The following is a 72089-nucleotide window of genomic DNA, read 5'->3' on the forward strand; positions in this document are numbered from 1 at the left end:
GCAGACCAAGTTTAACCCGGATCTTCACGGGTTAATCAAGGAAGAGAATGTATAGAATGTTCAGTTTATTGTAAAGAAAACAGGCTGTCGTGTACAGAGCCCTCAAAGAACTGTATACTGAGTAAAAAGTTAATGTGTGGTTATGATAATCATTGAACTTGGTATGGGTGTTCAGACGCTTAGTTTTAACGTAAGTCTTCTACAAGACCCCATTGTTATCGGAGCGAGTGATGGTCCTGATAGGCATCACTTGCTTGATAACGGCGTCAATACCTACACCGAAGCGCCGCATTGCATTAAAGAAGTTGACTATCCATATACCTTATAATAATAATAATAATAATAATAATAATAATAATAATAATAATAATAAATGTGAACTTAAAATGCGCCTTTAATATGTTGCAGCGACTTGAGGTTGGCGATACTCCGTTGGTCCCAGGGTATGGAAATTAGGTGAGGTGAAATGGGGTGTTCCTTCATCTCTACAATTTCTAAAATGCCTCTCAAAGCAGTCACCCGAATCAGTTGTTAACTAATGTTGCAGCGACTTAGCGTCCATTCGATGTGACATCCCGACTGCGTTCGATGTAGTCATTGCGTGATCTTGTTTCTTGTCAAAATAGATTAGTATAGCAGTCATCAACTGACGTTTGTAATGCTGCTTGAGGTTGGCGATACTCCGTTGGTCCCAGGGTATGGAAATTAGGTGAGGTGAAATGGGGTTTAACGTCGTACTTAAGAATAGTTCGCTCGTTTAGAGATTTGAAGCTGAATAGGTTGTCTTCCAAGTTCTCCATAAACCATACAGATCGAGGGTGTTATTTCTAAGCCAGGGCGACCTCCTTCATCTGCAGTAGGGGGATGTAAAAGAATGTTTTCTTGATTTTTTCTGTTTGTACACGTGGCAACAAACTAAACCATTATCATTATTATTATGTTTTACAGATTAACATTTATTATTATTCTGTGATATTATTATTATATGTATTATACCTATTAGTATATTATATTGTGCTAATTATAGAAACAAAACCTGTTGTGATCTGAATAAAATTATGAGGAAACATGTCTTGTTTTGTTAAATACAGTAACGCGTTTGAATCACTAAAGCATGTTTTGACAGCATAGCCGGGGAGTGTCCTCCCATTACGCAGACAGCCAGTTCGCAGACACCTTAAAACAACAACATTTACGGTTCAATGAACAGATGAGCAACTACCTGTTACCTACACATTATAATGGAATAGTCCAAATAGAAACAAAAAAATCTAATATTTATTTGATAACAAGAATATAATATTTTTCAAATAACAATGCATAATAGTAGCAGACTAGCTTGAAGTAGATATATCTTTGACATAGCAATATTTTATCTGTATTTATAGATCTAATTAAAGCTTAGTTATAGCAAGTCCAGTAAAGTTCATGTCTTGTTAGCCAAGTTTTATGAGGGTTGGCCACCGCATCTAGGAACTGAAGAGGTTTCTCGCCGCGACTCAGTGTGTCTTTGAGCCTCAGGATCCTGTTGTCGATCTCTCTGTAGACTCGCTTGCGACTTGGAGGAGCAGCCCCAAAGTCGAATTGTCTCAGCTTGGCTCTGTCAGCCATCTCGATCCTCCGAATTACTTCCACAAAGCGAGAAATATGTTGGGGGTGGCGGTGTGGAAGAGATCTGTTCATCCGACTGTGGGAAACCTTCCAAGTTGTTGTTGGTCCTTTGTCCTACAGTGTTGTGATGGTTCCAAAGTGACAGTGGGAATCGGGCATCATAGTCCACCCATGTGACGACCATGTAATCCTTGAAGTCCTCAATGCGGTCAGAGGCTGGGAGGAGTCCATGGCATCAATCCAGGTGTCTGTGCTGCTCTGTCTGTGTTCGAATGAGAGTCTCCGACAGTTGAACACCTCCCGTGCAGGTCTTGACGATGCATCTCCAGTGGGTGCAGGTCTGTCTGACCCTTAGTTCTGGTGTAAACATAACCATCCAGAACAATTTGAGGGCCCTCTCTGTGACATTAGATACCCCACTCTCCACACTCCAGCCATATTTATATAGAACATATATACTTTTCACCATTTTATATATTTGTTGAGTCAAATTTAAAATTAGTCTATTGATAAAATTAATTAATTAATCCTTGTTTTTAAAAAAACAGATGTAAAAACTCTCTTAAGATCTTTCCTCATTCAAAGATCAATTGATACTAAAACAAAGTGAGGAGAGAAGACAGATTATCATTAATCGGCGACCATGTTCTGTGTAAACACAGTGACAAACCTCTATTCGATAGTAATTGATAGTAAAAACAACTTCGAGAAGAAAAAACAGATTATCATTTACTTACAACAAAGTTTATTTACACTCAACCAAACCAAGCTCTCAATAACGAACCTCAGCCTCCTCCACCTCCTCCACTCACTAGACTGTGGACTGTTCCATTATACCCAGGTGTTACCCTAATTAACCTTCTTGCTCAGTGTCTACCAACTGGGTGTCTGCCAAATGGGTGTCTGTCAAATGGGAGATAACCGCCGGGAGAGCCACATTCCATGTTGCGTAACTATTGGGAGAGCCACATCAATTTAGGCTATCTGTTTCTGGAAATGTGGCTCTCCCGGCCTGTAACCGTGCCGACCAGTCCTTGTTGTACCCATTAATGCCGAGCGCCAGGCAGGGAACAACTAGCACCATATAAATTTGGTAATGACGTAGCCGGGGATCGAACCGGCGACCTGTATGGAAATTAGGACATACATCCAAGTGATAGTTTGTTGTGCATACTTAATTACTTTCAATGAAAACATATCTGGTTTAAACATATTTTTATTTCGCCAAAACCGAAACTTGGATAGGCGAACAAGCCTTGTGGCTTATATAAACGCCGCTCCAGTACATTGTTCAAATAGCTGGATACATAGAAATAATTTAACAACAGAGTGAGTGAGTGAGTTTAGTTTTACGCCGCACTCAGCAATATTCCAGCTATATGGCGGTGGTCTGTAAATAATCGAGTCTGGACCAGACAATCCAGTGATCAACAGCATGAGCATCGATCTGCGCAATTGGGAACCGATGACATGTGTCAACCAAGTCAGCGAGCCTGACCACCCGATCCCGTTAGTCGCCTCTTTCGACAAGCATAGTCGCCTTTTGTGGCAAGCGTGGGTTGCTGAAGACCAATTCTACCCCGGATCTTCACGGGCCTTTAACAACAGAAGAATAATACTGAGAGAACATCATACATTATATAAGATATATGATTGAATAACGAACATGTTTGTTATGTTATAGTTATGCCTAGCAACGAAATGAGCTGCAACAGAAATTCCAATTAATATAAACTTGAGGTACATTGAGTATATGTAGTGGTTATCACTGGAAGCGGTTACTTTAGAAATGATGAACTGTAATAGTGAGAATGTTAGTATTACTGTCGGAAATAGAAAAAATGTATTATCTCATTTATCTCTACAATTTATGTAGTTGATATGTGCAAGTGTGAAATATCTCTTTAAACTAAGTTCGGCCTAACTACAGTCTCAATGGTAGGGACACAAGAAACGTAGAAAAAGACTTTACTGAGGAGAGCTCGAGATTAGTGCAGGAATGAGCAATGCGATTTTTTCCAAGGCCAAAACTAATTATTTGGAACAGACCATGGCTGTATGCAAATTAGTGTGCGACGATATTGTATTATAAAGGACACTTTTTGAGTGACCAATTTGAAATTAGACGTAGCTTCATTATAAACGATAGCTGGCGTAAAAAATCATAACGTCCATGCTGAAACTATTAAGGATGTAGCTACCATGGAGTCTCACTGTCACTATGGAAAGAAACAGATAGGAGGGTTCGTCTCAAAAGCAAAACCTGGACGGGTGTCGCAGACGATCGTTGGGGTCGGGCTTGGGGATAGAGATATCAGCTAAGATACGATAATCCTTTAGGGCAATTATACTGGGGAAGTACACGGCATGTCATAACAATTTACAAATAATATCCAGTCCTGTCGATCTTCGCGATCGGGTGGTCATGCCACCTATATATTTTGAGACATTTAATACGATGCGTTTCTATGGTTATCAGGTATCAAACTCTTTTACATATCTCAACATAAACCTTATGAAAGAAAGACACTTAAGCTGTTAATCAATAGATGAGACAGTCAACACACATGAAAAAAGCACAAAATATCTTTGAGATGACCCCTTGTGCCTGTAGGCAGCACAGGCATTTCATGCCAGGTGAGTCGACGGTCCGTCGTCATACCTGGCTGAGCGACCTGATTGCCATCTATAGTCTGATTTATTGTTTTCAGCAGCTATTCGTATTTTTTCGAAGTTTTGACCGATTTTACGAGTAAACATGCTTTTCTGGATATCCTATTAGGCATCCCACTGAATGCCAAGTTAGGCCTAAGTGGGTTATTTCGACATATGCTATTTGTAGTTGTGTAAATTTTAGGGATACAGAGTCAGAACCTAAAAACAGTTTTTTTCTATTTCCGACCATTCTTTAGTTGGGTTATTCAATGTGCCGTTACCGTATAGAGTAGTTTTAACATCGCATTCGTGAACATAAAAATACATAGTTGTTCTTAAATTTTGATAGTTGCGACATGTGAATAGGTAGTGAATAACGTCTTCGATAATGACCACATGAACACTTGGATGTTTCCGATATATGTCGATTATATCTATCTGCGTTTAGATCACTACAGCCGAGCTTGAGGTGACACTGGATGATTTGGAAAATCTAGTCCCAAAATTTAAATCAAAGCATTTGTGAGTTTCTATTGGGTTGGGGAAAACACATCTGTCACACCAGCCACTAAACGGCAAGAAAGAGGTGAGGTGAGGTGAGGTGAAATTGGGTTTAACGTCGTGCTTGAGAATATTTCGCTCATATGACGACGTGCATGCGTGTGTATGTGTATGTGCGTCTGCTTGTTCTAGCCCAGACTTAAGCTGGTTTTATAGTGCTAGCTCACTGAGATACCATGCCGCAGTGAAGCATGAATACCCCACTCAGACACAGTATACTGACTCCGAGCCGACCAGTCCTTGTTGTACCCATTAATGCCGAGCGGACGCTCTAACCGGCAAAGAAAGAAGCTTCGTATATATACAATATTTAAATAGATTGAAAGAAAACACAGAACCAATTTCACTCCCACGTGTCTCATTAATTTACTCTCTGCAGAAATTAATGAAACATGAAAGAGTGAAATTGGCTGTTTTATTTTGTTAAATCTATCTAAATGCATACCTGCGAACTTTTAATATATATAGATAGATAAATAAATAGATAGATCTATCCTTTTGTCGGCTAGTATAAAGGAATAAATGACTGCATTCTGGTCAAAACGAGATTATCTTAATTTCTTAATTATGTATATCATTGGCATATTTTTTCAGATGTGCATCGCAAACAATTACCTGAACAACAATCTGAATAGGTTTAGAGCATAAAGGATATATTAGACTTTGGCGGTTGTTATTTGTATGGCTCATTCAAACTGTTGATGTCCTCTAACGAAAATAGGCTTCAGGTGTTTCAATAGTTGAATGTGTATAATCAAACAAGAAAGCAAACGACCTTAAAGTTTGTATGGTAATCATACAAGACCATATAAACTTAAACCACCAAAAACCAGTGTATCTGTAATGCACTCAAATGGCATCTTTTGTGTCTTGGTCATAGTCCATTTTCCGCCTCCCCAGATTCTCGCTGTTTTCATTTTTATTTTCAATTTCAATGTTTGTATTGTCAGAAGGTTCCTGTTACAAGATTGATGGTCGCTTCCAGGGAAATGGGGACTCTCATTTGTACAGTATAAAAGCTTATTGACAGAAATTCTGACATTTTCTTAAAAAAAGAAGAAGAAAAAAAAAACCTCATTCACTTTCACATTCATACTAATACTGTTGTATCTTTAAAATAAACAGCTAGCTTTTCCTATATGTCTGCTTTTCACTTATACTTAGGCTAGATTGACTGAAAGGTGGACTGAAAGAATGCCCACTTTGTGCAAAATGTATTGAGTTTGTTTCTGCTTGAGAAGCTAATTTTCTCAATAGAACACCTCTGTTAACACACTTTCTCAAAAACCACCAATGTGTGGTTTTACCCCTTGACACCAACATTTATACACAACGAATTTAGCCATCAATAGTAAGAGGTCAAAAACAGCAGCTGTGACAGTACTCGAGTCACATCCAAACATAACAAGTTCAGCAGAGAGCTCCAGATTGAATATATGGTCACATTTGTGTGTCAAGCATCTATGGAAGTTATTCCAAAATGAATCTACAAATGGACACTGCCAACACAAGTGAATAAAAGTCTCTTGCTGTTTTTCCATAGCAACCGATGCTAATGACTCGGGAAAGGACATCTTCACAACTCTTTTTCAGACGGAACCAAAGTCATTCGACACACAAGATTCGAAATGAAAGCTCTCTGTTAGGTGAATTTATTCAGTATTATTGAAAGTAAAAATCCATAGCCATGTCTTTCTTGGATTGTACGTCTATAACAGTTATGCCTCAATTTCGTGTTAGATTGATAGATTTCATCCTGGCGAAAGAGGTTTCATACTTTCGAGGTTCCTTTTCTTAATATCATTCGGTTCTGAAAAGTTCCGAAGTACCAGGATGTCTTTATTCTACATATCTCTCATAAAAACTCAGAATGTGCAGAATGGCTCAGAAAGTCTCAGAATAGTCACAATAACTCAATATCAGAATACGTAGTATGTCTCCGAGTGCATTAGAATGACTCAGAATACGCAGAAAGGTTCCCAATGTATTAGAATGACAAAGAATACCCCGAATGTATTAGAATGACTCAGAATACGCAGAATGTGTCCGTATGTATTAGAATGAAAAGTTCTGAAGTACCAGAATGTCTTTATTCTACATATGTCTCATAAAAACTCAGAATGTGCAGAATGAAGGAATGGCTCAGAAAGTCTCAGAATAGTCACAATAACTCAATCTCAGAATACGCAGAAGTTATAATGTCTCAGAATGTATTAGAATGTCTCCGAATACGCAGCATGTCTCCCAGTGTATTAGAATGTCTCAGAATACGCAGAATGTCTCCGAAGGTATTAGAATGTCTCGTTTACACCAAGCCCTGAGCAAGGCTAAGAAGACAGTACTACAGATTTGTTGTCAAGGGCGACGACCAGCTGGCACTGCTTGCCATTCCTCAAGTTCATCAAAATACCGATACGTATCACCACGCAGTAAACTGACATAGTCGTAGTACAGCGAAAGAAAACTACTTGTGTGGTCCCGAAAAAGCTTGGCGAGTATGATGTTTATTGCAGTTTGGTCATAACGATGACACTTCTTGTACTTGTGGATGTGCACGTTACAGTAGGTATCGTATTCTGGATCCCGAGGACACATGCACTTATCACTCACGGCACAAACTGCCCATGGTTTCACAACGGCCTCTCGTACCCACTGCTTATTGTGAAACATGATGAATGTTGCTTCATGCTCTAACACTGGAGCTAGGGTGCAGACGTCTTCCTTCATGTAGTTCATTGTAACCTGTAGAGTATGCTGCCCAACAGAGTTGGTCCCTGAGGCTAACACCATGCCTCGTCTCTCTGCATCATCTAGCAGGGGTTTGATGATATTGTTGGAGAACCTCACAGACGCGTCCATCCACACCAGTATGTCCACCTTGTGTAGGTTAGCCTGAAAGTACAACAACTAGATGCAAACCTATACTAAGATGTTACAGACGCGTCCATCCACACCAGTATGTCTGCCTTATGTAGGTTAGCCTGAAAGTACAACAACTAGATGCAAACCTATACTAAGATGTTACAGACGCGTCCATCCACACCAGTATGTCCACCTTGTGTAGGTTAGCCTGAAAGTACAACAACTAGATGCAAACCTATACTAAGATGTTACAGACGCGTCCATCCACACCAGTATGTCTGCCTTATGTAGGTTAGCCTGAAAGTACAACAACTAGATGCAAACCTATCCTAAGATGTTACAGACGCGTCCATCCACACCAGTATGTCTGCCTTATGTAGGTTAGCCTGAAAGTACAACAACTAGATGCAAACCTATCCTAAGATGTTACAGACGCGTCCATCCACACCAGTATGTCTGCCTTATGTAAGTTAGCCTGAAAGTACAACAACTAGATGCAAACCTATCCTAAGATGTTACAGACGCGTCCACCCACACCAGTATGTCCACCTTGTAGGTTAGGTTAACCTGAAAGTACAACAACACAGATGTTAGCCAAACCTACATGCAAACCTATACTAAGATGTTACAGACGCGTCCATCCACACCAGTATGTCTGCCTTATGTAAGTTAGCCTGAAAGTACAACAACTAGATGCAAACCTATACTAAGATGTTACAGACGCGTCCATCCACACCAGTATGTCTGCCTTATGTAGGTTAGCCTGAAAGTACAACAACTAGATGCAAACCTATACTAAGATGTTACAGACGCGTCCATCCACACCAGTATGTCCACCTTGTGTAGGTTAGCCTGAAAGTACAACAACTAGATGCAAACCTATACTAAGATGTTACAGACGCGTCCATCCACACCAGTATGTCTGCCTTATGTAAGTTAGCCTGAAAGTACAGAACAACTAGATGCAAACCTATAGCCTAAGATGCAAACCTATACTAAGATACAGATGCGTCCATCCACACCAGTATGCCTTACAACCTTATGTAGGTTAGCCTGAAAGTACAACAACTAGATGCAAACCTATACTAAGATGTTACAGACGCGTCCATCCACACCAGTATGTCTGCCTTATGTAGGTTAGCCTGAAAGTACAACAACTAGATGCAAACCTATACTAAGATGTTACAGACGCGTCCATCCACACCAGTATGTCCACCTTGTGTAGGTTAGCCTGAAAGTACAACAGCTAGATGCAAACTACAAGATGTTATCCTAAGATGTTACAGACGCGTCCATCCACACCAGTATGTCCACCTTGTGTAGGTTAGCCTGAAAGTACAACAACTAGATGCAAACCTATACTAAGATGTTACAGACGCGTCCATCCACACCAGTATGTCTGCCTTATGTAGGTTAGCCTGAAAGTACAACAACTAGATGCAAACCTATCCTAAGATGTTACAGACGCGTCCATCCACACCAGTATGTCTGTCTTGTGTAGGTTAGCCTGAAAGTACAACAACTAGATGCAAACCTATCCTAAGATGTTACAGACGCGTCCAATCCACACCAGTATGTCTGCGCCTTATGTAGGTTAGCCTGAAAGTACAACGACTAGATGCAAACCTATCCTAAGATGTTACAGACGCGTCCATCCACACCAGTATGTCTGTCTTATGTAGGTTAACCTGAAAGTACAACAGCTAGATGCAAACCTATCCTAAGATGTTACAGACGCGTCCATCCACACCAGTATGTCTGTCTTATGTAGGTTAACCTGAAAGTACAACAGCTAGATGCAAACCTATACTAAGATGTTACAGACGCGTCCATCCACACCAGTATGTCTGTCTTAAGTAGGTTAACCTGAAAGTACAACAGCTAGATGCAAACCTATACTAAGATGTTACAGACGCGTCCATCCACACCAGTATGTCCACCTTGTGTAGGTTAGCCTGAAAGTGCCACAGCCACATGCAAACCTAGCCTAAGATGTTACAGACGCGTCCATCCACACCAGCGTGTCTTGCTTATGTAGGTTAACCTGAAAGTACAACAACTAGATGCAAACCTAAACTAAGATGTTACAGACGCGTCCATCCTCACCAGTATGTCTGTCTTATGTAGGTTAGCCTGAAAGTACAACAACTAGATGCAAACCTATACTAAGATGTTACAGACGCGTCCATCCACACCAGCGTGTCTTGCTTATGTAGGTTAACCTGAAAGTACAACAACTAGATGCAAACCTATCCTAAGATGTTACAGACGAGTCAATCCACACCAGTATGTCTGTCTTATGTAGGTTAGCCTGAAAGTACCACAGCCACATGCAAACCTAGCCTAAGATGTTACAGACGCGTCCATCCACACCAGCGTGTCTTGCTTATGTAGGTTAACCTGAAAGTACAACAACTAGATGCAAACCTATACTAAGATGTTACAGACGCGTCCATCCACACCAGTATGTTTGTCTTATGGAGGTTAGCCTGAAAGTACCACAGCCACATGCAAACCTATCCTAAGATGTTACAGACGCGTCCAGCCACACCAGCGTGTCTGCCTTATGTAGGTTAACCTGAAAGTATAACAACTAGATGCAAACCTATCCTAAGATGCTACAGACGCGTCCATCCACTCTAATATGTCTTTCTGAAGTAGGTTAGCCCGAATCTACCACAGCCACATGGAAACCTATTCCAAGATGTTACAGACGCGTCCATCCATAACAGTATGTCTGCCTTATGTAGGTTAGCCTACAACAACAGAGGGAGAAAATGTATCTGAGCTGTTGTTGATATATGGTACAAGTCGAAAATGAGAATTGCACCAGACACCATTTCGGTCACTGATGCGCCAAACTAAGGAAATACAAAACACATGTCCACCATAAAACGTTTTGAAAACTTCATGTAGGCTTTGAAGACACTAACCCTGGCCAAAAAAACGTTGAGCAAGAATCATATGTCACAGTTTGCAAAAAGTCTATATACATCTTATACTAGAATGTGTTTAATGAATATTATATTTTCTCCTGAAAATGCACATGTTAATGTACGGCAACAGAAAAGAGCACACCTGTATAATAATTGGTTTCCATGAGTAGCATTGCAGATCCCGCAACCTTGAAGGTATGGACTCCAGTGGAAATCTCCGAACTTCACAACGACAATGTTTCTCCATCTGTGAAAAAAGGGGACAAAACCATTTCCATAATCGTCGTTCCGCGGTACCATTCCGTATTCATTATAAGAATGTGTTTATGACAAAATCACAAAGTGATGATACCAAACGGTGAATATATCCTGCCCCGCCGGAGCCACGCTTCACAAACACATGCAAAAACAAGTCAACTAATTAGTGAGTGAGTGAGTGAGAATGGTTTTACGCCGCTTTTAGCAATATTCCAGAAATATCATGGCCGGGGACACCAGAAATGGGCGCAACACATTGTACCCATGTGGGGAATAGAACCCAGGTCTTCGACGTGACGAGCGAACGCTTTAATCACTAGGCTACCTGACCGCCCCTGATATACGTGTATTCATGTGTATAGGAACAAGATGGTTATGTTCATTATGTGGTTGCTTTGAAATCGTTTCGTATTATGGTCATTGTGTCATTGCTTTGTATTCCATTCATAATGTCATTGTTTTGTATTACATTCATAATGTCATTGTTTCGTATTATGTTCATTATGTCATTGTTTCGTATTATGTTCATTATGTCATTGTTTCGTATTATGTTCATTATGTCATTGTTTCGTATTATGTTCATCATGTCATTGTTTCGTATTACATTCATTATGTCATTGTTTTGTGTAATGTTCATTGTGCAATTGTTTAGTATCATGTTCATTTTGTCATTGTTTTGTATTATGTTCATAATGTCATTGTTTTGTATTACATTCATAATGTCATTGTTTCGTATTATGTTCATTATGTCATTGTTTCGTATTATGTTCATCATGTCATTGTATTGTACTACATTCATAATGTCATTGTTTCGTATTATGTTCATTATGTCATTGTTTCGTATCAGGTTCATTATGCCATTGTATTGTATTATGTTCATTATGTCATTGTTTCGTATTATGTTCATTATGTCATTGTTTCGTATTATGTTCATTATGTCATTGTTTTGTATTATGTTCATTATGTCATTGTTTCGTATTATGTTCATTATGTCATTGTTTCGTATTATGTTCATTATGTCATTGTTTCGTATTATGTTCATTATGTCATTGTTTCGTATTATGTTCATTATGTCATTGTTTCGTATTATGTTCATTATGTCATTGTTTCGTATTATGTTCATTATTTCATTTGTTCATTCATTACGGCATTGTTTCGTATTATGTTCATTATGTCATTGTTTCGTATTATGTTCAATATGTCATTGTTTCGTATTTTGTCCATTATGTCATTGTTTCGTATTATGTTCATTATGTCATTGTATTGTACTACATTCATAATGTCATTGTTTCGTATTATGTTCATTATGTCATTGTTTCGTATCAGGTTCATTATGCCATTGTATTGTATTATGTTCATTATGTCATTGTTTCGTATTATGTTCATTATGTCATTGTTTCGTATTATGTTCAATATGTCATTGTTTTGTATTATGTTCATTATGTCATTGTTTCGTATTATGTTCATTATGTCATTGTTTCGTATTATGTTCATTATGTCATTGTTTCGTATTATGTTCATTATGTCATTGTTTCGTATTAAGTTCATTATGTCATTGTTTCGTATTATGTTCAATATGTCATTGTTTCGTATTATGTTCATTATGTCATTGTTTCGTATTATGTTCATTATGTCATTGTTTCGTATTATGTTCATATGTCATTGTTTCGAATTATGTTCATTGTGTCATTGTATTGTATTATGTTCATTATGTCATTGTATTGTATTATGTTCATTATGTCATTGTATTATGTTCATTATGTCATTGTATTGTATTATGTTTCTTTTGTAACTGGTTGCATTATGTTCATTGTTTTGTATTATGTTAATTATGCAATTGTATTATGGTCATTGTGTCATTGTTTTCTATTACGTTCATGGTAATTGTTTTGTATTATGCTCAGAATAGGTATGTCATTGTTTTGTGTTACGTTCATTATGTCATTGGTTTATGTATTATGTTCACTACATATATGTTATTGTTTTGTATTATGTTCATTGTGTTATTATTTTGTTTAATGTTAACAATGTAATTGTATTACGTTTACTATGGCATTGTTTTGTATTATGTTATTTATGTAATTGTTTTGCCTTATTTTTATTGTGTCATTGTTTTGTATTATGTTCATTAGGTCATTTCCTTTTTGCATTATGTTCATTGTGTAACCGGTTTGTATTATGTAATTCTTGTATATCATCTTCTTTCTGTAACTGTTTTGCGTGGTGTTCATGACAATGTTTTATATAATGTTCATTACGTACTTGTATTGTATTATGTTCATAATGTACTTGTTTTGTGACTGTTAAATTGTGTGACTGTTTTGCATTACATTGAAATCGAAACTATTTCTTGAAGTGTTGTTTTTCGTGATTACACAATGCCATTTAGAAAGTAGTTAAATGTAACATATGTTATATTTGGGATTACGCTTTCTTAGTAAAGTACAAATTCTTGTACTTTTTTTAGTTGAGCCCCATCCGGGATTCGAACTCACACCCTGAGAGTCGACACCTAATCACCAGCACACAAAGTCAGCCGCACAAAGTCGCGGTAGCTGAGCGGGTTAGGCGGCTGACTTTGTGTGATGGTGATTAGGTGCCTGACTCTCAGGGTGTGAGTTCAACTAAAAAAAGGACTAGAATTTGTACTTTACTAAGAAAGTGGAATCCCAAATATAACATATGTTGTTTGTCAGTGACACTATTTTTGCTTGCCGGTGGTATTTCCTCTTTGTGCCAGCAGTGGTAAACATGTTGCATAGTTAACATTAGTCAATACTGATCATCATACAGAGACTACAAATAACAGGTAAATGTATCAGAGAACATATCATGGGCTTCACCTGCTTTCGTTCAGAGGCCGTCAGTCCCAGATCATAGAGCACAAATGTGTAGTTATTAATCAGAGGGAAGACATTCCTGTGGAGGTTCCGGATCAGGGCCTGGGACTCGTAGAAGTGGTTGCTGGATGTTGCTGTGACAAACATTGTTCTTTTGCCGGTAGGGGGCTCTGGGAACCGTCTCATTAATATGTCCAGATCCCGTAGATTCCGTTCCGACATGGTAGACAGGACACTTCTCAGGTTTTCTTCCAGTGTTGTGGACTGGGGTGCTGGACAGCTTGGTTCAACACAGGCCCCATCTGCAAGGAGCCAGATATGCATAACACCGTTTAATGAGTACCACATTTGTTGTAAGGGGTGGGGTTGAAGTCCAAATCCTCCATTTTCTTTTTATGACGCAACATAGGTGTGACCTAATCGATTGTTGAACCCCACCCTCTTTCGGGAGTCCGGCCTAGGTGTGTGTGTCACCTTCAGGTTCAAGTGGTCCGTGATTATTATTCAATTATCTTATGAGTGGTATGAGTTTGCCGACTCGAGTGTTCACACAGCTTAGACTAATGCTTAGTCTCTGAATATATATATATATAATTTTGATAGTAACAAACAAGCCCGTTTAAATTGAAAAGGAGCCCTAATGACCCCAGAGATTCAGAACCTGAGGAAATCCAGACTTGTTTTATTTAGGGCTTTAGCACTGCAGAGAGGGCATGTGGCAGTAGGGAAAATAATGTGGTTCAGGGACAGTGAGACAGACTAAGCATACGTGTTCAACGTAGAATTAATATCACACAATGAGGGGGAATTTAGCTGTGATTTATAAGGTCAAAATATCACAGCTCATTTTGTTAAATCAAAGTTTAAAATACGCTGTCACACAAGGAACAAGTATTTTACATATCTGTCAACAATAAACGGTTGTAGCTTTTAAATTTCATGTGGGCCTGTATATGCGTGAATGGGGCCCTGTCTATAGGCATTAATACATAACACTATGCTATTCTGCATAGCAGAATCGCTTGCTCACTGAGCCGTCACTGAAGAGACATGTGACAGCTGTGATTGGATGAAATAGTGTAAGGTGTTATGTTTGTTAAAAGCACCTCCATCCAGTCATTAAAACTGACCACCATTTTAAGTATTTAATGTTGTCATTTGTATCAATGATGCTTATGCGTGTACAAATTATGTTCAAGTAGGTGACAGTTGGTGCGGACCTGGGAGGGTTGATGTGTTTAGCTTCCTGTGTGTGGCTTCCTGTGCTCGCAAAGTTATCCGGTTCAAGTTGACCAGAAATTGTTTTATTGTAGGTTAAAGGTCAGACTGTAATCATGTGTACATGGTTGGTGATAATTTTCAGCGTGGTCACAAACGGTCAGCTTCCGCTGTTTAAAGGTCAGACTGTAATCATGAGTACATGGCATGGATAATTTTCAATGTGATGTTGAATGTATGCTGACAAGCGGTCAGCTTCCGTTATGTAGGGAGACAAGTGTCTGACCGGAATTAAATACAGGAAATAGTAAGCAGTTGACGACTGATGGTCACTGAATATCTCAAGTAGTTTGGTTGTACGGTGATGAAATGATTTAGCATTTGTCATATATATTACTGAATAAGAAATATGTGTTCTCCTGTAAAACTTTCACTTTTACTCAACATTTTAAAACTTTTACTTTCAAATTGCAAACATAAAAAAACACCCATCTTATGTCCATGTTTATGACACTTATTTGACATCATGTGACACATAGGTTACTCACATGCCGTTAGTCGCCTCTTACGACAAGAATGTGTTCCTTCTTTAGCCCTAGTGACTACAGTCGTTGGGTGTAAAGCCATTCTTGGTTTAGACACTGTACTGTGCGGACGTGTTACCACTGTTCTGGGATATCATGGATGTGTGTGGACATTACCCACTCGACAAGACACTCGATTGCTGTGCAATCTTTCATTCCAGAAAAGACTAGATTCGTTTAAGGACTGGCCAGTGCAGATGAAACAGAGTCCTAGTCGCATGGCCCAGGCAGGATTTGTGTACTTAATCAGGGGGGACACTTGCAAGTGTTTTCAATGTGGTCTCGTTCTCAAGAACTGGGAAGTAGATGACGATCCCTGGGTCGAACATGAAAAATGGTCTCCAGACTGTCCGTATTTGGCCCTGGTGGGAGTACCTCAGAAAAATATGGCCCACTGGGGGTAGTCATGTGGATTTGCAACCAAGAGTGTGATGTAAAATGTGTGAATATTAGAAATAAATCACTGTTAAGGGTATATATATGCATTGGTTGTCTATGTATAGTCTTTTGTCGATGTATAAATAGAGGTTTACTCAAATACTAATCTCATTGATATCCCAACCACGATAAGAGCTTGTTTGCCAGAATTAGTATGGCTAGGTACGTGTTGAAACATTACGAATTTTTAAGGTTCATGTTAATGTTTCAAGACATTGAGGAGATTCGACAAGACATCTTAGAAATGAACAGCAAACAGATTCTTGCCGTCAATGGTATTATCAATAGGTTATTAAAGGGAAGGTTACCAGTGACTCGATATGAAAGGCGTCGTTTCCTGAGGAAAAATGATAGAAATAACTACCTAGCTGTGTTACGAAGATTAGTTCACCCCCTTTGGACGACAGACAGTATGTGGAAGAGTCTTTTTGCCAGTAACATGCCAATCGTAGCATTTGTTTTGAAACCACAGTTTGTCAATGCACTTAGAGATGAGGCCATTCAAAATGCCTGGTTGTTTGATAGAGCATTGGCTTAGTACATCTGGTACACCCGTCTTAGGTTTGTCAATCCGGGGAAAGAGCATGTATGACCATCCTGGCAGCGATGTTGAAAGCTACACCAAGCCCAAGGTCAATGAAGATATCTATATAACAGGCCACAAGGGCTATCTAACTTCATTTAGCCGTGGACCAGTGACAGTGACGCATCACCTCAAGCCGCTCCCGTTTTCATCATGAATAATCCACAATACAAACTCTTCGTACCCGATGCCGAAAAATGGACACGATTTTACATGCTCAGGGCTGAAGGGAAAGGAGATCCTTTTATCATATTATAATGCATGGAGGAGAAAAATCTGCCACGATGTCTGTCGATCGATACTTGGAACTGTATGACCCAAAGTGGAAGAAAGATAAACCAAAAGAAACCTCAGAACAACCTAAGATTAATTTTGTTACCCCTACTCAACAAGTGGTCGAACAAGCCAAGGCTCTTATTCAGATGCAGAAGAAAGGGGGATCTAAAGTTGGAAGTTCCTCCCAGATTCCCATGAAGAAACGGAAGACGACTTTTTAGATAAAAGCAGTCAGTAGACATGGTTCCCTGCCATTTAGACTCGGGCCACTATGCAGTCACCAACGTGTCCCGTGTGCTATCAGACTTTTTCCAGGACAGACAATATGTTGAGACATAGAAGACAGAAACATCAACAACTCCCTCCTCCTCGTCCTCCTCAACCACCATCACCACCACCACAAGCATCACCACCACCTCATGGACCTCCTCTTTCATTAATGCCAACTTGGCAACATCATCAGCAGCATCAGCAACTACAGCAGCAGCAGCAGCAACAACCAGTGCAACCACATTCATCAGAAAGTACTACCCAGTCATTGGAAGAATTAAGGCTGCAACATCCATTCACCATGATCGTCTCAGGGCCCACCTCCTGTGGGAAAACCTACTTAGTGAAACAGCTTCTAGAAAGGATGAACATTAAACCTTATCCTGAACGTATTATATGGCTCCACAAACGATGGCAGCCCTTGTATAATGCCATTCAAACCCATGTTTATCCCTATGTGGAATTTCATCAAGGCATTCCTTCTGATCTCGAAAAGGATGCATTTCTGGACCCCAGAGTTGTGAACGTGGTTATCCTCGATGACTTAATGTCTACTGCCGGCAAAGATCCACGCATTACAGATCTTTTACCGAAGGAAGTCATCATCGTAATCTCTCAGTGATATCCTTGAACCAGAATTTGTATTACAGTAAGGATCCCACACAACGAAGAAACTGTGATTATCTGCTTCTGTTCAACAACCCTATTGACCAACAACCCATCATGACTTTGGCGAGGCAAATGTTTCCAGGTAACACAGACCACTTCATGGAGCCATTTCAAAGGGCCACCCAGAAACCTTATGGATACTTGTTGGTTGATCTAAAACCCCAAACACCTCCCCATTTGCGACTTTGTCCCAACGTATTCAGTTTAAAAGGAGGCCTCCAAGCTAGGACAATTCAGTCCGAGTTAGACGTTCAGAGTGAGCAGATGTGTGAAGAAAACCTCCCAACAATGCCATCTTGTGATGACTGTGGACTCGTGTTTCAAGATGTGCATGATTGCAAAAACACAGAAGAAACTGGTGTCCTGAAAAGTCTTCAGTGGGTCCACCTGGAATACCCCAAGTGAAAAGGAAGTGGGAGGAAGACGACAACTTCTCTCCTGTGAAGAGACCACGTCCTCTGTCAGATTGTGACTATTGTGGTCAAGTGTTTAGCAATAACCACAACTTACAAAGACATTTACATGATACACAATGTCCTGCAATGGAAACTGATGAGGATGATGAATCGTTAAACGATGTCACACATGGCAACAGGAAAAATAACATAGTTGATCTCGAGGAGCAAGGTATAAGACAAATGTATTCACGGACGCGTGAGCTGAATAAACACTTTTTTGGATGAGAAACGACAGCTGTACATGAAAAGAGGTTTAAACGAAGACATGATTCAAGCCAAACTGAAGAAATTCATCTGGAGCACGTTTAAAGAGACGTATGCCCTATTTATTACTTATCTGTACCATATGCAGTATGGACCAAAGACACAAGGAATACTGAAACGAGTAAAAGACACAAATAATATGTATCATGACGTGTTTTCCAAACTGTACCAATATAAATCTTGGGTAGAAGACTTAATCGATGATGATTATGAAGACATGACATCTGATGTAGAGAGTGAAGGGCCGGACGTTGAGGAAGGGCAATAATACAATTAAAGTAGACATTTGGGAGAGCTCCTATCCTAAAGCCTAATCATTTGAAAGAGAGCTAATAAACAATGAAATCTGTATATCTTTCTTGTTTCTTAATGTATTGTACCCATGAAGGTCTGGGCTACACTTCAGTAACCCATGCTTGTCGTAAGAGGCGACTAACGGCATGTGAGTAACCTATGTGTCACATGATGTCAAATAAGTGTCATAAACATGGACATAAGATGGGTGTTTTTTTATGTTTGCAATTTGAAAGTAAAAGTTTTAAAATGTTGAGTAAAAGTGAAAGTTTTACAGGAGAACACATATTTCTTATTCAGTAATATATATGACAAATGCTAAATCATTTCATCACCGTACAACCAAACTACTTGAGATATTCAGTGACCATCAGTCGTCAACTGCTTACTATTTCCTGTATTTAATTCTGGTCAGACACTTGTCTCCCTACATAACGGAAGCTGACCGCTTGTCAGCATACATTCAACATCACATTGAAAATTATCCATGCCATGTACTCATGATTACAGTCTGACCTTTAAACAGCGGAAGCTGACCGTTTGTGACCACGCTGAAAATTATCACCAACCATGTACACATGATTACAGTCTGACCTTTAACCTACAATAAAACAATTTCTGGTCAACTTGAACCGGATAACTTTGCGAGCACAGGAAGCCACACACAGGAAGCTAAACACATCAACCCTCCCAGGTCCGCACCAACTGTCACCTACTTGAACATAATTTGTACACGCATAAGCATCATTGATACAAATGACAACATTAAATACTTAAAAATGGTGGTCAGTTTTAATGACTGGATGGAGGTGCTTTTAACAAACATAACACCTTACACTATTTCATCCAATCACAGCTGTCACATGTCTCTTCAGTGACGGCTCAGTGAGCAAGCGATTCTGCTATGCAGAATAGCATAGTGTTATGTATTAATGCCTATAGACAGGGCCCCATTCACGCATATACAGGCCCACATGAAATTTAAAAGCTACAACCGTTTATTGTTGACAGATATGTAAAATACTTGTTCCTTGTGTGACAGCGTATTTTAAACTTTGATTTAACAAAATGAGCTGTGATATTTTGACCTTATAAATCACAGCTAAATTCCCCCTCATTGTGTGATAATAATTCTACATTGAACACGTATGCTTAGTCTGTCTCATAGTCCCTGAACCACATTATTTTCCCTACTGCCATGCCCTCTCTGCAGTGCTAAAGCCCTAAATAAAACAAGTCTGGATTTCCTCAGGTTCTGAATCTCTGGGGTCATTAGGGCTCCTTTTCAATTTAAACGGGCTTGTTTGTTACTATCAAAATTATATATATTCAGAGACTAAGCATTAGTCTAAGCTGTGTGAACACTCGAGTCGGCAAACTCATACCACTCATAAGATAATTGAATAATAATCACGGACCACTAAGGTGAACCTGAAGGTGACACACACACCTAGGCCGGACTCCCGAAAGAGGGTGGGGTTCAACAATCGATTAGGTCACACAAAGGTCACACCTATGTTACGTCATAAAAAGAAAATGGAGGATTTGGACTTCAAACACACACACACACACACACACACACACACACACACACACACACACACACACACACACACACACACACACACACACACACACACACACACACACACACACACACACACACACACACACACACACCATCCCCTATACAACACAAATTCACCACTGGTCGTTCCACAAGTTATAAGGATGCCATTCAGAAGAATTCACTGAAACGCCACGTTGCCTTTGATGGTGGTGTTTCCGTATCTACTTACCCGTGAGGCGTTAAACAACAAACAAACAGACAGCATCTTCTTGGCCACAGCACTTACTGTTTTACTGATCCATTTGTCATCCACTTTCATTACTATTTTGTCTTTTCTACAATTTTGGAATATGTTTGATGCATAATCGAGAGTTTCTCAGAATTGCAATTCGACACTGACAGGGCGAACGGTTAATTGATAACTTGTCTGACCTGGGTTTGATTCCTCTTCACATGGTTTCGCCTGATTGTTCACCCATTGTCCCGCGAGTTGTAGATCTGTTTGATCATGAAAACATTAGTGTAAGTACAATAATATGAAACTTACCTCATCCATTATATTATGGATGTTTATCCCAGAACTAAATGAGATCTTAATGAGTTGATCTAATTGATTCGGATGGCGTCAACCAATCGTTACTCGTCACACACTGTGTAGATCACTGACAATGCCTCATTGAATATTGTCAAATCACGGTTTTTCACAGATGCGTTATTATTTGAAAGTATAAAAATGATACATTTCAACGCGATTGACCCATTGTTCACTTATTGAACCAAAATTATATGGTAGCTTCTCTGCGGGTTGATAGTTAGTATTATTCAGAGATATAGTGCCTTTAACCTTCGTCTCTCGAGTTTCATGCAGACCACCTTGCACGTACGGCACCGCATAGATTTCCCATTACATCCGACCAACTGCTTGATGTGAAGCAAACGTTTACTTACCTCTAACTTTCCTTGAGTACTCTTTCAGCAAGGCGTTGAAGCTAACTGTAATAGCGTCACAATAATTATTCACATGACTTCAGACAGTTGTCTGTCTGATAGTGTGTTTTACTCGGAAAGTCGGACAAGTCAAAAAGAAAGAGGTGACTGTTCATGCATTATGAATGTACTTTGTACAAAACTCTGATACTATGCACTGCCATTCTACTGCGCGTGGTGTATCAACCTGCTGCCTGTGGTGTTACACAAGCAACAAGCACAAACAATATATTGATACAGCACAAACAATAGAGTGGTACAGCACAAACAATACAGTGATACAGCACAAACAATAGCTGTACAACACAAAGAATAGAGTGGTACAGAACAAACAACAGAGTGGTACAGCACAAACAATAGAGTGGCACTGCACAAACAATAGAGTTGTACAGCACAAACAATAGAGCGGTACAACACAAACAATTGAGTGATACAGCACAAACAATTGAGTGATACAGCACAAACAATAGAGTGATACAGCACAAACAATAGAGTGGTACAGCACAAACAATAGAGCGCTGCAGCACAAACAAAAGAGTGATACAGCACAAACAAAAGAGTGCTACAGAACTATGTGAAGTTTAGTTGTAATAAGGAGGTAGGTACAGAGAAACTTGCATTACCTGGTTCTCGTTCTTTTGGTACATTTCTAAGATGAGACAACTTGCGAAAGGTGATATTGTCGAATAAAACTGAAATCAACGCGAAAATACAGTGGTATTACAGTGTCGCCATTTCATCATTATACTTACTATCTCACTATCTCATTAAGTTAACGTTTGTGTGGTTTTTTTTGTGTGTGTGTGTGTGTGTGCGTGTGCGTGTGCGTGTGTGCAGTTGTGCATGCATGGGGTGTGACCCAAAGCTGACAGCAAATCTTGACGTACCTTTGCATGTGTTTCTGATCCATGAGGTACCTGGTGTTAGCACTACTTCATTGTGATTCATTAACTCATGCTCAAATATGTCATACTTGTTATCGGACATTGGTCTGCTTTAAGCAGTGAGGGTTTATCACTTATATCATTATCATCATCATCATCATCATCATAATCATCATACAAAGGCAACAACGACAATGCCAAAACATGTGAAGTTGTCATAAGGAGGGAAATATGGAGAAGCGTGCATTATCATCATCATCATAATCATCATACAAAAGCAAGAGCACCACTGCCCAAAAATGTGGTTTTATTACCTGGTTCTATTTCTTCCGGTACATTTGTAAGATGAGACAAATCTATGTATTCGTCTGTAACAAAAGAAGTACATTTTGTCAATTCTTACTGCAAACCTACTGTACGTATATCTCGCTGTATGCTTTGATCAGAATCGATGAGAACACCACAGCAAGGCACTTATCCATCATTGATATCTTCATTTTACGACATGTAACCGTTGATTTAATTACTATTCTACATGTTTTATTAATAAAAAGACACCTTTTTCATGACAAACTAGATCTTCTACTTCAATATTTGGAAATGAGTTACAATCGTTAAATTCATTATTTTTTATATACTTGGCATCATTAAATATGATAAATGATATTAAAATGGTAAATGATACATACATTCATATGAAGGCTTGCTTATGAAAACAATGAAGCAGACGCAGAGCACCAAGATGGCAAGACCTGGAACCATACAGACTGTGAGATATGTTCTGATTAATTAATTCTAAAGATTTAGTGAAGGCAATATATTATACTTACTGTTAAAAATGCTACTACGCAGGTGAAAATAGAGTGAAAATATCTGCACTTAAATGTAAACTAACAACTTCATAAAAAATATTACTTGTTCATTTCTACACAAGAAACGAGTAGGTTACAGTTTTATTATGTCTGGGGAAACGATATCTTACTGTGGAAAACTTGAATTAATATTGATCTGTTTGATTGGCATTTTAGAAGTTGGTGAGTAATAGGAAATTAAGATTATTTATGGATGACAACTTCTTTATTATATATGATGCGAATGGTTGCCATTAGCTCTCAGTAGGGTTTTCAGTGGTGTAGAGCTGGTAAAGTAGGTTTCGATGCCTGCTTGTCGCTTCAGGAGACGACTGATGGTCTTCCTTATAAAGGGCAGAGAGATACGATGGGTGCTGGTTCAGGGTTGTTGGTCGCCGGGTTTCTTGTTGGCTGAAGTGTGGTGCTGATAATTTTGTCGACTAGCATGGATGAGTAGTGGTTGAACTTGGTGAAAACATGGCGGAGGTGCTGACGTTCTGCAGTAGGACTGGTGGAAAGGTGTTGATGGCTCGATTAAAGATGGAGATTATGCCTGTTTAAATTTGAGTTCTCAAGGTATGGTTGGAGTCAAATGAATGTATTGGTCGGAGTGGGTTGGCTTTCTGTCGACACTAGTTTGATATTGTTAGGTGAGGTTCTGGTTACGAGGACATCTAGAAAGGGAAGTTGGCCGTTCGTCTCTGTTTCTATGGTGAACTAGACCCGGGGGTGCTGTTGGTTGAGGTGTTCCAGGAGGATTGCTGGGTCTTGTTGTAGAATGACAAACGTGTCATCAACCTTCCTGTACCAGCAGATATGTTTGATGGGTGAGGTGCTGAGTGCTTGCTGCTCAAAGGAGGTTATGTAGACTTCTATGAGTATCAGGGACATGGCAGTCGCACCATATATATATATGTTGTCATCCATAAAGTATCTTTCTTTATGAATTAATATGTAGGCGTTCAGAGAACACGGACACAAGGAGAATGTCTAAGCGCGGTGTCTATACATACTGATCTAGACACGGACCTAGATGCAAAATGAGGAAGTCCAGAATTGGAATCAACGATCACAGGATTCTGCCACCACGCACCTCATCAGAGCGGAATGCAGCGGGTTGAACGGCTATATCACCCTTTTCCCAAAACATTACAGATTTGTATGTAAGACTTTACTGAAAAACCTGTGTAAAAGTGCTACTATTAGAAGATAACTTTCAGCGACTAGCTGGAGTCATCAAAGATTTTAATTGCGCCGCCAGTTTACGGACTGATTTACATCTTTATTGTTCCCCTTTACACCACATGGATTCTGTTGGTGGAAGATATTCGAGGTGCATTATTCTACGGCGTTGTTTGCATTGATCCGCTCCTCACCTGAGGACGAGTAGACAGTAAACTAATTAAGTGGATCAATACTTCGTAAAGTACATGTACAATGGCGTCCACATCTCTTAGTTAAATTAGTTAAATGTGTATAGAAGGAACATGATAGGACTACTCACATATAACACGTCTGTTTGTAATCTTTCTGGCCGCCTTCTGAACTGTATGATCCACCGCCATCATCGCGTCCATCTGACGCATATGTGACATCGTGCGGCCTTTCAACATTGCCTGCTGATGGTGTCCTGCCAGTGGTTAGCTTAAAACAACAAACCTTTTAGCTCAATGCACAGCTAAGCAATTGCCTGTTACTTTAGATAGATAATGGAATAATCCATGCAGAATGATAAAATATATTCTCTCTCAATGGCTCGAATGGCAGCTACCTCAAAGTCAGTATGTATTCATGCTTGGGCTAAGGGAGGGTTCAAGTTCTCCAGCACTTTGCCTTGAGGAGATGAGACAGTCTTGTGCACGTAGCTTGTAGATCAAGCAACAGAACATAAACAAGTGGATACGGTACAGAACCAACTCGGGCATGGATGATGTAGACTTGATTCCACATCTCTGGGCAGGCAGTAAATTTCCCACCCATGTAGAGAATCTCAGCAGCTTGCAGAGCTTCTAACTGTTTCGAGGGTAAAGAGGAGCAGCTTGTCTTTGTCACCATCTGAAAGAAAGGAAAGGGCGACCGTCTGTTGTCTCTTTCCATCTTCCTTCCAGTTCTACTTCAGAAAGTGAGTGGGGTAGTGCAGGTAGAGTCTTGCGGCGATGTCTGTACAGGGAACTACTAATGCTTGAGAAGGAATCTGGTCTTCATTTTCTTCCTCTTACTGCTCGTTATAAATGGTATGCATCTGCGTGGTCTCGCGTCTTGCTCGTTTTCTCATTGTACAGTGTCTTCTGTAGGATGGTGGTGCCCGGTATGGTTCTTCCCCAGAAGTGGAACATCTTCCAGTGCAGGTCTTCACACAGCTCCAGCGAGTGGTTGTCTGTCTAACACTGTTTCTGCTGTGTAGATAGCCGTTCAGGGGTATTTGTTGAGTCCCTCCCTGCAAAGTGACATATTCGACTCAGCCACGCTGATACATCATCAAGGTGTATGTGGAATTATTTATACCTACCTTCTAGTTGTGACAAAGTGCTCACCAAAATTAGTTTGCTTGACGTTTAGAGAAAAAAATTAATAAAACTAAACCAAACATTTTGACAAGGGTTAAATAGATCAAGCGTGAAATGAGAAAGATTAGACCACATGCTACAACCACATAACATTGTAATAGAAAATCAACAATAACATGAACCGATTAACCACTGGCACACTCTAATCGTCGGAGCAATCTAATTGGGCTGTACCATTATGGATGTGGGTGTTGTCTTAATTAATACCCTATTCCACTGTCTAACAACTGGCTGTCTAATAATTTGCTGTCTAACTAATGGGAGATAAGCGCAAGGATTTATCTACCGTATACACGACAATATATTTCCATCTGCAAATTCTGAGAACGCTCAGTAGGCAAAGAATCCTGATCTAAGGGTCTCCAAATATAGGATGTAATGGCATTATTTTGCATTCTATTGTCACGGCGTTCAAGAAGTTAGAATAATATCTTCATTAGAGGAAATAGACTATTACAGCGATAGCTTGAGAGACATTATGTTGTAATTTGTTTGTGAGAATAAACAAGACAGGGTATGCTTTTGAACTGACAGACTCTATTTACCTTGACAATTTGAGATTGTCGGCTTTGAGATTGGCTTCCCGTGTCAAAGGTCTATTTACATGATTCGAGCCTGTATTGATCTTGATCACATGTTCCGATATATCATTTTGATTTGTTATAACTGTTACTGTGTCTGACCTTGAACTCATGTGTGTCCTTGTCGATTTCAATGTAAGATCAATATGTTCTGTATATCATTACTACTGCGGGTATGGGTACAATGTGTGAATGACATTTCTGGTGTCCCCCGCCATGATATTGCTGGAATATTGCTAACAGCGACGTAAAACCTCACTCACTCCCTTCGACTGTTTTCTTCCCCTTCTTGCGACTCGGGACATTCTTCACCATTGCTCTCCCAACCTTAAAACACTCATTAGGATAACCGAAAATCTAAATATTGAATGTGATGTAATTTTCTAACGGTTTGGGGATGCATTTTTACCTGATAACAGCTCTTGTAATTATCAGACAGTCCACGTATGTCAGTATGACAGTAAATACTCGTGTCTGGACCAGACAATCCAGTGATCAACAGCATGAGCATTGATGTTCGAAATTGGGATACGTTGACATGTGCCAACCTAGTCAGCGAGCCTGCCACCTGGTGACACCTTGCCTGCTGAAGATCAATTCTAACCCAGATCTTCACAGGCAGCCCCATGGACATGACAAACTACCGAATAAGAACTGAGCTTTGTCAAGCGTGTACCACCATTCAAAAAAAAATAATATTTACGAACTGCATGATTATGATTATGGCCGGACTGTTTAACCAACTGGTGATGCTTTATCAAACCTGTCATTTGTCCACCGAGTGGAATCATCTATAAACTGTATTTCCTTGGAGTGAGAGAGTATAGCTTTACGTCGCTTTAAGCAATATTCCAGCAATATCACTGCGGGGAACCTGAAATGGACTGCTCACATTGTACCCAATTGTGGGAATCGAACCCGATCTTCGATCTTCGGCGTGACGAGCGAACGCTTTAACCACTAGGCTACCCCACCGTCCCGTATTGCCTTGGAGCGTCACTAGTTGACGGCGTGACAGTTCCATAGAACTCCTTATTTAGGCTGTAAAACAATAAATTAGATTCCTCAGAAATTCGCGTTAAGAATGTGAGATGATGTATTCATATCAACGCAGGAAGAGATTTACTGGTTTGTACAGGCGGACCTATCAAAGCTGGGTCATATCTGGGTCACGCTGACATGCATTCACATGAATCATGTGTTGTTTGTGTGTCAGTGATCTATCCCGGGTGAGTGAGTGAGTGAGTTTTGATTTATCAAACCTGTCATTTATCACCCCTTATCACCCCTTTTCACATTCCTAGATTTAGGCAGCTTTTAGCATCATTCCGGCAATATCACGAGGACACCAGAAATGGCTCCACACATTTTACCCATGTGGGGAATCGAACCCGGGTTTTTTGGCATGACGAGCGAACGCTTTAACCACTAGGCTACCCCACCGCCCCTACCACGAGTGAAGAAGAAATGCATGCAAACCTGAACGTTGGACATCACTGAGAAATCACTAATTTCATCACGTGCGACAGATAGTATTAGTAAGGCGTACATACAAACAAACTGTTTACTTATAAAGTCTTGAAACATGTCTTCATACACTTATTCTAACAGACATTCATTTACTTGATTCATTGTCAAAACTATGAGAAATACAGATATGTAATATTGTGTTTGTTTGTTGTTTAACGCCGCAATCAGCACTTTTCCAGCTATATGGCGGTGGTGTGTATTTAATCGAGTCTAGACCAGACAATCCGGTGATCAAAAGCATAATCATCGATCTACGCCATTAGGATACGATGACATGTGAGTCTAATCACCCGATCCCGTTTGTCTGTAATATTATGATAAGAATCCAATGTTAACGTGTAATCCTTCGGAAGGATGTGCTCGAGCCCAGCACTTCAAGGCACAGGATAAGCCGCTCAACCTATATTTGACCTCACCAGCCAGTCTATATTTACACCGTTCTATGTACAATGTATGCGGTGGTGGTATGTCGAGGAGCGAGCTACAGCTATCCCAGTAAGACATGCATAGTTTCCCTCCTGAACTGCTACTTTCATAATGGGTATTGAGTGACATCCACTGTAACGTGAACTTGTAGCATTCAAAGCTGAGAAATAGCTACCAGCTTTCGATCAACATTGAATTAAATTTGTAAGGTGACCTATAATGCAATGTATGGAAAACTTGGAGAAGGTCAGTTTGGTGCTGTGTACGAGTTGGCGATCGGTGGTCATGTATATGCTCTGAAGAAACTGAAGGAGGTGTCCCACCTGGATGGTAAACGTCTCGAGGGAGAATTACGGACACTGACGATGTGCGCTGATCACCCTAATATCGTAAAAGTGATTACAGCGCGGATTGATGTTGAGATTAATATTCAAATGGAGTACTGTAACCTTGGGACACTGAATGACTATGTCATCAAAAACAGGCCAGGAGAGGGAACGTTAAATTATTTCATGCTGGACATGGCACGGGGTATTCACCATCTCCACAGACAAAGGATCATCCACAGAGACATCAAACCCAGCAACGTCCTGCTGGTGGCCCGAGCTCATCATATACCCACCTGCAAGATTGCTGATGCGGGACTTGCTCGTTTGACCTTTCCATTTAGTAACCTGGCAACCATCTCCTACACCTACTACATGACTACCGGCTTGTGTACCCCTCTGTATGTCGCCCCTGACGTATTCACAGGTCATTATTCCACAGCCAGTGATGTTTTCTCTCTTGGAGTACTCTTCTACGCCATGCATTCTTTGCAGACCTTCCATGTAAAGAATAAAACGTTACTGTACCCAGTCCTCCCACAATCAAATGGGATGTTTCATTGTGCAAGCCAAGAGGAGATCAAGAGGGCAGTCATGATGCATGTGTTCAACGCACAAAAAGCCGACATGGTGAGCTCGATGCTGGAGTTGCAGCTATGGTCTCGACCTGGAGCCGACTCAGTGGAGTCTACTATCAATTCATTACTCAGGTTCACTAGGAAACATGACTCATGTAACTTGGTTTAATTTATCTTGAAATACCAGAACCTTTTACAGGGAATTGGACTGCCTGGGGCATAATGGCAATGCAATGAAACTGTTACAGTGGTTTTGACGATTCATTTTATTCATTCTGATTCATACTGTTACATCAAAACTGCTTGCTTTCCTTAGAGTGGAAGAAGGGAGGACAGAAATGGAGGGATGTTGTGAGAGTGAGTGAGTTAAGTTTTACGCAGCTTTGAGCAATACCACGGCGGGGGATACCAGATATTGGATACGTATATTACCATACAAAATATGTACACGGTTACCATTACAGTACACGAATATGTGTTTTATTCCAGGTGTGTTATTGTTTATATATTACTTCAGTGTTTATGGTATCACAGGTATCAAATATGTTCATGGTTAACATTTCAGTACACGAATGTGTGCTCTATTCGAGGTGTGTTATTGTTTATATATTACTTCAGTGTTTATGGTATCACATGTATCAAATATGTTCATGGTTAAGATTTCAGTACACGAATGTGTGCTCTATTCCAGGGGTGTTATCGTTTATATATTACTTCAGTGTTTATGGTATCACAGGTATCAAATATGTTCATGGTTAACATAACAGTACACGAATGTGTGCTCTATTCGAGGTGTGTTATTGTTTATATATTACTTCAGTGTTTATGGTATCACATGTATCAAATATGTTCATGGTTAACATAACACTACACGAATGTGTGCTCTATTCCAGGGGTGTTATTGTTTATATATTACTTCAGTGTTTATGGTATCACAGGTATAAAATATGTTTATGGTTAACATAACAGTACACGAATGTGTGCTCTATTCCAGGTGTGTTATTGTTTATATATTACTTCAGTGTTTATGGTATCACAGGTATCAAACGTGTATTTGCATATGAATGTGTGCACCAACGATGTTAATATTGTCTGTATGGCTGGTATGTGTGTGTGTGCGTGCGCGTGGGTGCGTGTGTGTTTTGGAGTGTTTTTTTTCATGTTCTCAATGTTATTTTATGCTTTTATTGGTATCTCACAACCTAATTAGGGTGGCTCATTGTTGAATAAAAATAGGATTACGAGGTTTGTACAACCGGTGAGATCTCAGAATATGCTTTCATTCTTCACAGTGTTTTTTGTTTGTCGCCACACTCAGCAATATTCCAGCTGTGTGATATGTTTGTGATCAACAGCATGATCATCGATCTACACAATTGGGATGCGATGACATGTCAACAAAGTCAGCGAGCCTGATCACCCGATCCCGTTAGTCGCCTTTTACGACAAGCATGGATTGCTGAAAGCCAATTCTAACCCGAATCTTTATGGGTCACTGTTCTTAATGACACATACTACACATACTACACCTCCACCGCATTCGAAAGTTATTCACTGGACCACATTCAAGCGTCTTGGAAATATTTACTTTGTACAGGATGCTTTATCATCAACAGAGGCACGCGTACAGCCGTGCTGACTCGTGCTTCATTCATTCATTCATTCATGACACGATTTTATGGACAACAACTTCTTTTTATTCTTTATACGACGTTTCAGAGCTAATGTTTGCTCTTTCATCAGGTGAATGCCGAGTCAGTGTACAGAGTGAATATATCTAGATAAAACAAAGTGGGAGAATGTGCAAAGATAACAATATACATGTAATTACGAAGAAAATTAGATAGGATTAATGTACAAAGATACCAATATATTGTAGTGACAAAGCCAAGTGTGGGGGTTGTGTTCAAATATTTCCTGAAAACAAACCAGGATTCTACATATCAGCATCAACCACTGTACAAAGAGTTAACGTCAAGAAAACATCGAGATCCAGATAAAGAAGCCAGCCATTAACCGAGACAAAGGCATTTACCTTCCCAGTGTATACTCCATTGTTCTATAATCACCGCCGTGTTACATTATATTACCGTTTATCTCAATGGCTTCATCCTAACATTGTTATCTTTGTATATTAATCCTATCTAATTGGCTTCGTAATTATATTGTTATCTTTATACATTCTCCCACCTAGCGCTGTGCGTTGGACCTTTGACATTTTCGTAAAAGCAAATGTATAAAACAGTATAACAACAGCCAACTTTTACATTCCTTTTATTGTTTCTAGTGATCTGGACTACCAGATGTCCGACTTACGCTTTTGTGGAGAAGGCGTTGGCTGAGTGGGTTAGATTGCTGTAACATAATCATCGGGCCAAGCCGTGGATGCATCCAGGGTATAGTGGAGAGTGATTGTAACGTATACCCTGCAGATTATCGAGGTTGTTAGGCGGCATCTATTGCGTCTTGGTAATTGGCAAGTCGAAACCTTTTTCAGGCGGAACCAAAGACATTCGACACACGGGTTTCGAAATGAAAGTTCTCTGATAGGTGAATTTACTCATTCCAGAGCAATGCCACAGGTTTCATCCTTTCGGGGTTCCTTTTGTTAATAACATCCGGTTCTGAAATGTTCCGAAGTAACATAATGTCTTTATTCTACATATGTCTCACAAAACTAAGAATGTGCAGAATGACTCAGAAAGTCTCAGAATGCTCCGAATGTCTCAGAATACTCTGGAATACTTGGAATATTTCTATACACCAAACCCTAAGCAAAGCTGGTCCTAAGAATACAGTACAACAGATCTATTGTCAAGGGAGACGACTAGCCCGCGCTGCATGCCATTTCTCCAGTTCATCAAAAATAAAGATAAGAATCATCACGCTGTAAACTGACATAGTAGTAGTATGGCGAAATAAAACTACTTGTGTGGTCCCGAAAAAGTTTGGCGAGGATGATGTTTATTCCTGATTGGTCAAATCGATGACATTTCTTGTATTTGTGGATGTTCACGTCACAGAAGCTGTCTTGTTCTGGATCCCGAGGACACATGCACTTAGCACTCATGGCACAAGCTGCCCATGGTTTCATAACGGCCTCTTGTATCAACTGCTCGTTGTGAAACATGATGAATGTTGCTTCATGCTCTAACACTGGAGCTAGGGTGCAGACGTCTTCCTTCATGTAGTTCATTGTAACCTGTAGAGTGTGCTGTGCCACAGAGTTTGTACCTGAGGCTAAGACCATGCCTCGTCTCTCTGCATCATCTAGCAGGGATTTGATGATACTGTTGGAGAACCTCACAGATGCGTCCATCCACACCAGTATGTCTGCCTTATGTAGGTTCGCCTGAAAGTACAACAACTAGATGCAAACCTATACTAAGATGTTACAGACGCGTCCATCCACACTAACATGTCTGCCTTATGTAGGTTAGCCTGGAAGTACAACAACTAGATGCAAACCTATACTAAGATGTTATAGACGCGTCCATCCACACCAGTATGTCTGCCTTATGTAGGTTAGCCTGAGAGTACAACAACTAGATGCAAACCTATACTAAGATGTTACAGACGCGTCCATCCACACTAGTATGTCTGTCTTATGTAGGTTAGTCTGAAAGTACAACACCTAGATATAATACCTAGCCTAAGATGTTACAGACGCGTCCATCGACACCAGTATGTCTGCCTTATGTATGTTAGCCTACAACAACAGAGGGAGAAAATGTATCTGAGCTGTTGTTGATATATGGTGCAAGTCGAAAATGAGAATTGCATCATACACTATTTCGGTCACTGATGCGCCAAACTAAAGAAATACAAAACACATGTCCACCATAAAACGTTTTGAAAACTTTATGTAGGCTTTGAAGACACTAACCCTGGCCAAAAAAACACAGCGCAAGTATCAAATGACCATCTTTGAAATCTTCGCAAAAACAGTCTGATCGATTTTACCCCAGCGTAGAAACAACTACGATATGAAGAGTGAGTGAGTATGATTTTACGCCGCTTTTAGCAATATTCCAGCAATATCACAGCGGGAGACACCAGAAATGGACTCCACACTTTGTACCCATATGGGGAATCGAACCCAGGTCTTCAGCGTGACGAGCGGCCCATATGAGGAGAAAGAATGGGGCACTTACAATCACAAAAATATGTTTGGTCATTTATTTTAGGCAGGAAGTAATTGACTCTAAATACATATAAGTGTACGTTCGGGGGAATACTTTGAAAAGTCAAGGAAAACACAGAGATTGAAACTATGTGATTATATAATACATTAATGGTCAAAACAAGCTTGCACATGTACATAGTGTAATTGTCTGGAGTCATCCTCTCTCACTCATCATCCCTGCTGACACCAAACAGTTCAGATTTGTAATGATAACCTGAAAACAATTAATCTCTGTGTTCAGTTCTTCGTTCAGTTTACCGCCGTTGTGTTTACAGGTATACTCTACAGTATATATTCACGGGTTTATCTCCGAACTGCATGCACAGACAAGGTTACGTACGGATTTATATGCGCTGATATGTTGCTTAAAACTGTTTGCCTAAAGTCTATATACATCTTATACTGGAAAATATTCAATGAATTTTATATTTTCTCCTGAAAATGCACATGTTAATGTACGGCAACAGAACATAGCTCACCTGTATAATAATCGGTTTCCATATGTAGCATTTAAGATTCTGCAACCTTGAAGGCATGAACTCCAACGGGAATCTCCGAACTTCACAACGACAATGTTTCTCCATCTGTGAATAAAGGAGACAAAAATATTTCTATAATCGTCAGAAAAGATGTGTTCTGTGGTACCATTCCGTATTCATTATACGAATATATTGATGACAATATCACAAACACCTGCAGAGGCAACGCAACTGAGTAAATGTAAACAGTAAACATGTATACTGATAATTAATAATATCCAAAGTATTGTTATCACGTGAAGATAATTCATACTGGTTGCTAACTGCATTTTGTGTTTTGAAGAATTATTGTTATTTGATGTCATTGATTTCTATTATCTTCATTTTGTCATTGTTTTGTATTATGTTCATTGTGTAATTGATTTCTATTATCTTCATTTTGTCATTGTTTTGTATTATGTTCATTGTGTAATTGCTTAGTATTATGTTCATTATGTCATTGTTTTGTGTCATTCATTTGTAATTGATTTCTATTATCTTCATTTTGTCATTGTTTTGTATTATGTTCATTGTGTAATTGCTTAGTATTATGTTCATTATGTCATTGTTTTGTATCATGTTCATTGTGTAATTGATTTCTATTATCTTCATTTTGTCATTGTTTTGTATTATGTTCATTGTGTAATTGCTTAGTATTATGTTCATTATGTCATTGTTTTGTATCATGTTCATTGTGTAATTGATTTCTTTTATTATCTTCATTTTGTCATTGTGTTGTATCATGTTCATTGTGTAGTTGCTTAGTATTATGTTCATTTTGTCATTGTTTTTGTATCATGTTCATTGTGTAATTGCTTAGTATTATGTTCATTATGTCATTGTTTTTGTATCATGTTCATTGCGTGATGAGTTTCTATTATCTTCATTTTTGTCATTGTTTTCTATCATGTTCATTGTGCAATTGCTTAGTATTATGTTCATTATGTCATTGTTTTGTATCATGTCTATTGTGTAGTTGCTTAGTATTATGTTCATTTTGTCATTGTTTTGTATCATGTTCATTGTGTAATTGCTTAGTATTATGTTCATTATGTCATTGTTTTGTATCATGTTCATTGTGTAATTGATTTCTATTATCTTCATTTTGTCATTGTTTGGTATCATGTTCATTGTGCAATTGCTTAGTATTATGTTCATTATGTCATTGTTTTGTATCATGTTCATTGTGTAATTGATTTCTATTATCTTCATTTTGTCATCGTTTGGTATCATGTTCATTGTGTCATTGCTTAGTATTATGTTCATTATGTCATTGTGTTGTATCATGTTCATTGTGTAATTGATTTCTATTATCTTCATTTTGTCATTGTTTTCTATCATGTTCATTGTGCAATTGCTTAGTATTATGTTCATTTTGTCATTGTGTTGTGTCATGTTCATTGTGTAACTGCTTAGTATTATGTTCATTATGTCATTGTTTTGTATCATGTTCATTGTGTAATTGATTTCTATTATCTTCATTTTGTCATTGTGTTGTATCATGTCTATTGTGTAGTTGCTTAGTATTATGTTCATTTTGTCATTGTTTGGTATCATGTTCATTGTGTAATTGCTTAGTATTATGTTCATTATGTCATTGTTTTGTATCATGTTCATTGCGTTATTGATTTCTATTATCTTCATTTTGTCATTGTTTTCTATCATGTTCATTGTGCAATTGCTTAGTATTATGTTCATTATGTCATTGTTTTGTATCATGTCTATTGTGTAGTTGCTTAGTATTATGTTCATTTTGTCATTGTTTTGTATCATGTTCATTGTGTAATTGCTTAGTATTATGTTCATTATGTCATTGTTTTGTATCATGTTCATTGTGTAATTGATTTCTATTATCTCTCATTTTGTCATTGTTTGTATCATGTTCATTGTGTAATTGCTAGTATTATGTTCATTATGTCATTGTTTTGTATCATGTTCATTGTGTAATTGATTTCTATTATCTTCATTTTGTCATTGTTTGGTATCATGTTCATTGTGTCATTGCTTAGTATTATGTTCATTATGTCATTGTGTTGTATCATGTTCATTGTGCTGAATTGATTTCTATTATCTTCATTTTGTCATTGTTTTCTATCATGTTCATTGTGCAATTGCTTAGTATTATGTTCATTTTGTCATTGTGTTGTATCATGTCTATTGTGTAGTTGCTTAGTATTATGTTCATTTTGTCATTGTTTGGTATCATGTTCATTGTGGAATTGCTTAGTATTATGTTCATTATGTCATTGTTTTGTATCATGTTCATTGTGTTATTGATTTCTATTATCTTCATTTTGTCATTGTTTTGTTTAATGTTCATTGTGCAATTGCTTAGTATTATCTTCATTTTGTCATTGTTTGGTATCATGTTCATTGTGCAATTGCTTAGTATTATGTTCATTATGTCACTGTTTTGTATCATGTTCATTGCGTTATTGATTTCTATTATCTTCATTTTGTCATTGTTTTGTTTAATGTTCATTGTGCAATTGCTTAGTATTATGTTCATTATGTCATTGTTTTGTATCATGTTCATTGCGTTATTGATTTGTATTATCTTCATTTTGTCATTGTTTGGTATCATGTTCATTGTGCAATTGCTTAGTATTATGTTCATTATGTCATTGTTTTGTATCATGTTCATTGTGTAGTTGCTTAGTATTATGTTCATTTTGTCATTGTGTTGTATCATGTCTATTGTGTAGTTGCTTAGTATTATGTTCATTTTGTCATTGTTTTGTATCATGTTCATTGTGTAATTGCTTAGTATTATGTTCATTATGTCATTGTTTTGTATCATGTTCATTGTGTAATTGATTTCTATTATCTTCATTTTGTCATTGTTTTCTATCATGTTCATTGTGCAATTGCTTAGTATTATGTTCATTATGTCATTGTTTTGTATCATGTTCATTGTGTAATTGATTTCTATTATCTTCATTTTGTCATTGTTTGGTATCATGTTCATTGTGTCATTGCTTAGTATTATGTTCATTATGTCATTGTGTTGTATCATGTTCATTGTGTAATTGATTTCTATTATCTTCATTTTGTCATTGTTTTCTATCATGTTCATTGTGCAATTGCTTAGTATTATGTTCATTTTGTCATTGTGTTGTATCATGTCTATTGTGTAGTTGCTTAGTATTATGTTCATTTTGTCATTGTTTGTATCATGTTCATTGTGGAATTGCTTAGTATTATGTTCATTATGTCATTGTTTTGTGTCATGTTTATTGTATAGTTGCTTAGTATTATGTTCATTATGTCATTGTTTGGTATCATGTTCATTGTGCAATTGCTTAGTATTATGTTCATTATGTCATTGTTTTGTATCATGTTCATTGTGTAATTGATTTCTATTATCTTCATTTTGTCATTGTTTGGTATCATGTTCATTGTGCAATTGCTTAGTATTATGTTCATTATGTCATTGTTTTGTATCATGTTCATTGCGTTATTGATTTCTATTATCTTCATTTTGTCATTGTTTTGTATTATGTTCATTGTGCAATTGCTTAGTATTATCTTCATTTTGTCATTGTTTGGTATCATGTTCATTGTGCAATTGCTTAGTATTATGTTCATTATGTCATTGTTTTGTATCATGTTCATTGCGTTATTGATTTCTATTATCTTCATTTTGTCATTGTTTTGTTTAATGTTCATTGTGCAATTGCTTAGTATTATGTTCATTATGTCATTGTTTTGTATCATGTTCATTGTGTAATTGATTTCTATTATTTCATTTTGTCATTGTTTTGTGTCATGTTCATTGTGTCATTGCTTAGTATTATGTTCATTATGTCATTGTTTTGTATCATGTTCATTGTGTAATTGCTTAGTATTATGTTCATTATGTCATTGTTTTGTATCATGTTCATTGTGTAATTGATTTCTATTATCTTCATTTTGTCATTGTTTTCTATCATGTTCATTGTGTAATTGCTTAGTATTATGTTCATTATGTCATTGTTTTGTATCATGTTCATTGTGTAATTGATTTCTATTATCTTCATTTTGTCATTGTTTGGTATCATGTTCATTGTGTCATTGCTTAGTATTATGTTCATTATGTCATTGTGTTGTATCATGTTCATTGTGTAATTGATTTCTATTATCTTCATTTTGTCATTGTTTTCTATCATGTTCATTGTGCAATTGCTTAGTATTATGTTCATTTTGTCATTGTGTTGTATCATGTCTATTGTGTAGTTGCTTAGTATTATGTTCATTTTGTCATTGTTTGGTATCATGTTCATTGTGGAATTGCTTAGTATTATGTTCATTATGTCATTGTTTTGTGTCATGTTTATTGTATAGTTGCTTAGTATTATGTTCATTATGTCATTGTTTGGTATCATGTTCATTGTGCAATTGCTTAGTATTATGTTCATTATGTCATTGTTTTGTATCATGTTCATTGTGTAATTGATTTCTATTATCTTCATTTTGTCATTGTTTGGTATCATGTTCATTGTGCAATTGCTTAGTATTATGTTCATTATGTCATTGTTTTGTATCATGTTCATTGCGTTATTGATTTCTATTATCTTCATTTTGTCATTGTTTTGTATTCATGTTCATTGTGCAATTGCTTAGTATTATCTTCATTTTGTCATTGTTTTGTATCATGTTCATTGTGCAATTGCTTAGTATTATGTTCATTATGTCATTGTTTTGTATCATGTTCATTGTGTTATTGATTTCTATTAATTTCATTTTGTCATTGTTTTGTTTAATGTTCATTGTGTAATTGCTTAGTATTATGTTCATTATGTCATTGTTTTGTATCATGTTCATTGTGTAATTGATTTCTATTATTTCATTTTGTCATTGTTTTGTGTCATGTTCATTGTGTCATTGCTTAGTATTATGTTCATTATGTCATTGTTTTGTATCATGTTCATTGTGTTATTGTTTTGTATTATGTTTATTATGTCATGTTTTGCATTATATTGATCATGTCAGTGTTTAGTAATATGTTCATAAAGTCATTGTTTTGTATTCTGTTCATTTTGTAATTGTTATATCATGTTCTTAATGTAATTGTTTTGCATTATGTTTACCGTCATTGTTTTGTATTATATCATTATGCCAATGTTTTATATAATGTCCATTATGTACTTGTATTGTATTATGTTTGTTATGTATTTACCGCCTCCGTGGTGAAGTGTTTAGATCGTCCGCCCGAAGAGCGGAAGGTCGCGGGTTCGATCCCCTACCGCGTCATACCAAAAGACGTTAAAATATGGTACTTGTTGGTCCCTGCCTGGCGCTCGGCATTAATGGGCACAACAGGGACTGGTCGGCTCGGAGTCAGTATAATGTGTCTGAGTGGGGTATTCATGCTTCACTGCGGCATGGTATCTCAGTGAGCTAGCACTATAAAACGATGTATGTATGTATGTATGTATGTATGTATGTGTGTGTATGTATGTATGTATGTATGTATGTATGTATGTGTGTGTATGTATGTATGTATGTGTGTGTATGTGTGTGTGTATGTATGTATGTATGTATGTATGTATGTATGTATGTATGTATGTATGTATGTATGTATGTATGTATGTATGTATGTATGTATGTATGTATGTATGTATGTATGTATGTATGTATGTATGTATGTTATGTATGTATGTATGTATGTTATGTTATGTTATGTTATGTTATGTTATGTTATGTTATGTTATGTTATGTTATGTGTTATGTTATGTTATGTTATGTTATGTTATGTTATGTTATGTTATGTTATGCTATGCTATGGTATGGTATGCTATGGTATGGTATGGTATGGTATGGTATGGTATGGTATGGTATGGTATGGTATGGTATGGTATGGTATGGTATGGTATGGTATGGTATGGTATGGTATGGTATGGTATGGTATGGTATGTATGTGTGTGGGTGTGTATATGTATGTATGTGTGTATGTGTGTGTGTGTATGCGTGTGTGTATGTATATATGTATATGTGTGTGTGTGTGTGTGTGTATGTATGTATGTATTTCCTTTTTGTGAGTGAGCAAATTTTAGTTTTGCGGCACTTTTAGCAATATTCCAGTAATATCAAGGCGGGGACACAAGAATGAGCTTCACACTGTGTACCCATGTGGGGAATCGAACCTGAGTCTTCGGCGTGATGAATGAACGCTGTAACCACTAGGCTTCTCTACAGTCCATTTCCTCTCCCTTTAAGCAATGGTAAACCAATTGCTTTGCTAACATTAGTCAATACTGATCATCATACATAAAATAAATGTTACAGATATATCTATTGGAGACAATATTATTGGTTTCACCTGCTTTCGTTCAGATGCCGTCAGTCCCAGATCATAGAGCACAAATGTGTAGTCATTAATCAGAGGGAAGACATTCCTGTGGAGGTTTCGGATCAGGGCCTGGGACTCGTAGAAGTGGTTGCTGGATGTTGCTGTGACAAACATTGTTCTTTCGCCGGTAGGAGGCTCTGGGAACAGTCCCATTATTAGGTCCAGATCCTGGAGATTTCGTTCCGACATGGTAGACAGGACACTTCTCAGGTTTTCTTCCAGTGTTGTGGACTGCCGTGCTGGGCAGCTTGGTTCAACACAGGCCCTCCCTGAAAGGAACCAGACAATACAGTTTGATGGCTACCAAGCTCACCACATGTCGTTCCACAAGTTATAAGGACGCCATTCAGAAGAATTCACTGAAACGCCATGTTGCCTTTGATGGTGGCGTTTCCGTAACTCCTTGCCCGTGAACATCCAGGTTAGAATTGGTTTTCAGCAACCCATGCTTGTCCCAAGAGGAGACTAACGAGATCGGGTAGTCAGACTTGTATGACACATGTCACCATATCCTACTTACGTAGATCAATGCTCATGATGTTGATCACTGGATTGAGTGGTCCAGACTCGATTATTTACAGACCGCAACCATATAGCTGGAATATTGCTGAGTGCGGCGTAAAACAACAAATAAACAGAGAGCTTCTTCTTGGCCACAGCACTTACTGTTTTACTGATTCATTTGTCATCCACTCTTATAACTTTCATCACTATTTTGTCCTTTATGCAATTTGGAATAATTTCGATGCATAAAATGAAAACTTGTCTGACCAGGGTATGATTCCTCTTCACATAGATTCACTTGATTGTTCATCCATTGTCCCGCATGTTGAAGATCTGTTAGATCATGAAAACACAAGTGTAAGTACAATTATATATAACATACCTCATTGATCATATAATGTCTCCATGTTTATCATAAAACTAACCTTTATTTAATGATTTGATCATTATAATCATTATTATTGACCCATTGTTCCTTTATTTCCGTTGTTGGTTCCCAAGTAGAAACTAAGTTGATACAACACTAAGAAACAACAAGGAAAGGTGTTATAATCCCTCCCAATCCCCATCCCCATCCCTAAACACACTCACACACAAACACACGCACATGCACACACGCGCACACTCGCATGCACGCACACACACAGAGTGTTGGAGAGGAGCATGACATTAACCTTCGTCTCTCGATAAGAAAGTAAGAGAGTTTATGGATAACAGCTTCTTTATTATATATGATGCGACGTTTCGGTATGGATTCTTATACCGTTGTCAAGCAAGAGTGAAGTACTACAGCACAGAACAGACTTATATACATGAACAGGGATTAAGTAATAACAACATGTAGGAATGAATCAAGGGGATTAACAACAACAACAAGGCACGGTGGCAATAATGTAGTGACAAAAGGAAGCCAATGATGGTGAAGGTAGAAACAAAATATACATGCTGATGAGATTAATTAACAATGATAGCTGAAGTGCTCTAATCTGTTGTTTTTATCAGTTCATTGTATGCAGAAGGGATGAGATATCCCTGGTCTCTGTTGATTGAGGGCTTGTGTCTCCGGATTTGAACTGCTTCTGCAAGTTTCCTTTCGGTGAAGTCCTGGTGGTTTTTGGATAATATCTCCACATTGTCCAGAATTAAGTTGTGATTGGGGCAGTTGATGATGTGGTCTGATATTGCCGATTTTCTGTCAGATTTAGTGGTAGATGATAAGTGTTCTTTGATTCTGATATTTATTGGCCGGGAGGTTTCGCCTACATAGGCCTCGCCACAGTCACAGTTGATTTTATAGACAACACCTTTGGGTTGATGTTGTCGTTTAGAGGTGTTCCTGCCGTTAGCTTTCAGTAGGGTTTTCAGTGGTGTAGAGCTGGTAAAGTAGGTTTGGATGCTGGAGACGGCTGATGTAGTGAGAGGTCTTCCCTATGAAGGGGAGGGAGATACGAATAGGTGCTGTTTCAGGTTTGTTGGAGGCGGTTTTCATTATTTCATCGACTAGTTTTGACGGGTAGTGGTTGAACTTGGTGAAAACATGGCGGAGGTGCTGTATTTCTGTAGTGGGACTGGTGGAGGAAAGGTTGATGGCTCGTCTGGTGAGGGTGGAGATAATGCCAGTTTTGGTTCTCAAGGGGTGGTTGGAGTCAAAATGAATGTATTGGTCGGAGTGGGTTGGCTTTCTATAGACACTGGTTTGGATCTTGTTGGCTGGGGTTCTGGTTACAAGGACATCTAGAAAGGGAAGTTGACCACTGGATTCTGTTTCTAAGGTGAATTGGACCCGGGGGTGCTGTTGGTTGAGATGTTGCAGAAGGGCTGCTGGGTCTTGGTCTTGCCGAAGAATGACAAACGTGTCATCGACCTTCCTGTACCAGCAGGTTGGTTTGATGGTTGAGGTGCTGAGTGCTTGCTGTTCGAAGGAGGTCATGTAGATTTCTGTGAGTATTGGGGACAGAGGGGAGCCCATGGGCAGGCCGTGGATTTGTTCATAGTAGTCATCTCCCCAGGTGAGATATATAATTTGGGACAATGTCGAGATATTATCCAAAAAACACCAGGACTTCACCAAAAGGAAACTTGCAGAAGCAGTTCAAATCCGGAGACACAAGCCCTCAATCAAAAGAGACCAGGGATATCTCATCCCTTCTGCTTACAATGAACTGATAAAAACAACAGATTAGAGCACTTCAGCTATCATTGTTAATTAATCTCATCAGCATGTATATTTTGTTTCTACCTCCACCACCATTGGCTTCCTATTGTCACTACATTATTGCCACCGTGCCTTGTTGTTGTTGTTAATCCCCTTGATTCATTCCTACATGTTGTTATTACTTAATCCCTGTTCATGTATATAAGTCTGTTCTGTGCTGTAGTACTTCACTCTTGCTTGACAACGGTATAAGAATCCATACCGAAACGTCGCATCATATATAATAAAGAAGTTGTTATCCATAAACTCTCTTACTTTCTTATTAGTCACCAACTTCTAAATGCCAATCAAACAGATCTTCGTATCTCGAGTTTGATGCGGACCAATTTGCACGTATGGCACCACATAGATGTTCCATTACATCCGACCAACTGCTTGATGTGAAGCAAACGTTTACTTACCTCTAACTTTCCTTGAGTACTCTTTCAGCAAGTCGTTGAAGCTAACAGCTATAGCTGAAATGTAATGGCGTCACACTAATTATTCACATGACTACAGATAGTTGTCTGTCGGTCTGATTGTGCTTTACACGTAAAGTCTGACAAGTCAAAAGGTGCTTGTGCTTGTGCTTGTGCATACCGCTCTACTGGTTGTGGCGTACCACTCTACTGCTTGTGCCATACCACTCTACTGCTTGTGCCATACCACTCTACTGCTTGTGCCATACCGCTCTACTGCTTGTGGTGTACCACTCTACTGCTTGTGCCATACCGCTCCACTGCTTGTGGTTACCCCTCTACTAATTGTGGTGTACCGCTCAACTGCTTGTGCCATACCGCTCCACTGCTTGTGCCGTACCGCTCTACTGCTTCTGCCATACCATTCTACTCCTTGTGGGGTACGACTCTACTGCTTGAGGTGTACCACTCCACTGCTTGTGGTGTACCACTCTACTGTTTCTGCCATACCATTCTACTGCTCCTGCCATACCATTTTACTGCTTGTGCCATACCACTCTACTGCTTGTGCCATACCATTCTACTGGTTGTGGTGTACCACCCCACTGCTTGTGCCATACCTCTCCACTGCTTGTGCCATACCACTCTACCGCTTGTGGCATACCACTCTACTGCTTGTGGTGTACCACTCTACTGCTCCTGCCATACCATTTTACTGCTTGTGCCATACCACTCTACTGTTTCTGCCATACCATTCTACTGCTCCTGCCATACCATTTTACTGCTTGTGCCATACCACTTTACTGCTTGTGCCATACCAATCCACTGCTTGTGGCATACCACTCTACTGCTTGTGGCATACCACTCTACAGCTTGTGGTGTACCACTCTACTGGTTGTGGTGTAGCACTTTACTGCTTGTGATATACCAATCCACTGCTTGTGCCATACCACTCTACTGCTTGTGTCATACCACTCTACTGCTTGTGGTGTACCACTCTACTGGTTGTGGTGTACCACTCTACTGCTTGTGTCATACCTCTCCACTGCTTGTGCCATACCACTCTACTGCTTGTGGCATACCACTCTACTGCTTGTGCTGTACCACTCTACTGCTTGTGCCATACCACTCCGCTGCTTGTGCCGCACCGCTCTACTGCTTCTGCAATACTGTTCTACTGCTTGTGGCATACCACTCTACTGCTTGTGCTGTACCACTCTACTGCTTGTGCCATACCACTCTACTGGTTGTGGTATACCGCTCCACTGCTTTTGCCATACCTCTCCACTGCTTGTGGTGTACCAGTCTATTGGTTGTGGTGTACCAGTCTACTGGTTGTGGTGTACCACTTCACTGGTTGTGCCATACCACTATACTTCTTGAGCCATACCACTCTACTACTTGTGCCATACCACTATACTGGTTGTGCCATACCACTTTACTGCGTGTGGTGTACCACTCCACTGATTGTGCCATACCACTCTACTGCTTGTGCCATACCACTCCACTGCTTGTGCCATACCACTATACTGCTTGTGCCATACCACTCTATAGCGTGTGGTGGACCACACCACTGGTTGTGATGTACCGCTCCACTGGTTGTGCCATACCACTCCACTGCATGTGCCATACCACTCCACTGCTTGTGATACCACTCCACTGCTTGTGTCATACCTCTCTATTGGTAGTGGTGTACCATTGTATTGCTTGTGCCATACCACTCTACTCCTTGTGCCATACCACTCTATTTGTTGTGGTGTACCACTGTACAGCTTGTGCCATACGACTCCGTTGCTTGTGCCGTATTTCTCTACTGCTTCTGCCATACCATTTTCCTGCTTCTGCCATACCATTCTACTGCTTGAGGTATACCACTCTACTGGTTGTGGTGTACCGCTCCACTGCTTGTGCCATACCTCTCCACTGCTTGTGGTGTACCACTCTACTGGTTGTTGTGTACCACTCTACTGGTTGTGGTGTACCGCTTTACTGGTTGTGGTGTACCGTTCCACTGCTTGTGCCATACCTCTCCGCTGCTTGTGGTGTACCACTCTACTGGTTGTGGTGTACCACTCTACTGGTTGTGGTGTACCACTCTACTGGTTGTGCCATACCACTATAATGCTTGTGCCATACCACTCTACTCCTTGTGCCATACCACTCTATTTGTTGTGGTGTACCACTGTACTGCTTGTGCCATACGACTCCGTTGCTTGTGCCGTACTTCTCTACTGCTTCTGCCATACCATTCTCCTGCTTCTGCCATACTATTCTACTGCTTGAGGTGTACCACTCTACTGGTTGTGGTGTACCAGTCCACTGCTTGTGCCATACCACTATGTGATACATCACAAAGAATAGAGTGATACAGCACAAAGAATGGAGGGATACAGCACAAACGAAAGAGTGATACAGCACAAAGAATAGGGTGATACAGCACAAACAATACAGTGACACAGCACAAACAATAGATTGGTACAGCACAAATAGTAGAGTGATACAGCACAAAGAATAGAGTGATACAGCACAAACAATAGACTGATACAGCACAAACAATTGACTGATACGGCACAAACAATGCAGTGACACAACACAAACAATAGATTGGTACAGCACAAACAATAGAGTGATATAGCACAAACAATAGAGGGGTAAGAACAAACAGTAGAGAAATACAAAACAAAAAATAGAGTGATGCAGCACAAAGAATAGAGTGATAAGCACAAAGAATTGAGTGATACAGCACACAGAATAGAGTGATACAGCACAAACAGTAGAGTGGTACAGCACAAACAATAGAGTGGTACAGCACAAAGAACAGGGTGATACAGCACAAAGAATAGTGTGACACAGCACAAACAATAGAGTGATACAGAACAAACAATAGAGTCATACAGCACAAACCATAGTTGTAAAACACAAAGAATAGAGTGATACAGCACAAACAATAGAGTTGTACAGCACAGAGAACAGAGTGATACAGCACATACAATAGAGTGGTACAGCACAAAGAATAGAGTGATACAGTACAAACTATAGAGTGGTACAGCACAAACAAGAGAGTGAAACAGCACAAAGAATAGAGTGATAAGCACAAACAATAGTTGTACAACACAAGGAATAGTGTGAAAGAGCACAAACAATACAGTGACACAGCACAAACAATAGATTGGTACAGCACAAACAATACAGTAATACAGCACAAACAATAGAGTGATACAGCTCAAACAATAGAGTGATACAGCACAAACAATAGTTGTACAACACAAAGAATAGTGTGAAAGAGCACAAACAATACAGTGACACAGCACAAACAATAGATTGGTACAGCACAAACAATACAGTAATACAGCACAAACTATACAGTGACACAGCACAAGCAATAAATTGGTACAGCACAAACAATAGAGTCATACAGCACAAACAATAGAGTGTTACTGCGCAAACAACAGAGTGATACAGCACAAGAGAGTAGAGTGATACAGCACAAACAATAGAGTAGTACAGCACAAACAATAGTTGTACAACACAAAGAATAGGGTGATACAGCACAAACAATACAGTGACACAGCACAAACAATTGATTGGTAAAACATAAACAATACAGTGATACAGCACAAACAATAGAGTGTTACAGCAAAAACAATAGAGTCATACAGCAGAAGCAATAGAGTGATGCAGCACAAAGAATAGAGTGATACAGCACAAACGAAAGAGTGATACAGCACAAAGAATATAGTGGTACAGCAAACAATAATTGTACAACACAAGGAATAGGGCGATACAACACAAACAATACAGTGACACAGCACAAACAATAGATTGGTACAGCACAAACAATAGAGTGATACAGGACAAACAATACAGTTGTACAGCACAAACAATAGAGTGATACAGCACAAACAATAGAGTGATACAGCACAAACAATGCAGTGACACACCACAAACAATAGAGTGGTACAGCACAAACAATAGAGTGATACAACACAAACAATAGATTGTTACAGCACAAAGAATAGAGTTGTACAGCACAAAGAATAGAGTGATAAGCACAAACAATAGAGTGATACAGCACAAACAATAGTTGTACAACACAAGGATTAGGGTGATACAGCACAAACTATACAGTGACACAGCACAAACAATAGAGTTGTACAGCACAAACAATAGAGTGTTACAGCACAAACAATAGAGTGATACAGCACAGAAACAATAGAGTGATACAGCACAAACAATAGAGTGATACAGCACAAACAAAAGAGTGATACAGCACAAAGAATAGAGTGGTACAGCACAAACAATAGAGTGATACAGCACAAACAATAGAATGGTAAAACACAAACAATACAGTGATACAGCACAAACAAGAGAGTGGTACAGCACAAACAATAGAGTGATACAGCACAACAATAGAGTGATACAGCACAAAGAATAGAGTGATACAGCACAAAGAATAGAGTGATACAGCACAAACAATAGAGTGATACAGCACAAACAATAGTTGAGTGACACAGCACAAAGAATAGAGTGATACAGCACAAACAATAGAGTGATACAGCACAAACAATAAATTGGTACAGCACAAACAATAGAGTAATACAGCACAAACAATAGAGTGGTAAAACACAAACAATAGATAAGTGATACAGCACAAACAATAGAGTGGTACAGCACAAACAATAGAGTGATACAGCACAAAGAATAGAGTGATACAGCACAAACAATAGAGTGATACAGCACAAACAATAGAGTGATACAGCACAAAGAATATAGTGATACAGCACAAACAATAGTTGTACAACACAAAGAATAGAAGTGATACAGCACAAACAATACAGTGATACAAACAATTGAGTGATACAGCACAAACAATAGAGTGGTACAGCACAAACAATAGAATAGAATGAGTGATACAGCACAAACAATAGAGTGATACAGCACAAACAATAGAGTGATACAGCACAAACAATAGAGTGATACAACACAAACAATAGAGTGATACAGCACAAACAATAGAGTGATACAGCACAAACAATAGAGTGATACAGCACACACAAATAGAGTGATACAGCACAAACAATAGAGTGATACAGCACAAACAATAGAGTGATACAGCACAAACAATAGAGTGATACAGCACAAACAATAGAGTGATACAGCACAAACAATAGAGTGATACAGCACAAACAATAGAGTGATACAGCACAAACAATAGAGTGATACAGCACAAACAATAGAGTGGTACAGCACAAAGAATAGAGTGATACAGCACAAACAATAGAGTGATACAGCACAAACAATAGAGTGATACAGCACAAAGAATAGAGTGATACAGCACAAACAATAGAGTGATACAGCACAAACAATAGAGTGATACAGCACAAACAATAGAGTGATACAGCACAAACAATAGAGTGATACAGCACAAACAATAGAGTGATACAGCACAAACAATAGAGTGATACAGCACAAAAAATAGAGTGATACAGCACAAACAATAGAGTGATACAGCACAAACAATAGAGTGATACAGCACAAACAATAAATGATAGTGATACAAGCACAAACAATAGAGTGATACAGCACAAACAATAGAGTGATACAGCACAAACAATAGAGTGATACAGCACAAACAATAGAGAGTGATACAGAGTGATACAAACAATAGAGTGATACAGCACAAACAATAGAGTGATACAGCACAAACAATAGAGTGATACAGCACAAACAATAGAGTGATACAGCACAAACAATAGAGTGATACAGCACAAACAATAGAGTGATACAGCACAAACAATAGAGTGGTACACACACACAAACAATAGAGTGATACAGCACAAACAATAGAATGATACAGCACAAACAATACAGCACAAAGAATAAGAGTGATACAGCACAAACAATAGAGTGATACAGCACAAACAATAGAGTGTGTACAGCACAAACAATAGAGTGATACAGCACAAACAATAGAGTGATACAGCACAAACAATAGAGTGATACAGCACAAACAATAGAGTGATACAGCACAAACAATAGAGTGATACAGCACAAACAATAGAGTGATACAGCACAAACAATAGAGTGATACAGCACAAACAATAGAGTGATACAGCACAAACAATAGAGTGATACAGCACAAACAATAGAGTGATACAGCACAAAGAATAGAGTGATACAGCACAAACAATAGAGTGATACAGCACAAACAATAGAGTGATACAGCACAAACAATAGAGTGATACAGCACAAAGAATAGAGTGATACAGCACAAACAATAGAGTGATACAGCACAAACAATAGAGTGATACAGCACAAACAATAGAGTGATACAGCACAAACAATAGAGTGGTACAGCACAAACAATACAGTGATACAGCACAAACAATAGAGTGATACAGCACAAACAATAGAGTGATACAGCACAAACAATAGAGTGACAACACAAACAATACAATAGAGTGATACAGCACAAACAATAGAATTGATACAACACAAAGAATAGAGTGATACAGCACAAACAATAGAGTGATACAGCACAAACAATAGAGTGATACAGCACAAACAATAGAGTGATACAGCACAAACAATAGAGTGATACAGCACAAACAATAGAGTGATACAGCACAAACAATAGAGTGATACAGCACAAACAATAGAGTGATAGCACACAAACAATAGAGTGATACAGCACAAACAATAGAGTGATACAGCACAAAAGAATGATACAGCACAAGCATGAAGTGATACAGCACAAACAATAGAGTGATACAGCACAAACAATAGAGTGATACAGCACAAACAATACAGTGATACAGCACAAACAATAGAGTGATACAGCACAAACAATAGAGTGATACAGCACAAACAATAGAGTGATACAGCACAAACAATAGAGTGAAATACAGCACAAAACAATAGAGTGATACAGCACAAAGAATAGAGTGATACAGCACAAAGAAAGAGAGTGATACAGCACAAAGAATATAGTGGTACAGCACAAACAATAGAGTGATACAGCACAAACAGATACAAAACAAACAATAGAGTGATACAGCACAAACAATAGAGTGGTACAGCACAAACAATAGAGTGATACAGCACAAACAATAGAGTGATACAGCACAAACAATAGAGTGATACAGCACAAACAATAGAGTGATACAGCACAAACAATACAGTGATACAGCACAAACAATAGAGTGGTACAGCACAAACAATAGAGTGATACAGCACAAAGAATAGAGTGATACAGCACAAACAATAGAGTGATACAGCACAAAACAAAAGTGAATAGACAATAGAGTGATACAGCACAAACAATAGAGTGATACAGCACAAACAATAGAGTGATACAGCACAAACAATAGAGTGATACAGCACAAAGAATAGAGTGATACAGCACAAAGAATAAATGCAGTGATACAGCACAAAAAATAGAGTGATACAGCACAAACAATAGAGTGATACAGCACAAACAACAAAGAGTGATACAGCACAAACAATAGAGTGATACAACAATAGAGTTGTACAGCACAAACAAGAGTGATAGCAAAACAAAGAAGATGTGACAGCACAAACAATAGAGTGATACAGCACAAACAATAGAGTGATACAGCACAAACAATAGAGTGATACAGCACAAACAATAGAGTGATACAGCACAAACAATAGAGTGATACAGCACAAACAATAGAGTGATACAGCACAAACAATAGAGTGATACAGCACAAACAATAGAGTGATACAGCACAAACAATAGAGTGATACAGCACAAACAATAGAGTGATACAGCACAAACAATAGAGTGATACAGCACAAACAAACAACACAAACAATAGAGTGATACAGCACAAACAATAGAGTGATACAGCACAAACAATAGAGTGATACAGCACAAACAATAGAGTGATACAGCACAAACAATAGAGTGATACAGCACAAACAATAGAGTGAGTACAGCACAAACAATAGAGTGATACAGCACAAAGAATAGAGTGATACAGCACAAACAATAGAGTGATACAGCACAAACAATAGAGTGGATACAGCACAAACAATAGAGTGATACAGCACAAACAATGAGAGTGATACAAGCACAAAGAATAAAGTGATACACACAAACAATAGAGTGATACAGCACAAACAATAGAGTGATACAGCACAAACAATAGAGTTATACAGCACAAACAATAGAGTGATACAGCACAAACAATAGTGATACAGCACAAACAATAGAGTGGTACAGCACAAACAATAGAGTGATACAGCACAAACAATAGAGTGATACAGCACAAACAATAGAGTGGTACAGCACAAACAATAGAGCACAAACAGCACAAACAAAACAATAGAGTGATACAGCACAAACAATAGAGTGATACAGCACAAACAATAGAGTGATACAGCACAAAGAATAGAGTGATACAGCACAAACAATAGAGTGATACAGCACAAAGAATAGAGTGATACAGCACAAACAATAGAGTGATACAGCACAAACAAATAGAGCAGCACAAACAATAGAGTGATACAGCACAAACAATAGAGTGATACAGCACAAAACAATAGAGTGATACAGCACAAACAATAGAGTGCACAAACAATAGAGTGATACAGCACACACAAAGAATAGAGAGTGATACAGCACAAACAATAGAGTGATACAGCACAAACAATAGAGTGATACAGCACAAACAATAGAGTGATACAGCACAAAGAATAGAGTGATACAGCACAAACAATAGAGTGATACAGCACAAACAATAGAGTGATACAGCACAAAGAATAGAGTGATAAGCACAAAGAATAGAGTGATACAGCACAAACAATAGAGTGGTACAGTACAAACAATAGAGTGAAACAGCACAAAGAATAGAGTGATAAGCACAAACAATAGATGTACAACACAAAGAATAGAGTGATAAACACAAACAATTGAATGATACAGCACACAGAATAAATTGGTACAGCACAAACAATACAGTGATAGAGCACAAATAATACAGTGACACAACACAAACAATAGAGTGGTACAGCACAAAGAATAGAGTGATATAGCCCAAACAATTGCGTGATACAGCACAAAGAATAGAGTGATACAGCACAAACAATAGAATGATACAACACTCACAATGGAGTGATACAGCACAAACAACAGAGTGATACAGCACAAACAATAGAGTGATACAGCACAAAAAAAACAGTGATACAGCACAAACAATAGAGTGATACAGCACAAACAATAGAGTGGTACAGCACAAACAATAGAGTGATACAGCACAAACAATAGAGTGATACAGCACAAACAATACAGTGATACAGCACAAACAATAGAGTGGTACAGCACAAACAATAGAGTGATACAGCACAAAGAATAGAGTGATATGGCACAAACAATAGAGTGATACAGCACAAACAATAGAGTGGTACAGCACAAACAATAGAGTGATACAGCACAAAGAATAGAGTGATACAGCACAAAGAATAGAGTGATACAGCACAAACAATAGATTTGTACAGCACAAACAATAGAGTGATACAGCACAAAGAATAGAGTGATACAGAGTGATACAGCACAAACAATAGAGTGGTACAGCACAAACAATAGAGTGATACAGCACAAACAAAGAATAGAGTTGTACAGCACAAACAATAGAGTGATACAGCACAAACAACAGAGAGTGATACAGCACAAACAATACAGTGATACAGCACAAACAATAGAGTGATACAGCACAAACAATAGATTGGTACAGGACACTCAATAGAGTGGTAAAGCACAAACAATGAAGTGATACAGCACAAACAATAGTGTGGTACAGCACAAACAGAAGTGATACAGCACAAACAATACGGGTACAGCACAATCACTGTAGTAATACAGGGTACTCAATAGTGATACAGCACAAACAAGAGAGTGATAAAGGACAAACAATAGAGAAATACAGCACACTCAATAGTGATACATCACAAACAACAGAGGTACAGCACAAACAATAGAGTGACACAGCACACTCAATAGTGATAAAGCACAAACAATAGAATGGTACAGCACAAACAATAGAGTGGTGCAGCAGAAACATTAGTGATACAACACTCTCAATAGTGCTACAGCACAAACAATAGTGCTACAGCACAAAAATAGAGTGATACAACACAAACAACAGTGATACAGCACTCTCAATAGTGCTACAGCACAAACAGTAGAGTGCTACAGCACAAACAATAGTGGTGCAACACAAACAACAGACTGATACAGTACAAACAATAGGGGTACAGCATAAACAACAGTGATACAGCGCAAACAACAGACTGATACAGCACAAACAATAGGTGTACAGCACAAACAATAGTGGTACAACACAAACAATAGAGTGCTACAGCACACACAATAGTGTTACAACACAAACAATAGAGTGATACAGCACAAACAACTGAGTGATAAAGCAGAAACAATAGTTATACAGCACAAACAATAGTGTGCTACAGCACAAACAATATCGATACAGCACAATCAAGAGTGATAGAGCACAAACAATGGAGTGGTACAGCACCATGTAAAGTATAGTTGTGATAAGGAGGTATATACAGAGAAACGTGCATTACCTGGTTCTTGTTCTCCTTCATTTTGTACATTTTCAAGATGAGACAACTTGTGAAAGGTGATATTGTCGAATATAACTGAAATCAACGGAAAATACAGTGGTATTACAGTATCTTGTGTGTGAGTGCTTTCGTGTACATGTATGTGTGTGTGTGCAGGTGTGCGCATAGGGGTGGGTGGGGGTTGGGGACGCGCGTTAATTCTGACAGTAAGATGATCAAGATTACAGCATTCAAAAGAACAGCAAATCTTGACGTACCTTTGCATGTGTTTCTGACCCATGAGGTACCTGGTGTCAGCACTACTTCATTGTGATTCATTACCTCATGCTCAAATATGTCATACTTGTAATCGGACATTGGTCTGCTTTTAGTAGTGAATTCGTGTGGTTATGTAAAGGGTTTATCACTTATATTATTACGTCATCACCATACAAAAGCAAGAGCGCCACTGCCCAAAATGTGAAGTTTTTTTACCTGGTTCTATTTCTTCTGGTATATTTTTAAGATGAGACAAATCTATGTATTCGTCTGTAAGAAAAAAAGTACATTTTGTCAAGTCTTACTGCAAATCTAGTGTACGTATATCTCACACATGTATGCTTTGATCAGAAGCGATGAGAACACCACAGAGAGGCACTTATTCAACATTGCTAACTTGATTTTACGCCATACAGACGTCGATTTAATAATTATTCTACATGTTTTATTAATTAACGACTTTCTTCGTGACAAATTTTATCTTCTTCTTCAATATGTGGAAATGAGCTACAATCGTTTAATTCATTATTTTTTATATTTAAATAAATGATATAAAATGGTAAATGCTACATACATTCATATGAAGGCTTTCTCATGAACACAATGAAGTAGACACAAAGCACCAAGATGGCAAGACCTGGAACCATACAGACTGTGAGACATGTTCTGATTACTTTGATTGGTATTCTAGAAGTTGGGCAGATGAAGAATGAAGACTATTTTTTATAGGCGACGTTTCGACACAGATTCACTTGCTTGACAACGACATTAGAATCGAAACGTCGCCTATACAGAATAAAGAAGTTGTATATCCATAAAAAGAAGTCCTCATTCTTCATGTTCTGATTAGTTAATTCTAAAGATTTAGTGAAGGCAATATTTTATACTTACTGTTAGAAATGATAAAATGATGCACATCTACTACATAGGTAAAAATATAGTGAAAACATATGTATTTAAATGTAAAATAATAACTTCATAAAATATGACCCGTTCGTTCCTACACAAGAAACGAGTAGGTTACATTATTAATATTTTGGGGGAAACGATATCTTACTGTGGAAAACTTGAATTAATATTCATCTGTTTGATTGTCATTTTAGAAGTTTTTATACCGTTGTCAAGCAAGCGTGAGATACTACAGCACAGAACAGACTTATAAACATCAACAGGGATTAAGTAAAACCAACATGTAGGTATGCATCAAAGGGATTAACAACAACAACAATGTACATGTATAGTGGTAATAATGAAGTGACAATAGGAGGAAGCCAACACAAGAAACGAGTTGGTTACATCTGTTTTTATATTTGTTTGGAAACGCTATCTTACTGTGGACAATTTGAATGAATATTTAGGTGTTTACAGAACACTGACACAGTGAGAATGTCCAAGCGTGGTGTCTCTACATACACTAATAGTCAGAAGTAGTGTTATAGGGACTAATTCAGGACAGCCATCTTCCAAATATTTAAAAAGCCCAAAACTATGTACTCAAGACATGTGAGACTTCATTGTAATATATATATGACGCTAACCTGTATTCTTAATCACTACTGTACATCCTTATCACTACCGCATTGTAACATTGACTTGTCAGCCCATTCATTATTGTATATGACATTTATAACCTTCATTGGTAATCCCCCTTGGCCGTGTCTGCCATCACATCAACTGATCAAGGAAATGCTATTGTTTTCTGTCTGTCCATTGATGAGTCGTCGCCTGTCCATTGTTGTCAAAAACTGTATACTAGTATAAACTTAGTATGCTCACATGTAGACAGGGAAGGAGTACGAGTTCGGTAGTTAGACTGTCCGTTGGGACGACCACGAGCAGGATAATGCCGCTCGTTGGAAACGCCCTGGGGTTGAGCAGGTACACCGCTCACCTCGCTCATGTCTTGTGTATTTGTTTGTCATGTACTAAAGACGTTTGAACTCAATTATGCCTTCGTCATCATCAACGCACACTTCATCTTAATTATGAGCTCATTCCCCAGTTGACGCGTACACCACGCGTTGACAGTAGTGACGAGAAGAACATCAGTTCACGTTATAATGCACAATATCTACATGATGCGAAGGAAAGCTATAGAAACAAACCTATCTGCAAAATGAGAAAGTCGAGAATTGGAATCCACGATCACAGGATTCTGCCTCTGGCGAATCTTTGCAGAGCGGAATGCAGCGGGTAGAGCGACCGGACCACCATTGGCTCAAAACATTACAGTTTTGTAAGTAAGATCTTACTGAATAACCTGTGTGAGCGGAGGGTGCTACTGTTAGAAGTTATTTAGCAACCAGTAGGAGTCATCATAGATTTTAATTGCACCACCATTTATGGACTGATGTACATCGTTATTGTTCCCCTTTACACCACATGGATTCTGTTGGAGGAAGATATTCGAGGTGCATTATTCTACGGCGTTGTTTGCATTGATCCGCACCTCACCTGAGGACGAGTAGACAGTAAACTAATTAAGTAGGTCAATACTTCGTAAAGTACATGTACAATGGCGTCCATATCTCTTAGTTAAATGTGTATAGAAGGAACATGATACGTCTACTCACACATAACAGGTCTTTTTGTAATCTTTCTGGCCAACTTCTGGATTGTACTCTTCCCCGCCATCATCGCGTACATCCGACGCATATGTGACATCGTGCGGCCTTTCAACATTGCCTGCTGATAGCAAGGATTAATCTACCGTATACATGGCAATGAATTTCCAAATGCAAATTCTCAGAACGCTCAGGAGGGCAAATAATCAGTCTTCACGAATCTGAGACCTAACGGTCATCACAAGTAGCATTTCATGGCATTATTTTGTATTCCATAGTCACGGCGTTCAAGAAGTGTAGAATGATATCCTCATTTGAGGAAATGGACTATTACAGCGATAGGATGTGTCACGTTAGGATGTGTCACGTTGTACTTCCCCTCTATCGCGCATGGCCGACCACTTGTTTGCTTTGGTGTAGGTTTATTTAAATCTCACAGTAAGACGAGATCTAAATTCTTTCACGGATCGGCAAAGAGTCATTGTACAACACTGCAGTTATTCCTATGTCTGCACATGGCGCTGACCCTTAGGTTTCAAACTTTGCACATGAGGCAGACTTTTCGTCCTTTGATTTTTCTTGGCTAAAGTTTTAGGAGCTATTGATATACTTTTATTGACATTACTTTTCTACAGTTTAGTAAACGTATAGCGCTGACCAGGATTCCCACATATTGAGAATTCTGTTACTTGCAGAATAACAGAGAATAATATTTCTGAAGACGGGTGATAATTGTAGAATAAGATTTTTTTGTTTAAATCAACTAGTTTTCAAATAATAAAGTAAATGTCCAGGAAATATTGTAAAAAAAGGTAGCTCAGTTCTTAAAGCGTTCGCTCGTCACGCCGAAGGCTCGGATTCAGTTCCCAACATGGGTACAATGTGTGAAGCCCATTTTTGATGTCGCCCAGGAATATTCCTAAAAGCGGTGTAAAACCCAACTCATTTACTTACTAAACTAGCAAGAATGCGAGTGAATGAATAAATACATGTTAATACAATTAAATAGGTTTTTCATTGATTGTGTGGAATCTTGTTTTATGATTTTATTAATTAATTTGATTATTTAGCCATAGTCTTTTGTCTTCTAATTTAGATCGGCTGACCTAGTTCTTTATAAATGTGTAGGAATATGAGTAAATTGTAAATACGTCAGGGCATAAATTGCCGCTGGTAAAATTTAAGAAAAGAAAACTTTTTTTATTGTTTTAGATGTCAACTCAAAATTCAGGACGGGTGAGAAATGAGAAACAGAAAAAATAGGTCTATAGTTTACGTTCCTCTTGCAGATTAAGTAGGGGTCATCTGGTCAGTATTTACCAGTTGTATTCATCATATGGCCACAAACTGTAAACTAACGTTCAGTATCTAACATAAAGTCAAGGTTCAAGGTTCAAGGGTCAAGGCCCGGGAGACACCGTTATCAGTCAGTTACACTTAAAGGAGAATACTAACTTTTTTCCACTTTAACCACTTTTTTCAAGACGAAACCATATCTACCTTACCATAACTACAATTTCATTTTGATTTTCAATAATTTTCATAAATTAGCTCCCCTGCTCTGAAAACCGTTCCTACGCCCCTGACCATAGCTTTTGAAGCAGTAAAATATGTTCCTTGATGTCATTTTTAACATGGATGGTTGTCCGTATCAATATGAACCGATTTTACATCTTGCAAGAGATCTTCCAGTGGAGATGAAGACAAAATGTGATACAGTTTCAACCAGAACACCCACTCCTGCAATAAATGACCAATCCCTAAGACCCCCAAAACTCCAAATGTGATTGCAGTTCCTTTTGTGATAAACGGGTCACTGCAGGATTTTAAAAAATCAAAACAAATTGATTGTCCCAGAGTATGTTTTCAAAAATAATTGTGCTTTAGAAGGGGAAAAATAGAAATTGTCTGCTAGAAAGATTACACTGTTTCAAGGAATTATTTCGTTAAAGAAAAGTAGGATCCAAGTTCTCATTAATAAATTATCCTTGTCTCCATACAAGATCCCAGCCTGGTCAAGCAGATATAACATAAGCGACGCATATTATTTATGTTCCGAAATCTAGTGAATTATAAAATACTATAGTCTGTTGGAGTCAAAATGATACCGATGAATCACAATCTGACTCCAAATCGGTTCATGATCAAACATTCATTTCAACGCAGAATGTGATGAAAACATCAGACCAACTCTGGAAAAAAATTCATAACGTTTGTCTCCAAAATAAAAAAGTTGTTGAACAAACTATTATCATTTTGTTTTGATTTTCCGTGTGAAGTTTTACGAGGGCAAAGTAACAGTAAACTGTTTCAGGAACATCCTCAAGGGCGGGAAGCACGTGCTGCTTGGGATGTCAATATTTAGGGGTTGTATCAAAACTCTTCCGTGTGAAGTTTTACGAGGGTAAAGTAACAGTATTACTGTTGCAGGAACAGCCTTGACATGAATGTTTGTTTGATCATGAACCGATTAGGAAGTAGATTGTGATTCATCAGTATCATTTTGACCCAAACAGACTGTAGTCAGGACAATGTATATTTCCCTTGTTTTAGCGTATGGAAATAGTTATGGCACTACAGAGCTACAGATAACTTTTTTGGGTCATTGAGTTATGTGCTTTGTGTTTGTGTTTGTTATTTATATTTGATCTGTAATATGAGAAACGATCAGAAAGACTGCAAGTTGCAAACTTCCTGTCCTGAAATAGAACCTCTTAATATACCTAAGTTATTTTATCTATCTATATGTACGCAAGCTAAGATTTGACATTTTTGTGTGCACGCATGTAAGATCACATTTATTGGGTATTTACAAAAATTCAAGAGTACTTGTACGCAATAGACTTAATAGGAATTGAGTTTTCACATAAATATTTGCGTAATTTACGCAGATACGCAACTTATCTGTACCTTTGGCCACTAGGTCATAACATCAGTCCAGCCAATGAGATTACAGAACAATTTTCATGGCACACAATACTTACAAATTGCGAGTAGTGTAACTCAACAAAAAATAAAAACAATGAATGAAACAGGGAGTTCATCATTTGCCGTTATTTATAAATAACGTTTTTACCGGGTAGACTGCAGTATTTGGGGCTCCAAACCAGAACGAACGTTATGGCGAAACATTTTCAAGCTCATGAGAAATCTCTTACTGATTTTGCTAAAATATATTTTATCACAATCGGACTTGATTTAATCAATGTTAAATATCCACTGGCAGTAAGATGTAACATGTAATGATGTAGTATAAATGGAATATTATAAAATGAACATGAAATTATTTTATTACCAAATCAGCGTTCTACGGTAACAGATTTTGTCAATCGAAAACTGCCTCCTAACCTGTCTACCTCGTCCGTAATACCTGTTTCAATTATTCGATGACGCCGTACAATCCCATGCAGCACAATATCCCATTTTACCAATTACAATAACGTCAGAAAAAAGCGCTTAACATTATTGAAGCGCTTGGTCTTACCCATTATGGTAGACCTTGGTCACATATGACGTGTAGAAGGTCACGTGACCGCTTGCAGAATATGCATAATGGCCGAAGCTGTGATAGCAGAAACTGTTTCCGTGATTAAAATATTGCTACTAATACTTTTGCATTAAAAGTCGGGGTCCATGTTTCTGATAACTTGGAGTTGGATACCACTATAGACCTCCCAAAATATCAGTGGCATGTACAAATATCAACAACATGAACAAACAAGCCTTCAGAGAAGATCTACTTAACTCTGAGCTGCTACAATCTCCTCCAGATAACTGATGAACTATCCAATCTCTATAACTTTGTGCTAACTCAAACACTGAACAAACATGCTTCGGGGAGATTGAAGAAAGAACCACAGAGATTGGGCTAACATTGATTTTCACTCCAGAAGTGAGATATGCTAAATCTGAGAGGAGAAGAGCAGAGAAGAAATTGAGGAATTCTCACTATGAGGTCCATAGACAGATATACGTGGAGGCAAGAAATAACGTGACATCACTGATCAAGAAAAGTAAACATGACTTTATGAACATCAAAATAAATTACGCTTCCTCAAACCATGCTGAACTCTACAAGCTTCTATTCTCCTTAATGGGCAGAAATACCGTGAAACCTCTTCCTTTGGAGACAATATATAGCCCATCGCTCAATCTTTTTCTTACTACTTCAACAACAAAATAGAAATAATCCGCAAAGAGTTGGAGGACTCGTTTTATCGACAATCTTAGTACCCTTCAGCAATTCACAGAGGAAGAGGAGAGGTCACTCATGGAAAAGGCCAAGCCAACATCAAGCGCTCTGGATGCAATCCCAACAAGGCTTGTCTATGGAAATCTTGACATTCTTCTCCTAGCAATTACTAGACTTGTTAATACTCCCTGAAGAAACCTGGATTGGACAAAGAAGCCTATAAGAACCGGCCTGTGTCTAATCTGCATTCATGAGTAAGCTGATTGAAAGAGCTGCTTGTCACCGTCTCTCTTCACACCTGGAACTCCACAAACGGCAAGAACGCTTCCAGTCGTCGTACAAACCCAAGCACAGCACAGAGACCACCGTTGTTGGGATGCTGGACGATATCAGAAGAGGGTAGACACGGAAACGTTGCACTTTTAGTACTCCTTGACTTTGATACGATCGACCACATGATACTCTTTTCCCTCTTCACTCAGACGTAGATATTGCTGACAAATGGTTTTAAATCTTACCTCTCAGACAGACACCAGAGTTTCTACATCACAGCGGGATGGCACACAACACTCTGCTGGAATACGGGGTACCCCAAGGTTCTGTTTTAGGTCCTGTACTTTTTACTCCCTATATCAAACTGCTTGGGTCCCTTGTCGAGCAGCACAATCTGCTCCGGCTTTTATACGTTGATGGAATCAGTCCAGACTTTTCATCAGCCTCCACCAAGGTAACCAGCTGCTGTTCAGCAATCAAACAGTGGATGGGTACAAGCATGCTTTGTCTCAATGAAGCCCAAACAGAAGCTATGCTGATTGGTCCTGCTCAAAGACGTGAAAAGGCAAGACTAACAGAAATCTCAGATTGCATCTTCGCCAATAATACTATCTCCAACTGTAAAAGATCTCGGAGTAACTATGGACTCTGAACAATCACTTGAAAATCATACGAATCATCTCTCAAAGATCTGCTTTCTACAGAGTCGGAACATCAGCCACATCCGGAAATATCGCACAAAAGATGCTGCATTGAAACTGACTCTATCCTTGGTAATGTCAAGAATTGACCACTATGATGTTCTTCTCGCTGGTACACCCAAAGTAGCCATCACTAAACTTTACGTATTCAAAATACTGCTGCAATAATTGTCTCCCCGTTGCAAAAGGTATGACCACACCACTCCAGTTTTGAAAGACTTAGATTAGCTTCCAGTGCAATACAGGATAACCTACAAACTACTCTGCCTAACCTTCCAGTGTGTAACTAACAGTGCTCCAGAATACCAGTGTGAACTTGTAAAACCATACATTCCGACAAGGGCACTGAGATCGAGAAATCATTCTTATATGCAGCGATTACTGAGTGGAACAAACTGCCCTAAGAACGGAAAACATGCCATAACTTTTCATATTTCAAGACCGCATTAAAGTCTCAGCTGTTTCGTCTCGCCTTTCCTTCAAACTAAGAACTTTATCTTTCTTATCTTCCAGCGCCTTGAGCATACTTATGTGGTTATTCATTCCTTCATACCCGTGAAGATCCGGGTCAGAATTGGTCTTCAGCAACCCATGTTTGTCGTAAGAGGCAACTCACGGGATCGGGTGGTCAGGCTTGCTGACTTGGTTGACACATGTCATCGTATAACATTTGCGTAGATCGATGTTCATGCTGTTGATCACTGGATTGACTGGACCAGACTCAATTATTTACAGACCGCCAGAATATAGCTGCAATATTGCTGAGTGGAGCGTTAAACAACAAACCAACCAATAATTCCTTCATGCTGTGGAGGACGTTTTGTCTCGTATGAAGATATTTTAAGGACGCTTCAATAAATTGTTACGGGTAATTTACTGCTGAAAACTTTGCAAGCACTTTGTACTTTGGTCATGAAGCCTTTACACGGAATATAGCTGTTTGTTTTTGTCTTATGACATAGACATATGAGACGGTTGCAGTCATGTGAAATCTACATAAATGAGACAGACACATCCAATTCAATTCAATTCAATATGTATTCCGACAAACCACCATTGGTGGTACAGGAACAGTACAAATAAAGTAATAACATAAATGATGAGTTGTTACGATCACTTGGTAACAGTGAATATACAATGTATCAGTGTTTATCTTTTTAAAGTGTTATTGATAGTTCTTATAAATCTTGAAATATTCTTAACAAGTGAATAATCATCTGAGGTAAACAATAGTTTAAATTTTACAAGATTCGACCATTTACTGTAAAAGTCGGATATATTGGGATCTTATGTTGTCGAAGAACGAGCATTTAAATAGATAGTGGAATTCGTAGGCTATCGCCGAATATTCTTGATATATTATTCCAGCGGCCAGTCTCTAATGAGTAATGAGATGGTTCGATGTCCGAAATGACATAATGGGCCGTGAGATGTAGACAGGTAATAGAAGGTACTTTTCAAATGACGGCAGATCTTTGAACAATTTATAATAATTACCCTTGAACTTATATGAATATCTTCCTCCATTTCTGTAAAATGTGATCTTTAAGAGTTGATTCAACCATTGAGACTAGCCACTGTTTGCAAACACAACTAGGGTGATCAATACATAAGTTAAGCCACAACTGTTTAAAATACTTTTATATGAGATATCCATACGTTATTATTACGGAGATTAAGAGAGTTGTCTAGTTTGAAGAGTTGAAGGACACGCGATGATAACCTATACGGGGAAGATGCGGTTTCTAAATTATACCAAATGTAATCATCCTTTAGCTATTGTAATGCTCACAGGAAACGACCCAGTTCGCCATAAACCATAAAGTTAGAGGGTGATAATCGTAATCCTGTTCCAAACTAGAGAAATTTAAGATTTAACTTTTCAGCATTTAAAGTATTTTCATACCCATATATTTCGCTGCCATATAGGGCAATGGGTAGTATTATAATATCGAATAGATGAATTACAGTATCAAGTGCCAAATTGAAGTTCTTGATTTCTTCAGTAATGCAAACATGGCTCTCTTTAGAACCAGACAATAAATCATTGATTGCGAAATAGAATAAATCATTGATTGCGAAATGTCAGTGATCTATCCCGGGTGAGTGAGTGAGTGAGTTTGGATTTATCAAACCTGTCATTTATCACCCCTTATGACCCCTTTTCACATTCCTAGATTTAGGCAGCTTTTAGCATTTTTCCGGCAATATCACGTGGACACCAGAAATGTCTCCACACATTTTACCCATGTGGGGAATCGAACCCGGGTCTTCGGCATGACGAGCGAACGCTTTAACCACTAGGCTACCCCACCGCCCCTACCCCGAGTGAAGAAGAAATGCATGCAAACCTGAACGTTGGACATCACTGAGAAATCACTAATTTCATCATATGCGACAGATAGTATTAGTAAGGCGTACATACAAACAAACTGTTTACTTATAAAGTCTTGAAACATGTCTTCATATACTTACTCTAACAGACATTCATTTACTTGATTCATTGTCAAAACTATGAGAAATACAGATCTGTAATATTGTGTTTGTTTGTTGTTTAACGCCGCAATCAGCACTTTTCCAGCTATATGGCGGTGGTGTGTATTTAATCGAGTCCAGACCAGACAATCCGGTGATCAAAAGCATAATCATCGATCTACGCCATTGGGATACGATGACATGTGTCAACCAAGTCAGCGAGTCTCATCACCCGATCCCGTTTGTCTGTAATATTATGATAAGATTCCAATGTTAACGTGTAATGTTTCGGAAGGATGTGCTCGAGCCCAGCACTTCAAGGCACAAGATAAGCCACTCAACCTATATTTGACCTCACCAGCCAGTCTATATTTACACCTGTCTATTTACAATTTATGCGCTGGTAGTATGTCGACGAGAGAGCTACAGCTATCCCAGTAAGACATGCATAGTGCCCTCCTGAACTGCTACTTTCATGATGGGTATTGAGTGACATCCACTGTAACGTGAACTTGTAGCGTTCAAAGCTGAGAAATAGCTACCAGCTTTCGATCAACATTGAATTAAATTTGTAAGGTGACCTATAATGCAATGACCTAATAAACACACGACTCTCAATCTGCTGGTGTGAATAGACAACGTCCGTGTTGACTAGCTGCAATTCAATATGGCGACGGAGAATTCAACGCAGGTCATATAATTTATGGAAAACTTTGAGAAGGTCAGTTTGGTGCTGTGTACAAGTTGACGATCGATGGTCATGTATATGCTCTGGAAGAAACTAAAGGAGGTGTCCCCACCTGGATGGTAAACGTCTCGAGGAGAATTACGGACACTGACGATGTGCGCTGATCACCCTAATATCGTAAAAAAGTGATTACAGCGTGGATTGGTGTTGAGATTAATATTCAAATGGAGTACTGTAACCTTGAACATTGAATGACTATGTCATAAAAAAACAGGCCAGGAGAGGGAACGTTAAATTATTTCATGCTGGACATGGCACGGATTATTCACCATCTCCACAGACAAAGGATCATCCACAGAGACATCAAACCCAGCAACGTCCTGCTGGTGGCCCGAGCTCATCATAAACCCACCTGCAAGATTGCTGACGCGGCACTTGCTCGTTTGACCTTTCCATTTAGTAACCTGGCAACCATCTCCTACACCTACTACATGACTACCGGCTTGTGTACCCTCTGTATGTCGCCCCTGACGTATTCACAGGTCATTATTCCACAGCCAGTGATGTTTTCTCTCTTGAGTACTCTTCTACGCCATGCATTCTTTGCAGACCTTCCATGTAAAGAATAAAACGTTACTGTACCCAGTCCTCCCACAATCAAATGGGATGTTTCATTGTGCAAGCCAAGAGGAGATCAAGAGGGCAGTCATGATGCATGTGTTCAACGCACAAAAAGCCGACATGGTGAGCTCGATGCTGGAGTTGCAGCTATGGTCTCGACCTGGAGCCGACTCCAGTGGAGTCTACTATCAGTTCATTACTCAGGTTCACTAGGAAACATGACTCATGTAACTTGGTTTAATTTCTCTTGAAATACCAGAACCTTTTACAGGGAATTGGACTGCTCTGGGGCATAAAGGCAATGCAATGAAACTGTTACAGTGGTTTTGACGATTCATTTTATTCATTCTGATTCATACTCTTACATCAAAACAGCTTGCTTTCCTTAGAGTAGAAGAAGGGATGACAGAAATGGAGGGATGATGTAAGAGTGAGTGAGTTAAGTTTTACGCAGCTTTGAGCAATACCACGGCGGGGGATACCAGATATTCGATACTTATATTACCATACAAAATATGTACACGGTTACCATTACAGTACACGAATATGTGTTCTATTCCAGGTGTGTTATTGTTTATATATTACTTCAGTGTTTATGGTATCACAGGTATCAAATATGTTCATGGTTAACATTTCAGTACACGAATGTGTGCTCTATTCCAGGTTTGTTATTGTTTATATATTACTTCAGTGTTTATGGTATCACAGGTATCAAATATGTTCATGGTTAACATTTCAGTACACGAATGTGTGCTCTATTCCAGGTGTGTTTTCGTTTATATATTACTTCAGTGTTTATGGTATCACAGGTATCAAACATGTATTTGCATATGAATGTGTGCACCAACGATGTTAATATTGTCTGTATGGCTGGTATGTGTGTGTGTGCGTGCGCGTCGGTGCGTGTGTGTTTTGGAGTGCTTTTTTCATGTTATCAATGTTATTTTATGCTTTTATTGGTATCTCACAACCTAATTAGGGTGGCTCATTATTGAATAAAAAAGTAGAATTACGAGGTTTGTACAACCGGTGAGATCTGTGAGATCTCAGAATATGCTTTCATTCTTCACAGTTTTTTTTGTTTGTCGCCACACTCAGCAATATTCCAGCTGTGTGATATGTTTGTGATCAACAGCATGATCATCGATCTACACAATTGGGATGCGATGACATGTCAACAAAGTCAGCAAGCCTGATCACCCGATCCCGTTAGTCGCCTTTTACGACAAGCATGGATTGCTGAAAGCCAATTCTAACCCGAATCTTTATGGGTCACTGTTCTTAATGACACATACTACACATACTACACCTCCACCGCATTCCAAAGTTATTCACTGGACTACATTCAAGCGTCTTGGAAATATTTACTTTGTACAGGATGCTTTATTATCAACAGAGGCACGCGTACAGCCGTGCTGACTCGTGCTTCATTCATTCATTCATTCATGACACGATTTTATGGACAACAACTTCTTTTTATTCTTTATACGACGTTTCAGAGCTAATGTTTGCTCTTTCATCAGGTGATTGCCGAGTCAGTGTACAGAGTGAATATATAGAGATAAAACAAGGTGGGAGAATGTGCAAAGATAACAATATAATTACGAAGCAAATTAGATAGGATTAATGTACAAAGATACCAATATATTGTAGTGACAAAGCCAAGTGTGGGGGTTGTGTTCAAATATTTCCTGAAAACAAGCCAGATTCTACATACCAGCATCAACCACTGTACAAAGAGTTAACGTCAAGAAAACATCGAGATCCAGAGAAAGAAGCCAGCCATTAACCGAGACAAAGGCATTTACCTTCCCAGTGTATACTCCATTGTTCTATAATCACCGCCGTGTTACATTACCTTACCGTTTATCTTAATGGCTTCATGCTAACATTGTTATCTTTGTATATTAATCCTATCTAATTGGCTTCGTAATTATATTGTTATCTTTATACATTCTCCCACCTAGCGCTGTGCGTTGGACCTTTGACATTTTCGTAAAAGCAAATGTATAAAACAGTATAACAACAGACAACTTTTACATTCCTTTTATTGTTTCTAGTGATCTGGACTACCAGATGTCCGACTTACGCTTTGTGGAGAAGGCGTTGGCTGAGTGGGTTAGATTTCTGTAACATAATCATCGGGCCAAGCCGTGGATGCATCCAAGGTATAGTGGAGAGTGATTGTAACGTATACCCTGCAGATTATCGAGGTTGTTAGGCGGCATCTATTGAGTCTTGGTAATTGGCAAGTCGAAACCTTTTTTTCAGGCGGAACCAAAGACATTCGACACACAGGTTTCGAAATGAAAGTTCTCTGATAGGTGAATTTACTCATTCCAGAGCAATGCCACAGGTTTCATCCTTTTCGGGGTTCCTTTTGTTAATAACATTCGGTTCTGAAATGTTCCGAAGTACCAAGATGTCTTTATTCTACATATGTCTCACAATACTAAGAATGTACAGAATGACTCAGAAAGTCTCAGAATACTCCGAATGTCTCAGAATACTCTGAATACTTGGAATATTTCTATACACCAAACCCTAAGCAAAGCTGGTCCTAAGAAGACAGTACAACAGATCTATTGTCAAGGGAGACGACTAGCCCGCGCTGCATGCCATTTCTCCAGTTCATCAAAATAAAGATAAGAATCATCACGCTGTAAACTGACATAGTAATAGTATGGCGAAATAAAACTACTTGTGTGGTCCCGAAAAAGTTTGGCGAGGATGATGTTTATTCCTGATTGGTCAAATCGATGACATTTCTTGTATTTGTGGATGTTCACCTCACAGAAGCTGTCTTGTTCTGGATCCCGAGGACACATGCACTTAGCACTCATGGCACAAGCTGCCCATGGTTTCACAACGGCCTCTTGTACCAACTGCTCGTTGTGAAACATGATGAATGTTGCTTCATGCTCTAACACTGGAGCTAGGGTGCAGACGTCTTCCTTCATGTAGTTCATTGTAACCTGTAGAGTATGCTGTGCCACAGAGTTTGTACCTGAGGCTAAGACCATGCCTCGTCTCTCTGCATCATCTAGCAGGGATTTGATGATACTGTTGGAGAACCTCACAGATGCGTCCATCCACACCAGTATGTCTGCCTTATGTAGGTTAGCCTGAAAATACAACAACTAGATGCAAACCTATACTAAGCTGTTACAGACGCGTCCATCCACACCAGTATGTCTGCCTTATGTAGGTTAACCTGAAAGTACAACAACCAGATGCAAACCTATACTAAGATGTTACAGACGCGTCCATCCACACCAGTATGTCTGTCTTAAGTAGGTTAGCCTGAAAGTACAAAACCTAGATATAATACCTAGCCTAAGATGTTACAGACGCGTCCATCCACACCAGTATGTCTGCCTTATGTAGGTTAGCCTACAACAACAGAGGGAGAAAATGTATCTGAGCTGTTGTTGATATATGGTACAAGTCGAAAATGAGAATTGCATCATACACTATTTCGGTCACTGATGCCCCAAACTAAGGAAATACAAAACACATGTCCACCATAAAACGTTTTGAAAACTTGATGTAGGCTTTGAAGACACTAACCCTGGCCAAAAAAACACAGAGCAAGTATCAAATGACAATCTTTGAAATCTTCGTAAAAACAGTCTGATCGATAGAACCCCATCGTAGAAACAACTACGATATGAAGAGTGAGTGAGTATGATTTTACGCCGCTTTTAGATATATTCCAGCAATATCACAGCGGGAGACACCAGAAATGGACTCCACACCTTGTACCCATATGGGGAATCGAACCCAGGTCTTCAGCGTGAGGAGAAAGAATGGGGCACTTACAATCACAAAAAATATGTATGGTCATTTATTTTAGGCAGGAAGTAATTGACTCTAAATACATATAAGTGTACGTTCGGGGGAATACTGTGAAAAATCAAGGAAAACACCGAGATTGAAACTGTGTAATTTATAATACATTAATGGTCAAAACAAGCTTGCACATGTACTTAGTGTAATTGTCTGGTGTCATCCTCTCTCACTCATCATCCCTGCTGACACCAAACAGTTCAGATTTGTCATGATAACCTGAAAACAGTTAATCTCTGTGTTCAGTTCTTCGTTCAGTTTACCGCCGTTGTGTTTACAGGTATACTCTACAGTATATTCACGGGTTTATCTCCGAACTGCATGCACAGACAAGGTTACATACTGATGTATATGCGCTGATATGTTGCTTAAAACTGTTTGCCTAAAGTCTATATACATCTTATACTGGATAATATTCAATGAATTTTATATTTTCTCCTGAAAATGCACATGTTAATGTACGGCAACAGAACATAGCTCACCTGTATAATAATCGGTTTCCATGTGTAGCATTTGAGATTGTGCAACCTTGAAGGCATGAACTCCAACGGAAATCTCCGAACTTCACAACGACAATGTTTCTCCATCTGTGAATAAAGGAGACAAAAATATTTCTATAATCGTCAGAAAAGATGTGTTCTGTGGTACCATTCCGTATTCATTATACGAATATATTCATGACAATATCACAAACACATGCAGAGGCAACTCAACTGAGTAAATGTAAACAGTAAACATGTATACTGATAATTAATAATATCCAAAGTATTGTTATCACGTGAAGATGATTCATACTGGTTGCTAACTGCATTTTGTGCTTTGAAGAATTATTGTTATTTGATGTCATTGATTTCTATTATCTTCATTTTGTAATTGTTTTGTATTATGTTCATTGAATAATTGCTTAGTATTATGTTCATTTTGTATGTATGTATGTATGTATGTATGTATGTATGTGTGTGTGTGTGTGTGTGTGTGTGTGTGTGTGTGTGTGTGTGTGTGTGTGTGTATGTATTTCCTTTTTGTGAGTGAGTGAATTTTAGTTTTGCGGCAATATTCCAGTAATATCAAGGGGACACAGGAATGAGCTTCACACTGTGTACCCATGTGGGGAATCGAACCTGAGTCTTCGGCGTGATGGGTGAACGCTGATCATCATACATAAAATAAATGTTACAGATATATCTATTGGAGACAATATTATTGGTTTCACCTGCTTTCGTTCAGCTGCCGTCAGTCCCAGATCATAGAGCACAAATGTGTAGTTATTAATCAGAGGGAAGACATTCCTGTGGAGGTTCCGGATCAGGGCCTGGGACTCGTAGAAGTGGTTGCTGGATGTTGCTGTGACAAACATTGTTCTTTTGCCGGTAGGGGGCTCTGGGAACAGTCCCATTATTAGGTCCAGATCCTGGAGATTTCGTTCCGACATAGTAGACAGGACACTTCTCAGGTTTTCTTCCAGTGTTGTGGACTGGGGTGCTGGGCAGCTTGGTTCAACACAGGCCCTCCCTGAAAGGAACCAGACAATACAGTTTGATGGCTACCAAGTTCACCACATGTCGCTCCACAAGTTATAAGGACGCCATTCAGAAGAATTCACTGAAACGCCATGTTGCCTTTGATGGTGGCGTTTCCGTATCTCCTTGCCCGTGAACATCCAGGTTAGAATTGGTTTTCAGCAACCCATGCTTGTCCCAAGAGGAGACTAACGAGATCGGGAAGTCAGACTTGTATGACACAGTTCACCATATCCTACTTACGTAGATCAATGCTCATGATGCTGATCACTGGATTATCTGGTCCAGACTCGATTATTTACAGACCGCAACCATATAGCTGGAATATTGCTGAGTGCGGCGTAAAACAACAAACAAACAGAGAGCTTCTTCTTGGCCACAGCACTTACAATTTTACTGACACATTTGTCATCCACTCTTATAACTTTCATCACTATTTTGTCCTCTATGCAATTTGGAATATGTTTCGATGCATAAAATGAAAACTTGTCTGACCAGGGTATGATTCCTCTTCACATGGATTCACTTGATTGTACATCCATTGTCCCGCATGTTGAAGATCTGTTAGATCACGAAAACACAAGTGTAAGTACAATTATATATAACATACCTCATTGATCATATAATGTCTCCATGTTTATCATATAACTAACCTTTATTTAATGATTTGATCATTATAAGCATTATTATTGACCGATTGTTCCTTTATTTCCGTTGTTGATTCCCAAGTGGAAACTAAGTTGATACAACACCAAGAAACAACAAGGAAAGGTGTTATAATCCCTCCCAATCCCCACCCCTATCTCTAAACACACACACACACACACACACACGCACATGCACACACGCGCACACTCGCACGCACGCACACACACACAGAGGGTTGGAGAGGGAGCATGACATTAACCTTCGTCTCTCGAGTTTGATGCGGGCTACTTTGCACGTACGGCACCACATAGATGTCCCATTACATCCGACCACCTGCTTGGTGTGAAGCAAACGTTTACATACCTCTAACTTTCCTTGAGTACTCTTTCAGCAAGTCGTTGAAGCTAACAGCCATAGCTGAAATGTAATGACGTCACACTAATTATTCACATGACTGCAGATA

General features: G+C 38.7%; 4 protein-coding genes and 2 long non-coding RNA genes across 6 annotated transcripts in view; 2 read left to right on the forward strand and 4 right to left on the reverse strand.

The window, feature by feature from the left end:
- Window positions 1–7182: 7182 nt before the first annotated feature.
- Window positions 7183–24664, reverse strand: LOC124266834. The gene is made up of 6 exons (XM_046701637.1): window positions 24574–24664; window positions 22533–22586; window positions 21296–21340; window positions 13727–14025; window positions 8610–8630; window positions 7183–7698 (listed from the first exon to the last, which is right to left on the reverse strand). Exons 1-6 carry the CDS (start codon window positions 24662–24664, stop codon window positions 7183–7185), a joined length of 1026 nt encoding a protein of 341 aa, XP_046557593.1.
- Window positions 24665–28397: 3733 nt separating this feature from the next.
- On the forward strand, window positions 28398–29246 carry LOC124266835 (serine/threonine-protein kinase Nek7-like). The gene has a single exon (XM_046701638.1). It carries the CDS (start codon window positions 28398–28400, stop codon window positions 29244–29246), a length of 849 nt encoding a protein of 282 aa, XP_046557594.1.
- A 2691-nt stretch (window positions 29247–31937) lies between these two features.
- On the reverse strand, window positions 31938–43316 carry LOC124266836. The gene is made up of 5 exons (XM_046701639.1): window positions 43233–43316; window positions 40884–40949; window positions 40083–40381; window positions 33743–33847; window positions 31938–32429 (listed from the first exon to the last, which is right to left on the reverse strand). Exons 2-5 carry the CDS (start codon window positions 40924–40926, stop codon window positions 31938–31940), a joined length of 939 nt encoding a protein of 312 aa, XP_046557595.1. The 5' UTR covers window positions 40927–40949; window positions 43233–43316.
- A 10567-nt stretch (window positions 43317–53883) lies between these two features.
- LOC124266823 lies at window positions 53884–56751 on the reverse strand. The gene is made up of 4 exons (XR_006895865.1): window positions 56669–56751; window positions 54670–54732; window positions 54312–54365; window positions 53884–53912 (listed from the first exon to the last, which is right to left on the reverse strand). It is a non-coding gene; the product is annotated as an uncharacterized LOC124266823 (long non-coding RNA).
- Window positions 56752–65572: 8821 nt separating this feature from the next.
- On the forward strand, window positions 65573–66647 carry LOC124266822. The gene is made up of 2 exons (XR_006895864.1): window positions 65573–66317; window positions 66419–66647. It is a non-coding gene; the product is annotated as an uncharacterized LOC124266822 (long non-coding RNA).
- Window positions 66648–67722: 1075 nt separating this feature from the next.
- Window positions 67723–72089, reverse strand: part of LOC124266821 — a 16938-nt gene continuing 12571 nt past the window's right edge. Inside the window, exons 5-10 of the mRNA XM_046701621.1 lie at window positions 71990–72043; window positions 71474–71539; window positions 70672–70970; window positions 69941–70045; window positions 68206–68734; window positions 67723–68164 (exon numbers count right to left, since the gene is read on the reverse strand). Coding sequence (XP_046557577.1) covers window positions 68154–68164; window positions 68206–68734; window positions 69941–70045; window positions 70672–70970; window positions 71474–71539; window positions 71990–72043 — 1064 coding nt within the window. The 3' untranslated portion in view covers window positions 67723–68153. The remainder of the gene's footprint in view (window positions 68165–68205; window positions 68735–69940; window positions 70046–70671; window positions 70971–71473; window positions 71540–71989; window positions 72044–72089) is intronic.

Source organism: Haliotis rubra, unplaced genomic scaffold, assembly GCF_003918875.1.
Source record: "Haliotis rubra isolate DU_JTF1 unplaced genomic scaffold, ASM391887v1 Scf1280, whole genome shotgun sequence".
NCBI lineage: Eukaryota > Metazoa > Mollusca > Gastropoda > Lepetellida > Haliotidae > Haliotis > Haliotis rubra.

Coding starts and splice junctions, on each gene's coding strand:
- LOC124266834 (XM_046701637.1), bottom strand. CDS start 24,664: ATGTCACATATGCGTCAGATGGACGCGATGATGGCGGTGGATCATACA. Junction 22,587..24,573: donor TACAAACAGACGTGTTATAT/GTGAGTAGTCCT, acceptor CTTTTGTTACAG/ACGAATACATAGATTTGTCT. Junction 8,631..13,726: donor CGGCCTCTGAACGAAAGCAG/GTGAAGCCCATG, acceptor CTGTACTTTCAG/GCTAACTTACATAAGGCAGA.
- LOC124266835 (XM_046701638.1), top strand. CDS start 28,398: ATGTATGGAAAACTTGGAGAAGGTCAGTTTGGTGCTGTGTACGAGTTG.
- LOC124266836 (XM_046701639.1), bottom strand. CDS start 40,926: ATGAACAATCAAGTGAATCTATGTGAAGAGGAATCATACCCTG. Junction 40,382..40,883: donor TGAAGAGGAATCATACCCTG/GTCAGACAAGTT, acceptor GGTTCCTTTCAG/GGAGGGCCTGTGTTGAACCA. Junction 32,430..33,742: donor GGAAACCGATTATTATACAG/GTGAGCTATGTT, acceptor TTGTACTTTCAG/GCGAACCTACATAAGGCAGA.